Genomic DNA, 72089 nt, shown 5'->3' with positions numbered 1-72089 from the left:
GATCAATAGTGTGTTCATGGACTACCTCAACAAGTTCGTGGTGGTATTCATTGATAATATTCTTATATATTCCCAGAATATGCAAGAGCATGAGGAACATTTGAAGAAAGTACTTCAGAGGCTATGAGATTGTCAGCTGTATGCCAAGCTTAGCAAGTGTGAGTTCTGGATCAATGAAGTTCTATTCTTGGGTCACATTATAAACCGAGAAGGATTGACTGTAGATCCGAAGAAGGTAACAACTATCTTGGACTGGAAAGCACCAAAAGATGTCCGAGGAATCAAGAGTTTCATCGAAATGGCCGGTTATTATCGGCGTTTCAATGAAGGTTTCTCCAAGATTGCCAGGCCAATGACAACTTTGTTGGCAAAGAAGGTTGAGTTCAAGTGGACCCCATGCCAGGAGTCCTTTGAGACATTGAAAGAGAAGTTGACAATGACACCAGTACTGATTTTGCCAGATGTTCACAAGCCATTCTCAGTATATTGTGATGCTTCGTATACCAGACTGGGATGTGTATTGATGCAGGAAGGGAGAGTAGTGGCATACTCGTCCCGACAGTTGAAGATTCATGAGAAGAATTATCATACTCATGATCTGGAATTAGCAGCCGTGGTTCATGCATTGAAGACCTGGAGGTATTATCTTTATGGGCAGAAGTGTGATATCTACAAGGACCACAAAAGTCTCAAATACATATTCACTTAGGCAGAGTTAAACATGAGACAGCGAAGATGGCTAGAATTGATCAAAGATTATGAGCTGGAGATTCATTATCACCTAGACAAAGCAAATGTGGTTGCAGATGCTCTGAGTAGAAAGAGTCAAGTTGATAGTCGCCTAGAGGGGGGGTGAATAGGGCGAAACTGAAATTTACAAAAATAATCACAACTACAAGCCGGGGTTAGCGTTAGTAATAATAAATGAGTCCGCAAGAGAGGGCGCAAAACAAATCGCAAGCAAATAAGGAGAGTGACACGTGGATTTGTTTTACCGAGGTTCGGTTCTTGCAAACCTACTCCCCGTTGAGGAGGCCACAAAGGCCGGGTCTCTTTCAACCCTTCCCTCTCTCAAACGGTCCCTCGGACCGAGTGAGCTTTCCTTCTTCTCAATCAACCGGGAACAAGACTTCCCCGCAAGGGCCACCACACAATCGGTGCCTCTTGCCTCGGTTACAATTGAGTGTTGATCACAAGAGCAAAAGAGAAAGAAAGAATGCGATCCAAGCGCAAGAGCTCAAAAGAACACGGCAAATCTCTCTCGCTAGTCACTAAAGGCTTGAGTGGAAATGGAGAGGATTTGATCTCTTTGTATGTGTCTAGAATTGAATGCCTAGCTCTTGTAAGTGGTTGAGAAGTGGAAAACTTGGATGGCAATGAATGTGGGGTGGTTGGGGTATTTATAGCCCCAACCACCAAACTTGACCGTTGGCTGGAGGCTTCTGTTCGATGGCGCACCGGACAGTCCGGTGCACACCGGACAGTCCGGTGCCCCTGCCACGTCACCACTGCCGTTGGATTCTAGCCGTTGGAGCTTCTGACTTGTGGGCCCGCCTGGGTGTCCGGTGCACACCGGACATGCACTGTTTGATGTCCGGTGCACCGGTATGGGCAGCCCTGACGTCTGCGCGCGCTGCGCGCGCATTTAATGCCGCGCAGAGAGCCGTTGGCGCCGCAGAGAGCCGTTGCTCCGCTGGTACACCGGACAGTCCGGTGCACACCGGACAGTCCGGTGAATTATAGCGGAGCGGCTGTCGCGCGAACCCGAGGCTGGCGAGTTCCGGAGGCCGAGCTTCCTTGGAGCACCGGACATGTCCGGTGCACACCGGACAGTCCGGTGAATTATAGCGCGCCGGCTTCCGAGAAATCCCGAGGGCGAAGAGTTTGAGTTTGAGTCCCCTGGTGCACCGGACAGGTACTGTTCACTGTCCGGTGGCACACCGGACAGTCCGGTGTGCCAGACCAGGGGTGCCCTCGGTTGCCCCTTTGCTCCTTTATTGAATCCAACACTTGATCTTTTTATTGGCTAGATGTGAACCTTTTTCACCTGTATAACTTATACACTAGAGCAAACTAGTCAGTCCAATATTTGTGTTGGGCAATTCAACCACCAAAATTATTTAGGAACTAGGTGTAAGCCTAATTCCCTTTCAATCTCCCCCTTTTTGGTGATTGATGCCAACACAAACCAAAGCAAATGTAGAAGTGCATAATTGAACTAGTTTGCATAATGTAAGTGAAAAGGTTACTTGGAATTGAGCCAATATAACTACTTACAAGATATGCAAGGAATGTTTCTTTCTTATATAACATTTTGGACCACGTTTGCACCACTTGTTTTGTTTTTGCAAAACCTTTTGTAAATCCTTTTCATAGATCTTTTGCAAATAGTCAAAGGTAAATAAATAAGAGTTTGCAAAAGCATTTTCAAGATTTGAAATTTCCTCCCCCTGTTTCAAATGCTTTTCCTTAGACTAAACAAAACTCCCCCTAAAAGAGATCCACCTCTTAGTGTTCAAGAGGGTTTTGATATACCATTTTTGAAATACTACTTTCTCTCCCTTTTGAACACAATAGGATACCAAATGATAAAGACTTTTGGAAAGCACTAAGTTTTTGAATTTGGTGGTGGTGGTGCGGTCCTTTTGCTTTGGGCTCATTTCTCCCCCTTTTTGGCATGAATCGCCAAAAACGGAATCAATAGAGCCCTTGGAGTAATTTCTTCCCCTTTGGTCAAAAAGTAAATGAGTTAAGATTATACCAAAGATGAAGTCCGGTCCTTTTGCTTTTGAGCTTTTGCTCTCTCCCCCAAGGATGAAATCCTTTTCTTTGATGCTCATTTCTCCCCAAGGAATAGAGAGTTGCTCGGAGTGATGGCGAAGCATGAGTTACGGAGTGGAACCCTTTGTCTTCGCCGAAGACTCCAATTCCCTTTCAATATACCTATGACTTGGTTTGAAATAGTCTTGAAAACACATTAGTCATAGCATATAGAAGAGATATGATCAAAGGTATTCAAATGAGCTATGTGTGCAAGCTTAGCAAAAGAAATTTCTAGAATCAAGAATATTTAGCTCATGCCTAAGTCTGGTAAAAGATTGTTCATCAAGTGGCTTGGTAAAGATATCGGCTAATTGATCTTTAGTATTAATGTAAGAAATCTCAATATCCCCCTTTTGTTGGTGATCCCTAAGAAAATGATACCGAATGGCTATGTGCTTAGTGCGGCTATGCTCGACGGGATTGTCGGCCATTTTGATTGCACTCTCATTATCACATAGCAAAGGGACTTTGGTTAATTTGTAACCGTAGTCCCGCAGGGTTTGCCTCATCCAAAGCAATTGCGCGCAACAATGTCCTGCGGCAATGTACTCGGCTTCGGCGGTGGAAAGAGCGACCGAATTTTGCTTCTTTGAAGCCCAAGACACCAAGGACCTTCCCAAGAACTGGCAAGTCCCTGATGTGCTCTTCCTATTAATTTTGCACCCCGCCCAATCGGCATCCGAATAACCAATTAAATCAAATGTGGATCCCCGAGGGTACCAAAGCCCAAACTTAGGAGTATAAGCCAAATATCTCAAGATTCGTTTTACGGCCGTAAGGTGGGATTCCTTAGGGTCGGATTGGAATCTTGCACATATGCATACGGAAAGCATAATATCCGGTCGAGATGCACATAAATAGAGTAAAGAACCTATCATCGACCGGTATACCTTTTGATCCACGGACTTACCTCCCGTGTCGAGGTCGAGATGCCCATTAGTTCCCATGGGTGTCTTGATGGGTTTGGCATCCTTCATCCCAAACTTAGCAAGAATGTCTTGAGTGTACTTCGTTTGGCTAATGAAGGTGCCCTCTTGGAGTTGCTTGACTTGGAATCCTAGAAAATACTTCAACTCCCCCATCATCGACATCTCGAATTTCTGTGTCATGATCCTACTAAACTCTTCACATGTAGACTCGTTAGTAGACCCAAATATAATATCATCAACATAAATTTGGCATACAAACAAGTCATTTTCAAGAGTTTTAGTAAAGAGTGTAGGATCGGCCTTGCCGACTTTGAAGCCATTAGCAATAAGGAAATCTCTAAGGCATTCATACCATGCTCTTGGGGCTTGCTTGAGCCCATAAAGCGCCTTAGAGAGCCTATAGACATGATTAGGATACTCACTGTCTTCAAAGCCGGGAGGTTGCTCAACATAGACCTCTTCCTTGATTGGTCCATTGAGGAAGGCACTTTTCACGTCCATTTGATAGAGCTTAAAGCCATGGTGAGTAGCATAGGCCAATAATATGCGAATTGACTCAAGCCTAGCTACGGGTGCATAGGTTTCACCAAAATCCAAACCTTCGACTTGTGAATACCCTTTGGCCACGAGTCGAGCTTTGTTCCTTGTCACCACACCATGCTCATCTTGCTTGTTGCGGAAGACCCATTTGGTTCCTACAACATTTTGGTTAGGACGTGGAACTAAATGCCATACCTCGTTTCTCGTGAAATTGTTGAGCTCCTCTTGCATCGCCATCACCCAATCCGAATCTTGAAGTGCTTCCTCTACCCTGTGTGGCTCAATAGAGGAAACAAAAGAGTAATGTTCACAAAAATGTGCAACCCGAGATCGAGTAGTTACCCCCTTATGAATGTCGCCGAGGATGGTGTCGACGGGGTGATCTCGTTGTATTGCTTGGTGGACTCTTGGGTGTGGCGGTCTTGGTTCTTCCTCCTCCTCCTTTTCTTGATCATTTGTATCTCCCCCTTGATCATTGCTATCATCTTGAGGTGGCTCGTCTTCTTGATTTTGCTCTTCATCATTTTGAGCCTCATCCTCATTTTGAGTTGGTGGAGATGCTTGCATGGAGGAGGATGGTTGATCTTGTGTACTTGGAGGCTCTTCGGATTCCTTAGGACACACATCCCCGATGGACATGTTCCTTAGCGCGATACATGGAGCCTGTTCTTCACCTATCTCATCAAGATCAACTTGCTCCACTTGAGAGCCGTTAGTTTCATCAAACACAACGTCACAGGAGACTTCAACTAGTCCAGTGGACTTGTTAAAGACCCTATATGCCCTTGTGTTTGAATCATAACCAAGTAAAAAGCCTTCTACAGTTTTAGGAGCAAATTTTGATTTTCTACCTCTTTTAATAAGAATGAAGCATTTGCTACCAAAAACTCTAAAATATGAAATGTTGGGCTTTTTACCGGTTAGGAGTTCATATGATGTCTTCTTGAGGATTCGGTGAAGATATAACCGGTTGATGGCGTAGCAGGCGGTATTGACCGCTTCGGCCCAAAACCGGTCCGGTGTCTTGTACTCATCAAGCATGGTTCTTGCCATGTCCAATAGAGTTCGATTCTTCCTTTCCACTACACCGTTTTGTTGTGGCGTGTAGGGAGAAGAGAACTCATGCTTGATGCCCTCCTCCTCAAGGAAGCCTTCAATTTGAGAGTTCTTGAACTCCGTCCCGTTGTCGCTTCTTATTTTCTTGATCCTTAAGCCGAACTCATTTTGAGCTCGTCTCAAGAATCCCTTTAAGGTCTCTTGAGTTTGAGATTTTTCCTGTAAAAAGAATACCCAAGTGAAGCGAGAATAATCATCCACAATTACAAGGCAATACTTACTACCGCCGATGCTTATGTAAGCGATCGGGCCGAATAAGTCCATGTGTAGTAGCTCCAGCGGCCTGTCGGTAGTCATGACATTTTTGTGTGGATGATGAGTGCCAACTTGCTTCCCTGCTTGGCATGCGCTACAAATCCTGTCTTTCTCAAAATGAACATTGGTTAGTCCTAAAATGTGCTCTCCCTTTAGAAGCTTATGAAGATTCTTCATCCCAACATGGGCTAGTCGGCGGTGCAAGAGCCAACCCATGTTAGTCTTAGCAATTAAACATGTGTCGAGCTCAGCTCTATCAAAATCTACTAAGTATAGCTGACCCTCTAACACACCCTTAAATGCTATTGAATCATCACTTCTTCTAAAGACAGTGACACCTATATCAGTAAAAAGACAGTTGTAGCCCATTTGACATAATTGGGAAACAGAGAGCAAGTTGTAATCTAATGAATCAACAAGAAAAACATTGGAAATGGAATGGTCAGGTGAAATAGCAATTTTACCCAAACCTTTGACCAACCCTTGATTTCCATCCCCAAATGTGATAGCTCGTTGGGGGTCTTTGTTTTTCTCATATGAGGAGAACATCCTTTTCTCCCCGGTCATGTGGTTTGTGCACCCGCTGTCGAGTATCCAACTTGAGCCCCCGGATGCATAAACCTACAAAACAAATTTAGTTCTTGACTTTAGGTACCCAAACTGTTTTGGGTCCTTTGGCATTAGATACAAGAACTTTGGGTACCCAAACACAAGTCTTGGAACCCTTGTGCTTGCCCCCAACAAACTTGGCAACTACCTTGCCGGATTTGCTAGTAAGTACATAAGATGCATCAAAAGTTTTAAATGAAATGGCATGATCATTTGATGCATTAGGAGTTTTCTTTCTAGGCAACTTGGCACGGGTTGGTTGCCTAGAGCTAGATGTCTCACCCTTATACATAAAAGCATGGTTAGGGCCAGAGTGAGACTTCCTAGAGTGAATTCTCCTAATTTTGCTCTCGGGATAACCGGCAGGGTACAAAATGTAACCCTCGTTATCCTGAGGCATGGGAGCCTTGCCCTTAACAAAGTTAGACAAATTTTTAGGTGGGGCATTAAGTTTGACATTGTCTCCCCTTTGGAAGCCAATGCCATCCTTGATGCCAGGGCGTCTCCCATTATAGAGCATGCTTCTAGCCAATTTAAATTTTTCATTTTCTAAGTCATGCTCTCTAATCTTAGCATTTAGTTGAGCTATGTGATCATTTTGTTTATTAATTAAGGCTAGGTGATCATGGATAGCATCAACATTAATATCTCTACATCTAGTACAAATGGAAATATGCTCAACATTAGAAGTAGAGGGTTTGCAAGATTTTAGTTCAACAACCTTAGCATGCAACATATCATTTTTAGTTCTAAGGTCGGAAATAGTAGCATTGCAAACATCAAAATCCTTAGCCTTAGCAATTAGTTTCTCATTCTCATTTCTAAGGCTAGCGATGGAAACATTTAACTCATCAATCCTAGCAAGTAAATCAACATTATCATTTCTAGGATCAATGCAAACATGAGAATCTACCTTAGCAATTAATTTAGCATTTTCACTTCTAAGGTTGGCAATAGTGTCATGGCACATGCTTAGCTCACTAGATAATTTGTTACATTTTTCTACTTCTAGAGCATAAGCATTTTTGACCTTAACGTGTTTCTTATTCTCCTTGATTAGGAAGTCCTCTTGGGAGTCCAAGAGATCATCCTTTTCATGGATGGCACTAATTAGTTCATTTAATTTTTCCTTTTGTTCCATGTTTAGGTTAGCAAAAAGGATGCGCAAGTTATCCTCCTCATTTTTATCATCATCCTCATCACTAGATGTTTCATATTTAGTGGAGGACCTTGATTTTACCTTCTTTTTGCCGTCCTTGGCCATGAGACACTTGTGGCCGACGTTGGGGAAGAGAAGGCCTTTGGTGACGGCGATGTTGGCGGCGTCCTCGTCGTCGGAGGAGTCGCTTGAGCTTTCGTCGGAGTCCCACTCCCGACAAACATGGGCATCGCCGCCCTTCTTCTTGTAGTATTTCTTCTTCTCCTTTCTTCTTCCCTTCTTGTCGTCGCCCCTGTCACTGTCACTAGACATAGGACATTTTGCAATGAAGTGACCGGGCTTACCACACTTGTAGCAAACCTTCTTGGAACGGGGTTTGTAGTCCTTCCCCTTCCGTTGCTTGAGAATTTGCCGAAAGCTTTTGATGATTAGGGCCATCTCCTCGTTGTCGAGCTTGGAGGCGTCAATTGGTTGTCTACTTGTAGATTCCTCCTTCTTCTCCTCCGTTGCCTTGAAGGCCACCGGTTGCGCCTCGGAGGTGGAAGGCTCGTCAAGCTCGTTGATCTTCTTGGAGCCCTTAATCATGCATTCAAAACTCACAAAATTCCCGATAACTTCCTCGGGGGTCATTAGTGGATATCTAGGATTCCCACGAATTAATTGTACTTGAGTGGGGTTAAGGAAAATAAGAGCTCTTAGAATAACCTTAACCACTTCGTGGTCATCCCATTTTGTGCTCCCGAGGTTGCGCACTTGGTTCACCAAGGTCTTGAGCCGGTTGTACATGTCTTGTGGCTCCTCCCCTTGGCGTAGACGGAAGCGACCGAGCTCCCCCTCGATCGTTTCCCGTTTGGTGATCTTGGTGAGTTCATCACCCTCGTGCGCCGTCTTGAGTAGGTCCCAAATCTCCTTGGCGTTCTTCAATCCTTGTACTTTGTTGTATTCCTCCTTGCTTAGGGAGGCGAGGAGGATGGTTGCGGCTTGGGAGTTGAAGTGCTCGATTTGGGCCACTTCGTCCGTGTCATAGTCCTCATCCCCTATTGATGGTACCTGTACACCATACTCAACAACATCCCATATTCTTTTGTGGAGAGAGGTTAGATGAAATCGCATCAAATTACTCCACATAGCATAATCTTCACCATTAAAAGTTGGTGGTTTGCCTAATGGGACGGAAAGTAAAGGTGTATGTTTAGGAATGCGAGGGTAGCGTAGGGGGATCTTACTATACTTCTTGCGCTCTTGGCGCTTAGAAGTGACGGAGGGCGCATCGGAGTCGGAGGTAGAAGTTGATGAGGTGTCGGTCTCGTAGTAGACCACTTTCCTCATCCTCTTGTGCTTATCGCCTTTCCGATGCGGCTTGTGGGAAGAAGATTTTTCCTTCTTCTCTTTGTGGTGAGAAGAAGATTTCTTCTCCTTCCCTTTGTTGGAGGAGCTCTTCTTCTTCTCCCTCCTTTTGGTGCGGGACTCTTCCGATGAAGTGCTCCCGTAGCTTGTAGTGGGCTTTTCGCCGGTCTCCATCTCCTTCTTGGCGTGATCTCCCGACATCACTTCGAGCGGTTAGGCTCTAATGAAGCACCGGGCTCTGATACCAATTGATAGTCGCCTAGAGGGGGGGTGAATAGGGCGAAACTGAAATTTACAAAAATAATCACAACTACAAGCCGGGGTTAGTGTTAGTAATAATAAATGAGTCCGCAAGAGAGGGCGCAAAACAAATCGCAAGCAAATAAGGAGAGTGACACGTGGATTTGTTTTACCGAGGTTCGGTTCTTGCAAACCTACTCCCCGTTGAGGAGGCCACAAAGGCCGGGTCTCTTTCAACCCTTCCCTCTCTCAAACGGTCCCTCGGACCGAGTGAGCTTTCCTTCTTCTCAATCAACCGGGAACAAGACTTCCCCGCAAGGGCCACCACACAATCGGTGCCTCTTGCCTCGGTTACAATTGAGTGTTGATCACAAGAGCAAAAGAGAAAGAAAGAATGCGATCCAAGCGCAAGAGCTCAAAAGAACACGGCAAATCTCTCTCGCTAGTCACTAAAGGCTTGAGTGGAAATGGAGAGGATTTGATCTCTTTGTATGTGTCTAGAATTGAATGCCTAGCTCTTGTAAGTGGTTGAGAAGTGGAAAACTTGGATGGCAATGAATGTGGGGTGGTTGGGGTATTTATAGCCCCAACCACCAAACTTGACCGTTGGCTGGAGGCTTCTGTTCGATGGCGCACCGGACAGTCCGGTGCACACCGGACAGTCCGGTGCCCCTGCCACGTCACCACTGCCGTTGGATTCTAGCCGTTGGAGCTTCTGACTTGTGGGCCCGCCTGGGTGTCCGGTGCACACCGGACATGCACTGTTTGATGTCCGGTGCACCGGTATGGGCAGCCCTGACGTCTGCGCGCGCTGCGCGCGCATTTAATGCCGCGCAGAGAGCCGTTGGCGCCGCAGAGAGCCGTTGCTCCGCTGGTACACCGGACAGCCGGTGCACACCGGACAGTCCGGTGAATTATAGCGGAGCGGCTGTCGCGCGAACCCGAGGCTGGCGAGTTCCGGAGGCCGAGCTTCCTTGGAGCACCGGACATGTCCGGTGCACACCGGACAGTCCGGTGAATTATAGCGCGCCGGCTTCCGAGAAATCCCGAGGGCGAAGAGTTTGAGTCTGAGTCCCCTGGTGCACCGGACAGGTACTGTTCACTGTCCGGTGGCACACCGGACAGTCCGGTGTGCCAGACCAGGGGTGCCCTCGGTTGCCCCTTTGCTCCTTTATTGAATCCAACACTTGATCTTTTTATTGGCTAGATGTGAACCTTTTTCACCTGTATAACTTATACACTAGAGCAAACTAGTCAGTCCAATATTTGTGTTGGGCAATTCAACCACCAAAATTATTTAGGAACTAGGTGTAAGCCTAATTCCCTTTCACAAGTTAATATGTTGGCCGCTCACCCGATGCCGTATGAGCTAGCAAAGGAGTTCGACAAATTGAACCTCGGATTTCTAAACAACACTCAAGGAGTGACAATCGAGTTGGAACCCACTCTAGAGCAAGACATCAGGAAAGGTCAGAAGGATGATAAGAAAATCAACGAGATCAGGCAGCTGATCAAAGATGGAAAAGGCAAGGATTTCCGTGAGGATGCAGAAGGAGTAGTATGGTTTAAGGACAGACTGTGTGTTCCCGACATCAAATCGATCCGGGAACAGATTCACAAAGAAGCCCATGAGACAACATACTCTATACACCCCGATAGTGAGAAGATGTACCAAGACCTGAAGAAAAGATTCTGGTGGTACGGTATGAAAAGGGAGATAGCAGAGTATGTGGCTGTGTGTGACAGTTGTCAGAGGATTAAAACAGAACATCAGAGACCTGCAGGTTTATTGCAACCATTGCAGATTCCTCAGTGGAAGTGGGATGAGATCGGAATGGATTTCATAGTCAATTTGCCTCGCACTCGTACTGGTTATGACTCCATCTGGGTAGTAGTGGACCGTTTGACAAAGGCGGCCCATTTCATACCAGTCAAGACCACCTACAACAGTGTGGTGTTAGCCGAACTATACATGGCTTGGATTGTGTGCTTGCATGGCGTTCCGAAGAAGATAGTATCAGATAGAGGCACCCAGTTCACCTCTCATTTTTTGCAGCAGTTGCATGAAGCTTTGGGCACACACTTGAAGTTCAGCTCAGCTTACCACCCACAGACAGATGGTCAAATAGAGAGAACCAATCAGATTCTGGAGGATATGTTGAGGGCTTATGCTTTGCAAGATAAGATAGGTTGGGACAAGAGATTACCATATGCAGAATTCTCTTACAACAACAACTACCATGCTAGTCTGAAGATGTCACCATTTGAAGCGCTATATGGGAGGAATTGCAGAACTCCATTGCATTGGGACCAACCTGGTGAAAGACAGGTGTTCAGTCCAGATATTTTGCTTGAAGCCGAAGAGAACATCAGAATGGTCCGAGAGAATTTAAAGGCAGCGCAGTCTAGACAGTGAAGCTATGCTGACACCAGAAGAAGGGAACTCAGTTTTGAAGTGGGAGACTATGTCTACTTGAAAGTGTCACCCATCAGAGGAACCAAAAGGTTTGGAGTCAAAGGTAAGCTAGCACCTCGTTATATTGGGCTGTATCAGATTCAAGCAAGATGTGGAGAAGTGGCTTATCAACTCCGCTTACCAGAGAATCTGTCAGCTGTGCACGATGTGTTCCATGTGTCTCAGTTGAAGAAATGCTTGAGAGTGCCAGAAGAGCAGTTGCTAGCAGAGGATCTTGAAGTTCAAGAAGATCTGACTTATATTGAGAAGCCAACTCAAATTCTGGAGACAACAGACTGGGTCACTCAGAGAAGTACCATCAGGATGTGCAAAGTCAAATGGGGTCACCACTCAGAAGAAGAAGCAACCTGGGAAAGAGAGGATGAATTGAAAGCCAAGTACCCTGAACTCTTTTCTAGCCAGCCCTAAATCTCGAGGGCGAGATTCTTTTAAGGGGGATAGGTCTGTAACACCCTGATTTTTGGGGTATAAAATTTCTTTCTAATTATCACCTAAAATCATGTGTTACTCTTCCTTTTGTCACTCTAGGCTTTCTCTCTCTAGATTCTTTCTCCCTTTTTTTCCTTTTTATTAGAAATAGCTTAAACTAGTGGAGGTTAATTATTTATTTTTGCCAAAACATTATGGGTCATGACATGTTGCATCATGCTGAGCTTAAAATATTCTTTGAAGTGTTGCACATGTTTGAATTAATTTGAGTTTGAAACCTAGTTTGATTTTGGATTTGAAAACCCTATAGAAAAGAAATAGAAAAGGAATTAGAAAATACAGAGAAAAAGAAAAAGAGAAAGCAGCCCAGCCGGCCCACTAAGCCCAGCCGGGCTGCGCGCCCGCGCCGCCAGACAGGCGGACCCCGCCTGTCAGCGGCAGTTCTCCCTCGCGTGCGCCCTCCTTCTCTCGCTCGCTGCCTAGTGGGGCCAACCTGTCGGCGCCAGTTTTCTTCACCCGCGCGCTCCCTCTCTCTCTCTCTGTCTCGCAGGCTCGGATCGCCAGTCGCCGAGCCGTTGTCCCGCACGCCCCTTTCTTCTCTCTCTGCGCCATGGGCCAGCCTTGTCAGTTTCGCCCCCTCCACGCTCGCCATGGACCGGCGCGTGCGCACTCGCGCACGTCGCCGGATCTCTCGGCCACGACGCCCGCCCATGCGTCCAGCTCCCTTCTTAGAGCCCCGCCAGTGCCCCACGCACACCCCTCGCCTCATTTCGCTCAGGTTCATCCTCTCTCGCGCTCTGCCCACGCCGCCAGCCGCCGCTGGAGACCCGCGCCCATGTTCCCGGCCATCCAGCTCGCTAGAGACCGCTCCAAGCCTCCCCGAGCTCCGCCCCGAGGTTAGACACCCGTCCCCATGCCCAATTTCTTCTATTGCGCCCTGCGCTGGGCCAATTTCACCTTCGCCGATGCTCGACCGCGGCGGTCCACCGTGCTCGCGCGGTGGCCGACTGATTTAGCCCGGTCTAGTTCCCCAGAGTAGGTCCCTGTGTCACCCCTGCCTATGCTAAAGCTAGCCCAGGCCTTAGCGTGCCTTAGGTCCCCTCCCCGTGGCCGGAATGGCTCACCGGAGTTGCTTCGGCCCGCCCGAGGCTTTCTCACCGCCGTTCCCCCCTCTCTGCCCATGGATTCATGGTCCCTTCCCCGCCATTGAGTTTTCTGTGGCGCCCTCTTCCTCTCTGCCCAATCCCGATGACCCTGGACCCCCCTAGCTCATGCCTGCCTCAACTCCGGCGACCTCACCACCGCGGAGAGGAGCAGCGCCGCCCGTAGCCGTTCACCCCTCCCCGGTCTGATCCCCTCCGTCCGATCCTGATCGCATGGCCCGGACCGCGGGTACCGCTTCGCGCACGCACGCCCTGCGCCCTTGGCTCGCCTGTCAGCGCCCAAACCCCCTGGCGCTGGGCCCGCTCGGTCAGCGCGCTCTCCCCCTCTATCGCTGACACTCCCTAGCCCGCCCGTTAGCGCTTGCCCGCCCGTGCGCGCGCGCCCTCGGCCGTATATCTAATCTCAGCCATCGGTTTCTGATCTAACGGTTAGATTCACCCGATACCCCTTCGCGCGGTAGTTTTCTTAAAGAGACCCTCTGTTTGTTGGAAATCAACCCGTCGTCCCTGGTTTTCGCGCGCAGGCCCCAGTAATCTTGCAGATTTAGCCCTGGACTTTTAAATATTCACAGAATTGCCCCAAATTTCATATTTTCATTTCCCAAACTTGTTTATTTCATAACTTTTGCATATGAACTCCAAATTTAGTGATTCAAATTGCAAAATGTTCATAGAATAATTCTCTGTTTAAATAAAATAGGTTCACTTACTGACTGCACACTCTAATTTTTAGGATTGAATATGAACTAATGTAGATGTATGTTTTATTTATTTAATAAAATAAATAAAAGGGGAACCTTTGAGATTTAAACTTGTTTAAGCTTGTGATATTAATAATATGTATTACATAAGTTCATCTATGTTCTAAATTTTAGGTCACCATAAAATAAATTGATCTATTATTATGTACTTGTAAATAACACTTAGGGAAATAATAATCTATTTTCAAATAAAGTTAATGTATGCCATAGTTTATGTTATACCCTGAATTCATTATCCCTTATGTAGTATTGTGTCTTTTTAAGATGTGTTGCAATGTTTGTACATGTTTGGTGTGATGTTCATTAGTACTTTCCAAATGTATTGAATGCATGCTCACTTTATTTAGACAACGAGCAGTCCGAGGTTCCTGAGTGTGTTGTTGGAGACCTCCCTGATCAACCACCTGGTGAAGGCAAGTGTCCTCTGACCCATTATGTCCTACATACTTTATGATTCACTGTCCCGCATTACTTTGTGAAAACTAAGGATTGACTAGTCCTTGTTTACCTTTTGGGTTACCATAGTTAGCATGTTGCTATTGCCTTAACTTAATCAATGAACATGATGTGAACATTTATGATACGATATTGTTATCCTGATTATGTGGATGATTCTGTGATACCTTAGGGGGCCAGGCCTTTTTCCTGAGTACCTCTCCGTAAGGACCTGTTCGTGGAGTGACCACCCGGGATAACAGTACAACCATGAGGGTGGAATGGGACGCCCTTAGCTGATTAATTAGATGAACCTAGGGGTGTAGTTGGCTTTGCCGGAGGGCCATCAATGGGGGCCGGGGCGTAGTGCTCGCTCTGCCAAGGTTGGGGTGCAGAGGTTCTTTCGATTTGGTTTTCTTAGTCACCCACCTTGGGGAGGTGTACTGCGTTTGTACGACTGGCGAAACCTAACGAGCAGCTGTGCACCAGGGGAGTCTTTGTAAAGGCTACGTAGTGTATCCCTGGCCATTCACCTTGGTAGTGAAGATCGGGTCTATACAACCTAGGCTGGAAAGGGATCATGACTTGTGGGTAAAGTGTACAACCTATGCAGAGTGTTAAAAACTGGTTTATCAGCCGAGCTCGCGGTTAAGAGCAGCCTTGGGATCCTCTTTGATTAGAAGAACTCTGGATTCTTTTATGTTGATGATTAACAATGATGTTATAAAATCTGATCTCTGGTATTTCCTCTTTTGAGGAGGTACTTCTGGGTAATAACTGGGTTTATTACTAAAAATTGGCTCTACTAATAGTAATAAATACTTGACCAACTCAAAGTAACTGCTAAACTTCAACACCATATATAGCTAGTCCACTTTAGCCAAACGAGATATTTGCTGAGTATGTTGATGTGTACTCACCCTTGCTTTACACACCACCCCCACCCCAGGTTGTCCCCAGTGTACCTAATGCTCAAGAGGTGATGCTGGCAATATGGATGAATTCGAGGAGTTTCAGGAATATGACGAGTTCTAGTCCTTTCTTAGTGGCAAACCCCTAGTCAGCTCCTTGTGTAGGCTTAGCTTCTACGTTTCGTAATTCCGCACTTTGATAGTTATGTTGAACAATGGTTATGTAATAGACTCTGTGGATGTCTTGGACATCTTGATATAATCAAGTACCTTTCCACTATTTATTTCGAGCATTGTGTGATGATGTCCAATTATGTAATCGCTGTGTACGTGAGTTTCTGATCCTGGAACGTACATGGTTCGCATTCAGTTTGCCTTCCAAAACCGGGTGTGACACGCGCGGGCCCGCTTGGCAGCACAAAACCACTCACTCGCGCGTGTGCCTGCGTTCAACTCACTGACGCATGGACCCTTGCGTCAGCTCACTCTCCTCTTCGTAACAGATTCCCTGCCTACAATCGCGTTGTGGCTGCCATTACTGTTCACCGGAGATCTCGCGGGAGGCTTCCTGTCGGCTGACCCGGTAACCAATCGCGTGGATCTCGCCTGGGCCGCACCATCCCGTCAGTATATAGCCCCTCTCGTAGCTACCTCTCCCCTGCTTCTTCTTCCCCGCGTACGCGTCTCCTTGCAGTCGTATCGCGTCGTGGGTAGGTGAAGGAAGCGCCACCGCGGTGCTCTCACGAGGCTGTGGTGTCCCAGCCTTGGCCCAGGGGCGTTCACCGGTGCTCGCACCTCTTGGCGTGGCGTGCGGGGCAGTTGGCTGCTGGAGATCTCTCCGGCCCTTAGGAAGTGCCGACACCATGGTCGGTCGTCTCCTATAACCTCGGTGAGATGTGGTGTTATCTAATCCTCGTCGTAAGTTGTCGCGATCCTAGCTCGGTGTGGAGGTCGTCAAGAAACTCGATCTGGTTGCGGAGTAGCAGACCTTGGACTGCCGTCAGGGTGCATCGCGGCTAGGGCGTCTGCCTCGCTGTTGGCGGGAGGATGATGACGGTCCTCGGATCGTTGGATCCTGGATGGGCGATCAAGTTAGACTGGGGTGGGCGCAAATTAGGTAATCGCGTTTGATTGAACGCGAACCCTAGGATTCTGATCCGAGGAACACGATGGAACTAGGGCGTATTCCGTTGATGCGTTAAACCAGCGTCGTTGGATTTGGCCGCGGGTGGCACAAATTGAATCAATGGATAGCCCTTCGACGATCATATCTGGGTCGTTTCATTTAGATCGTGCGGCCTCGATCGCCCCATACCCCTTCGTTGTGGCACTTCGCATAAGAGACCCTCAGTTTTCCCTAAATTAACCTGTCGTCCATGCGCCAGCAACCCGAGTCTAGGAAAACTTGTGCGCCAGCCCCTGCACTTTCTGGAATTTGACGCGCAGTCCAGAGGACAGTGAAAACTAGGAAATTAATTATGGAAATCGATTTTTAATACAAAAATAATTACAGAAAGTTATAAAATTCATATAAAATTCATTTTAACTCCTTTTTAGCCCATTCCAGTTTCTGTAATTTTGTAATAATATTGTTCATCACATAGTGTCTCTGGTTTGACATGAAAACTGTATTAAAATTAATCTTGTATTGAATACATAAAACCTTCGAAAATTCATAACATCCCCATTTTAACTCCGAATTGACCCGTTCTAGTTGCGTTAGCTTCGTAATAAAATTATCTACACTTTGGTAACCTTAGTTTTATCATGAGACATGTTGTAATTTTTTTATCCTATGTTAATTAGATTAATCTATGTCTATTGGATTAACTTCTTTAATATTAATATAGTATTCTAATCTTTCGGTTATAATTTGACTAGATGATCTTTTAATGACTTAGATTAAAGTTGAGATAATTATTTATAGAATAATCTCTCACATGATATACTCCAATCAATTTATAATATAGTTTAATAGTTAAATCACATAGATATCCCATAAATCATAACTTTGTAACCATGACTCCGATCTTAGTGATTCTCGTTCCCACGATCTCGTTACAACGCGTAGATTATTATTATGCAGATTGTTCTTATGTTTGGTGTGATGTTAATTATGCTTATACCATATTTGTTTGTATTTCTACGACTAGTAGTGAGGTCACGAGTCACCTGAAGATCATCCTGGTACTTGGAATCTCAAGTCCCAGGCAAGTTGTGCCCTTGATCACATTTACTTACCCAATAATGTTCTTTATAATCATTTACTCCTGCATAGTTTTAATTTGATGGGACCCAATGGGTCACCCTAGTCTGGTTATCTTTTTACCTTGTTTACCCCTGAATCATTTGGGTAGTTTTGCTATTGCTCTATATTGTTTTGGGAATTAATATCACATTATGTCCATGTTCCAATTATTCTGTTATTTTATTTATTGTTCATGTCAAGATCATTATTTTTAATTGGAACATAGAGCTTAACTTGAGAAACACGTGCCACCACAAGGGTGGTACGGGTAGGGGTGGAAACGAGCCGAGCCGAGCTCGGCTCGGCTCGGCTCGCTGCGGCTCGTTCACGCAACGAGCTCGGCTCGGCTCGGCTCGCTCATCCGGCGAGCTCGGAAAAGCGGCTCGGCTCGGCTCGCTCTAGGCTCGCGAGCCGGCTCGCCGAGCCAACGAGCCCAACTATAAATTTAAATCTGTTCTCTAAATTATAATATAAAATCTTAAAAATATTTTAAATAACATATTTTAAATTAGTAAAATAGATATATCACTAATATAATATAGAAAATAGATTATTTTTGTATAGTAATCTCAAATAACATAAATTATTGTCTACTTTGTACTAATATTATATGTTAATTATGATTTTATGTAACAAATTGTTTTTAGATCGAGCCACGAGCCAGCTCGCGAGCTGCACCGAGCCGAGCCGAGCTGGCTCGCTCTTTTCACGAGCCACAAAAACAGGCTCGGCTCGGGCTCGTTCTGAGCGTCGAGCCGGTCCGAGCCGAGCCGAGCTGCTGCGAGCCCGAGCCAGCTCATCGAGCTCGAGCTTTTTTTCCAGCCCTAGGTACGGGACGCCCTTGGCTGACTAATTAGGAAAGCTAGTGGAAGGCTACCTTACCCAAAAGGAGTAAGGGCAGTAGGGGAGTAGGCGTGTAGGGAGGTTCTCGGGTTGATTTTGCTGCGATGGCGGTCAGACGAGGGATTCCTACATTGCTCTTCCTAGAAACTGTAGCGGGTTTTCGGAAGCTAGTGGAACTTTTTAAAGGCCTCGTAGTGGATCCCTAGCCATTCAACTAAGAAGTGTCTAAGGGCCTTGCAAACCCTGGCGACATGGGATACACGACTTGTGGGTACAGGGTATAACCTCTGAAGAGTGTAAAACTGGAATACTAGCCGTGCTCGCGGTCATGAGCAGCTCAGGACTCTCGCATGATTAGATTATGGAACTAGATTCAATTTGTCATTTGTATTGCATGAGATTTATTATTAATTTTGTTCTTTTATTATTATGGTATGGTATCTACTTATACTTAGTAATTGCTAATAAAATTTTGACCAACTTTAAAAGTAATGCTCAGCTTCAACCATCCTTTTTGGTAAGTCTTACACATCATGAACTCCCACATTTGGTGAGTTCATGCACATTATTTCCCACAACTTGTTGAGCTATGAACGTATGTGAGCTCACCCTTGCTGTCTCACACCCCCACAGGTCAAGAACACTACCATAGGATGAGGCACATGGAGGATGCTGCGTTGTGTTCGTGAGAGGTCTAGGTCGTCGTCTTACAGTCAACTTTGGGTTGCTGGATAGTTGTCTCCATTCAATGTAATTATTTATTTTATACAGAACTCCTATTATATAGTAAAGATGTGACATTCGTTTATTTACCATGATTCATCATATGTGTGAGACTTGGTCCCAACATACCTAGTGTTCATGTTCGCGCCCAGGTCTTGTTGCCCCCAAAATCCGGGTGTGACATATTGTGAACATACGATCTTGAATAATATTGTTCTTGTGTAATGTTCTGTAGTTGTGTATGGTGTATTTATGCATCTTTACTGAGGGTGCATGCGTGTGTTGCTCTTTTCTATCATTTTCATTTTACTTGAGTCATTCCATCCAATGGACATTTAAGTATGTAAGCACAATTTAGTGATTGAAGAACCTGCTCCATAACCATTGGAGAGATTGTAGAAATAATCATCTTTGCTAACCAACACCCTAATTGAGCAAATAGAAGAAAATATTATGTAAATATTTGTACTCTTTTGTGATACATCAAATCAGAATTTCTAAGTGATTAATCTCAGCTCACTGGTCGATCATGTGGTCTAGTAACTATTTCAACTGGTTGTAAATATACTTTTCTGCCACATTTCTGTATTCTTTTGAAGAGATTGTGAGGAAATGATAGATAATCCTTGAACCAATTTACCACAGATCATTGCCCTTGACATGAGACTTCTTGTTGCTGGCACGAAATACCGTGGAGAATTTGAATAAAGATTAAAGAAGCTTGTAAGATTATGTGAAGGCTTATTGTATTGCATAGAGGGATGGTTATATATATATATAACCATCCCTCTATGCAATACAATAAGAGTGATGCTATCCCATCTACACATATGAACACACACTCTAAGCTGACGGAGGAAATATAGAAAAATGATGAGATAATACTCTTTATTGATGAAGTTCACACTCTGATACGGGCAGGAGCAGCCGAAGGTGATATAGATGCTGAAGCCTGCATTGGCAAGAGGTGAATTACAGGTAACATGTTCCTATAATGTGGTGACCATTATTTTGGAATAAGTCCAGTATCTTGTCCTTCAAGATGAGCTTTCCAGCGCCCTTTTTCTTGTAATAAGGTTGTGACTCATGACTAACCTATTATATCTAATTACAGTGCATTGGAGCGACTAAGCTTGATGAATACAGTTAGCACATTGAGAAAGACCCAGCGCACTTGAACGGCGGTTTCAACCTGTGCAAGTGCCAGAACCAACAATAGATGAAACCATTGAAATTCTCAGAGGACCGAGGGAACGCTATGAGATCCACCATAAACATCGTTACTGATGAAGCTCTGATTGTAGCTGCAAAGCTCTCATATCAATGTATCAGGTATGTGAACTATAATAAAAAAAAATATATCACATGCATCAGCGGAAAATGTAACACCACAAAGAAAATTATGTTGGAACTTTACCTTCCATCTCTGAAAAAATAATAATTTTGTGAAACTATGTCGATCATATTTTATTTTGTCTACTTTATCGCAAACTAATAATCATCTGACATCGAATTTCATTTTGCAGTGATCGATTTCTCCCAGATAAGGCAATTGACTTGATTAATGAAGCAGGCTCCCATGTTAGGCTACAGCAAGCACATGTACCAAGTCATATGTTTCCATTTATTTGTATGCTTAATTCTCGCATGCCCTAAACAGTATCTAAATTTTACTTTTGGTGCAGGTTCCTAAGGAAGCTAGAGAACTTGACAATGCAAGGAGCTCAAACAAATCACTAAACACATAAATGTTGCCTGACCACTTGAAGATCATATCTCTACTAACTATTAAGACGGTAAGGGGTAGACTGCCCCATTCCGTGTTCTGTCATTCCCATTCCGTCCTCACTGCAAAGCCTATTCCCATTCCCAGCTGTCTGTCTTTCTCATTCCCCCTCCCTGCAAAGCCCATTCACATTTCCATTCCCGGCTATCACGTGTCTTTCTCATTCCCCCTCCCACAAAGCCTATTCTCATTCCCACGTGCATCCCACGCCTAGCTAAAATTAAATTAAAAAAACAGGCTCCAAGGGGATTCAAACCCGCAACCTCTCAAATAAATGTGTTTGTAGCTACCACTACACCACATGTGTGTTTATGTCTACATCTATTATAGTAAAAACATATAATACATCTCTCCCGAAGCCCACCTGCTACCCTTGCACAATGTGTAGTAGTAGATAAGTATCACTGAGATTATTAAATTATATTTTTGGATTGAGGGAGTAGTATTTAAAGAAGAGCCTTGCATGCAATTTCTTTTGTTTGAATAATATTTTCAACTTAAATACTTTTTTTTGCATGTGTAACATTTATTCTCCATAATATTTTTCCATGGATCTAACTTATAAATCATTTTTATAAACCAATGCCAAAGATGAATCCATGTTTCTTACTTGGAAACCCCGAACAAACACCACTAGCACGAGGCGCCCGCGTTGGCGTCGCTCACCGACGACGAGAAGAAACTTGGCGACTGCCAGTTCGAACTCTGGAAGCAGTCCTACATGGCCCATGCGCCGCTATGTACGGCAAGCTCCGGCGCAGCCGCCGCTTGGACGTGGTCTAGAGCGGCTGCACCGCGCTGTCCATCGTCAAACATGGGGACCTCATGGTCGTCGCCAATGTCGACGACTCTCGGGTTGTTCTGGGCATCGCAACCTACGACGACGCCATCACGCCGTCTAGCTCATCATCCACCTGAAGCCTAACCTGCCACGTAAGTCGCTACTGACCGACCATGAATTCTTGTGCGCTGGAATGATGACCATTGTTGTTGTTGTGTAAGTGTCCTCGAACAAGATGTATGTAGAGGAGTAGCACATCCGGTGGTGCAACGACCAGGTGTACTACCTCGCTGATGAGCCCGGGGTGCACTTCATTTGGCAGCCCAGCCAAGAGTGATCGGTACTCACCATATCGCGCGCGTTCGACGACTATTATATCAAGGATTGTGGCGTCATCTCGACACCGGAGGTGAGCAGAGGTGGACCGACAACAATGACCACTCGCCATCGTCGGGGTACCTTTTGTGCCGGCCTGCCTTTAATTCTCTTCGCAAACACGCACTTGCATTTTTTGTTTAAGCAAGCGTGTATGGTGGTGCGTGCCTGATGACTAACGATGTACGACGGAACTTCTACCGGCAGGTGTGGCACGTGATCTCCAATAATGAGACCATGCAAATCATGACATATATCGAAGTCTGCATGATACTGATGGTTGCAATGTAGTAGTGAAACAACTAAATTAAAATAACAAAATTTATGTATGGCTAGGATCACAAATGGATTATGAAATATTTTCTTATAACAATATAAGACACATTTTGTATATAAGTTATCATGATATTATATGTTCCCGTTGCAACGCACGGGTACTGACCTAGTTAAGTTATAATTTCCGTCCACCATAATTGTTCTATATGTTAGCATTTATGTATTTTGCCCCTTGGGCTTTATGCAGTATGCCCTATATGTTGTTTGTGTATTGAATTATTCTCCTGTAATATGATATAGAGCTAGGGTTTCCTCTCACCCTTACCCTCCCTGCGTCTGATAGAATAAGTCTTGTGGCGTTTGTGGAGCACTAGTACACATAAGCTCTATAGTGGTGGTTGTGAACCTATTTTTACTAGCGTTTCTTAGAACCGTCAGTGCTAGGAGCGAGTAGAAATCATCATTTTTACAAACGGGTAACTGAGGACTACGAGTGGAAATCGATTTCCACGAGCGGTTGAGCTAAGAAAACCGCCAGTGGAAATCGATTTCCACTAGCGGTCGGCGTAATAAAACCTCAACCGCCCGTGGAAATCGATTTTCACTGGCGGTCGACGTAATAAAACTGTCAGTGATAATTATTTTCAGAAACATAAAACGAGTTTTTTAAAAAAAAAGTCGCAAGCCACGACATTTTTCGCGCGCTACGCAATTGCTAGGAATCAAACCCTCAACATCACCCTCACACATACCCTCCTCTACCACTCCATCTATGGCATGCTTTGTGTCTAGTTTATAGTTTTATTGTTCATATATTACAACCAACTAAGTGTAAATTGTTTGTTTGAGACCGTAAATTAATTCAAATAAAAAAGTTGTCAACTACAAAGTTGAATAACTTTTGAAGTTCTACAACTTTCATTTAGACACTTTTTCCATCCGAAATTGTTTGCAAAATTTAAATTTGACAAATTTAGATGCAATTTTTAAGAGCCGAAATGATTTTCAAATAAAAAAGTTGTTAACTACAAAGTTTCATAACTTTTAGAGATTTATAACTTTCGATTTCTATAGGCGGTTCCTTAAGAAAACAAAACATGGATTTCTACAGGCGATTTTCTTAATGAACAGCCTGTAGAAATACAATTTGTAGTGACAATTTTCTTAAGGAAACACCACTAAAAAATAGCACATGCGGTTTATAACTGAATCCGCCTGTAAAAATATACCGCACCGCAGGCTTTGAGCCTTTTTCTACTAGTGGAGGACACAACATCTTTGTTGCAGTCCACTCTTTAGAGGACATCATCTCTATAGTTTGTAGAGGACAACATCTGTACAGTGTTTGGAGGACAACACCGTTGAAGGACATCATCTCTGCTGCTGTCTAGAGGACAACACCTTTGGAGGACAACATCTCTGTTGCACTCCAGTCTTTGGAGACATCATCTTTGTAGTTTATAGAGTACAACATCTCTATAGTCTTAGTGAGACAACATCTCTGCATGTTTAGCATCTGGAAAAGTTCGAAATTTGAAGTATCAATGGTACAACAAAACAATTTTGCTCATACAGTTCACTTCTGCTCTAGACTATCGCACCAGAAATGGTGGCTCACAAACATATATGCACCATGCATGAATGAAGAGAGGGAGCTATTTCTCCAATTGTTCTCCAACATCATAATGCCTCTAGACAGACCTTGGATCATATTAGGTGATTTCAATATGATCAGAAGCCCTAAAAATTGTAACAAGCCAAGCGCCAATATACAAAGGATGTTGGACATTAACATGGCCATAAGTCAGCTTGGAGTTCAAGAAATCCCTGTAAAGGGTCAGGCGTACACCTAGTCTAATATGCAACGCCACCCTCTTCTTGAAAAAATGGGCTGTTGTTTCGCCTCTCACATTTGGTCATCACAATTCCCTAGTACAACAGCTGACTCTAGCAAAGGACACCTTCGACCATGTCCCTTGGGTGATCACAGTTAAACAAATGTCCCAAGACCACATGTTTTCATATTCGAAAATTACTAGCTGTAGATGAGGATTTCCAGACAACTTTCCAAAGTGCTTGGAATATACAAATTCATCAACATGACCCGGACAAGAGACTGATGGCTAGATTCAAAAGAACCAGAAAGGCCATCAAAGAATGGCACATGAATCTTCCTAACCTAAATAAGGTGATTGATAACATAAAATTGGTAGCACAATTTCTAGACCTAGTGGAAGAAAATAGAGACTTAACAGTGCAAGAATGGAACTTCAAGGATATTCTCTTATAGAACCTTCAAGAGCTATTATCAAAACAAAAAGCATACTAGAAACAAAGAGGGCAAATCAAATTGGCTACTCTTGGTGATGCTCGAACAAAATTCTTTCATGCAAGGGCAATAGTGAGGCACCGACAAAATCTGATTGCAACTATTCGGGATACAAGCGGAAATCAAGTACATAACCATATAGACAAAGCGTCAGTACTTTATGAAGCATATAAAGAAAGGTTGGGCTCCTCACAAGAAACATCTATGGTTTTTGACCACGCTTTTTCAACCGGCAGATAATCTCGCATCTCTAGAAGATCCCTTCACAACACAAGAAATTGATGGGATTATTAGAATTCTTCCTTCAAATAAATCCCTAGGACCTGATGGATTCATTACAGACTTCGTTAAAAAATGGTGGTCAATAATCACTCTAGATTTTTATGACCTCTACGACGGATTTTACAATGAAAACATTTGCATGAGAAGTATAAATGGGTCCTATAACTCTCATCCCAAAAAAGGACACCCCTATTATACTGAATCACTATCGGCCGATTTCTCTCCTGAACACAAGTGTGAAACTGATCACAAAACTCCTCGCCAACAGGATGCAAAAGGTTATCACTAAGCTAGTGCACATAAATCAATATGGATTTATAAAGGAGAGAACTATCCAAGACTGTCTTGCTTGGTCCTTTGAATACTTATTCCTATGTAAACAAACAAAAAAAGAGCTGGTGATTTTGAAACTGGACTTTGAAAAAGCATTTGACAAACCGGAACATAAAGTGATAATAGACATTCTGAAGCACAAAGGATTCAGACCTAAATGGATAACCTGGATCAAAATGATCATGGACTCTAGTACTTTGGAGATCTTACTAAATGGAGACCCAGGCAAGCAATTCCACTGTAAAAGAGGAGTCAGGCAAGGTGACCCGCTGTCCCCCCATCTCTTTGTCCTTGCAGCAAATCTACTTCAAACTATAATGAACAAGGCAAAGGACCTAGGATTAATCAGATTACCTTTGCAACAGAGATGTGGGCAAGACTTCCCAATTATTCAGTATGCAGATGACATGATAATGATAATGATAATGGAAGCATGCCCCCAAACAATTATTTTTCCTGAAAGCAATGGTAATATCATTTGCAGAATCTACAGGGCTCAAGGTCAACTACCAGAAATCAAGTATATATCCTATAAATGTTCCAGAACAATGAATGAGTCTGTTGGCGAATACTTTTCAATGCCAGATTAGAACTCTTCCCTTTACATACCTAGGTCTCACCATGGGGCTACGCAAACCAAAACTTGATGCATTCCTACCACTAATTCAGAAAATCGAAAGAAGATTATCATCAACCTCCCACTTCCTGTCGCAGGCCGGTCGTCTTCAAATGGTGAATGTGGTTTTCTCATCTCTACCCACATACTACATGTGCACCCTTAAACTTCCCCAAACAGTGATAAGGCAAATAGATAAATATAGAAGACACTACTTTTGGAGAGGCTCAGTCATCAATGCAAAACGACCACCTCAGCTGCATAGGATTTATCATGTAAACCAAAAAGTCAAGGTGGGCTCGGGATCATCCACTTAAACACCCAAAATAGAGCTATGCTGATGAAGAATCTTCACAAAATGCTAAATAGAGAAGACACCCCATGGGTTGACATTGTCTGAGAAAATCACTACAAAGATGGTGCAACGCCCTCAGATCATCAAGTGGGGTTGTTCTAGTAGAGAGACATCCTTAAAAACCTGGCCACTTATAGGAGCTCATCCAGATTAAAATGGGTAATGGCCGCACCATCCAGCTCTGGAATGATAAGTGGACTTGCAAGATTCAAACGGAAGAATTCCCCGAACTACATTCGTATGCAATCAAGAAAGACATCACGGTAAAACAGGCAATGATGCTATCACCCCATGAGATGTTCCAGGCCTCTATATCCAATGAGGCTTATCAGCAATATCAAATGCTTACCAGTACATTACACGAACACCACACCCATGGGCAGCTAGACAAGTGGACATATTGGAGAGAGGTACTCAAATATTCATCCCAGCGCTCTTACAAACACATGACAGGGGGTGTGCAGGCTCACCCGATCTACAAATGGATGTAGAAATCTAAGTACCAGCCGAAGCAAAAAAGTCTTCTTCTGGCTCCTGCTCAAAGACAAGCTCAACACTAGATCCCTGCTCCGAAGACAGGTATGGATTTGGACTCATATACATTCAAAAACTGTATTATTCAAAGAGAAGAAACAGTTCCACACCTATTCCTGAGGTGCAGCTACAGTCGAAGGTGCTGGCATCTGATTAGGGTCACGCCTCTCCACATCTCCAACATACCTTTGGCTTCTCTAACAATCAGAATGCGCATGCCCCGTCCTTGGAAAATGGAAGCCATCGTAACCATGTCGTGGTGCATATGGAAATGCAGAAACAGTTGGACCTTTGAAAACACACCCCCACGGTTGAAGCCTGCAAACAAATGTTCAGAAAAGAAATGTCCTTGATTTGCTATAGGATGAAGCCTGAATCAGCTGAAGATATAGGAAACTAGATTCAGCGATTGTAAAAGTATGTTATTTCACACAGATGTACGGATCGTGAATTAAGCACATAAGAGTAATAGAAATACTGTAGGGTAAAACCTATAGTAACTTCCATAAAATCATTAGTTAGCATATAACTGTGTATATGTAGTGGTATAGTCAAAGGAGAAATCGTTGTTGCCTTTCAAATTAGTATTATTTTGGCTGTCAAGTTAATCTGGCTGGTGTACATGATGTAAAAAGCTCTTTGGAATACTGACTCACTTTTGGACTGCCACGGCTTAAGGCTGAACATAGCAAATGCTTGGCAGCTCTCATCAGATGCTTAAGTTGGACAGCATTCTGAAGAGGGTCGACACGTTAAATCAAAGGCAATATTTTTTTATACAAGAAATATTAATTTCTTTATCAAATCTTCACTTAGATGTGGGCATCACAACCGAGCCCGAAATCTGAAATATCCGAGCCTATACCGGTTTCGTCCGAAGCCCGTCACCTGAAGAGTTCCAACATGTAGTAAAACTAAATACCCGATTTTAATTCGGGCCTAATCTGGTAACACCCCACGGCACCTAAATTACCCGTTAGTCCCGAAATAGTGCATCAAGCCAGTAGCCCTGCCTGGTTTAACAGCAGGTCTAGCAAAGGAAGTGCTACCATTTGTGCGATTGACTGATGCTCACGAGTGTTCCCTTTGTAAAGAGGATGTACTGAAGAGGAGGCCGCACTTGAGGCTCTGGTCCTTGTCGATGTGTGGGCGAACTGATCCTTTATTGTGCTTCTTACAGATTTTATGTTGTAGATTCCACTTCACTTGCCTGTCAGCAAATGAACTGATAGAGGAATTGAGCGGAGAAGAATTGGAGAAATCAGGGAAGAAGAAGAACAGAATGACAGGCAGGGGAACGATTCTGTTATTTCTCATTTGCTGCCTTCAGCCTTTTCGTTCTTAGCGTTTTATACACGCACAATACAAGCCCATTGCGGCCCAAACACTTTGCTACTCAAATATTTCTTCCGTGCGCTTCGCCGTTCCCCGCCATCTTCTTGCGTCGTCATTCCTCCCTGCTGGTTCTGGATCCTCACATTCCCCCGGACTTGAGCAGAAGCTTGCCCCCAAGATGGAGCTGCTGGAAACCTGGAACGCAGGGCTGCAGCATCTTCCCAAGTAGACAACGACGCATCAGTTCCTGACCCTTTACTAGTTCAACGGATTCTCCACCTCGTTCAATGGTTCGATGCTGAAGAATTTGAGAAGGGACCTAAAGGGATACATTTCCTTGTGGTAGTTGAGGTACCAGCAGTTGATCACGATCACAACCCAGAGCTCGCTTAAGTTGTGAGACATGGAATACCGGGTGAACTGTACTGTGATGTGGTAATTGCAACCTATAAGCAACTGCTCCTACACGTTCCAGATAAGGACCAAAAAATCTGAATGTTAATTTGTTGTTGGAACGTGTAGCCACTGAAGACTGCACATACGGCTGCAGTTTAAGATAGACAGATTCACCAACTTCAAACGATCGCTCTGACCGATGTTTATCTGCTTGTTTCTTCATCCGATCACATGCTCTGGTCAGATGAAGCTTAATGACTTTAGTCATCAGTTGTCTTTCACGAAGCCAATCTGCCAATTCAGTTACTGGCACTATGGATTCTGCAGTTATACCAAAGTGTCGCGGAGTATATCCATAGACCACTTGAAATGGAGTTCGGCCAATCGCAGAATGTTCACCGGTGTTATACCAATACTCAGCAACCGATAACCATTTAGCCCACTATGTTGGACAAGAATGAACGAAGCACCTGATATATGTTTCAAGGCATTGATTAAGCCGCTCCGTTAGACCATCGGACTGTGGGTGATATGAAGATGACATGCAAAACTTGGTGTCAGTCAAGTGAAACAACTATTGCCAAAAATTGCTGGTAAAGACTCTATCACGGTCTGAAATGATGTTAGATGGTAAACCATGCAATTTATAGATATTGTCAAGAAAAATTCGAGCCACTTTAGCTGCTGTGAAGGGATGGAGCAATGGTATGAAATGACCATATTTTGAAAACTTATCAACCACCACAAGAATGCAATTGGCATGCATTGATTTTGGAAGTCCCTCAATAAAGTCCAAAGACACAGTGTGCCATACTTGTGAAGGAATATCCAGCGGCTGAAGTAGTCCAGGGTACTTGGATCTGTCAGGCTTGGCTTGTTGACAAATAGCACAAGATTGCACATAGGCATGTACAACAGCTTTCATGCCTGGCCAATAGAAAAACTGTTTCAACTTTCTATAAGTAACAGGTACACCTGAATGTCCACCAATAGCAGTGTCATGCATAGCCGTCAGCACCTTCTGTTGCAATGCACTATTACCAGCAAGCCAAAGTCTGCCCTTATGTCGAATGACACCCTGATGTGAAGTGAAAGGTCCCAGAGGCCCATCATGTAAACTCAATTGTGATAGCAATTCCTTGGTGGCAGGATCTTGATTGTATCCATGTTCTAGTTCCTGCAGCCAAGTTGGAGTGCACTGTGATAGGGCCAAACAAGTGGCTGGCCCGTGAGGCAATCTAGAAAGAGCATCAGCTGCCGTATTCTCTACTCCTTTCTTGTAAATGATTTTATACTGCAAGCCAGCCAATTTGGTATAGACTTTCTGCTGCCATGTAGTATGGAGGCGTTGTTCATTAAGCTGAGCCAAGCTACTATGGTCCGTGTATATAATAAACTCTGCCAGCTGTAAGTAACATCACCATTGAGCAATTTCAATGATGATGGCCATATACTCTTTTTCATAAGTTGACAATCCTTGATTTTTGGGACCCAAAGCTCTACTCAAGAATGCGAGAGGGTGTCCTTGTTGCACTAAAACTGCACCCACACAAGTTTGACATGCATCAGTGTAGATACAGAATGGAATAGAAAAATCTGGTAACGCTAGGACAGGTGCTGTTATCAGAGCAGTCTTCAATAATTCAAAGGCCTTTTGATGCTCTGCTGTCCATACAAACACCACATGTTTCATGAGCAGATTGAAAAGAGGTCTACCAATAATGCCAAAATTTCTGACAAATTTTCCATAGAATCCAGCGAGGCCTAAAAAGCTCCTCAATTCTTTAGCATTACTTGGAATTCGCCATTGCTCAATAACTTTGATTTTTTTCAGGATCAGTAGAAACTCCTTGAGCACTAATGATATGCCCCAAGTATGATATTTGTGTTTTAGCAAATTCACATTTAAACATCTTCACTTTCCAATTGTCTTTCAACAATAGCTGCAACACCATGGCTAGATGAAGAATATGATCCTCAAAACTTTTGTTGTAAATCAGGATGTCATCAAAGAAAACCAAGGCACATTTTCTGAGAACAGGCTTGAGAGTGTTATTCATGGCACCTAAGAAGGTATTTGGTGCACCCGTCAGACCAAAAGCCATTACTCGAAATTCAAAATGCCCCACATGAGTTTGGAAAGTCGTCTTGTACTCCTCACCAGGTTTAAGCAATATTTGATGGTACCCAGCCTTGAGGTCCAGTTTGCTAAACCACTGAGAATGTGCTAGATCATCCATAAGTTGATCAAACACAGGTACTGGATACTTACTTTTGATTGTCAAGGCATTCAAATATCTGTAGTCAATACAAAACCTCCATGTCTGATCTTTCTTTTTGACTAGCAAGACTGGTGAGGCAAATGGACTAGTGCTATTTTGTATCACTCCTTGTTGCAGCATATCTGAATTTTGCTTTTCAATTTCATCTTTTAGTAGAGGGGGATATCTGTATGGCTTTATATTAAAAGGTGTGGCTCCTTCTACCAGAGGAATCACATGATCACAGTCCCTGGGTGGAGGTAGACCTTGGGAATCCTCAAATATATCAGCATACTGTTGTAATATTTCCTGAATCTGAGGATGATGCAGGTCAGCCTGAGGATCAGCAGGTACCGCTTGAGACATCATGAATTCCACCATAGCACATACAGATCCCTTAGCATTATGCCCTTGTAACACCACCGTGGAGCCTTTGTATGGTATAGCTAGCCATTTACGATCCCAATCTATCTCCATGGGGCTGAAAGACTATAACCAATCCATACCTACTACCATGTCATAGCAGGGTAGGGGTAGAAAAGAGATGTCTGACACAAATGTGCAACCTTGTATATGCTACTGTGCTTGTTATGGTTTGTATTGACATTGTAATACTTCACCATTAGCCACCTGCACTTTCAAAGCATTGGGTACCTCGATCACACCTTGTAACAAGGGCCGCATATTCTCACTCAAGAATGTATGAGAACTACCACTGTCAACCAGTATGGCTATTGGATGTTGCTGTATAAACCCCTGAAATTTAAGTGTCTGAGGTGGGCATAACCCTGACCAAGCTGCTTTCGACATGACCATACATAGTTGGGCTGTATTCGGTTCAGATGTCTCCGGACAGTCTCTTCTTCTTGTTCCTCATCTAACAACTGCCACACCTCTTCCATAGCACGAAGTTGGGCTGTAGGCGTACATTTATGACCATGTACCCATTTCTCAGCACACTTCTCACAAAGACCACGTGCTCTGCGAGATCTTCTCAATGACAACAACATCTCTTCATTAGATGCTACCTCACTGGTCTCCCCAGCTTGATCCCCTTTATACTGAACCGCTGTGTTATGGCCCGATTTCTGTAATTGTCTATTCCAGTGTGGTTCAGAACGCTTGGTCCTTCCCGGTGCCATGGCTTCCTCCTGTACAAGAGCAAGAGAGCAAGCAGTATCCAGAGTAGCTGGTCTATGAACCATAATGACTGATTTAATATCATCGCGTAGCCCATCAATGAAGCGCATAGTGTAATATAATGGATCATGGTTTGCTTCATATGCAGCTAGCAGATCAACCAACGTAGCAAACTGTTCTACGTATTCTGCTACTGATCCTAACTGGCGAATGTGAAACAATCGAAGAATCAACGAAGCATGCTGCTCTCGTCCAAAGCGATCGTGTATCTGAATACAAAATTCAGACCACGACAATTGGCGCACCCTCCGTTCTATATATTGAAGCCAACACGCGGCACGACCAACAAAATGCATCGAAGCCACACGAATCCATCGCGATGAATCGACTCCGTACATCTCAAAATAGTTCTCACAGTTTGTTTTCTACAACTGTGGATTCTCGCCATCAAATTGGGGAAAGTTGACACGAGGTAGATTTCCCGTGTCAGAACGACTTCCCTCGCGACCAAATTCCGAATCCGAATGATGCTCCATATGAGCAGTGGAATCAAAACGATGGTGGAATTGGTTGCGAGACATACCCTTGACCGGGCCGTGGGTTTGGAACGTGACGTGTCCAAACCCGCGATCCCGGTGATCATGATCCCCGCGGTAGCCATTAGGCCCGTCGACGGTGTGAATCCCGACAGATGTGCGCGCGGCCGTTGACCCTTCAGGACGCAGCAGACCGTGTTGTGGTCCATCGTTCTCCAGAATCCCGCGCTCCATGATTTTATTGGCGCGTTTCAATTCCAGCATCAAGTTCTTGAGACGCTTCTCGACCTCTGGTTTCCACCCTTCAATCTGGCCGTAGTCCATCTCCAGGGAGATAAGACGTGCCTCCGTCTTTTGTTCCGACTCCTCCATCCTGCATTCGAGATCGTCGCAGCGTCCTAGTAGGACGGTCCTACTATCGCAGCGAGCAAACGCGTCTCCATGTGCGACATTTCGTCGAGCACCTTCTTCATCGCCACCTCCATGCCCGCGGCTGTCGATGAACGTGTCCGCCGAACCGGTGGTTGCGTAATGCCCTCCAGGATTGCAACAAGTCTGATACCAGATTGTCAGCAAATGAACTGATAGAGGAATTGAGCGGAGAAGAATTGGAGAAATCAGGGAAGAAGAAGAACAGAATGACAGGCAGGGGAACGATTCTGTTATTTCTCATTTGCTGCCTTCAGCCTTTTCGTTCTTAGCGTTTTATACACGCACGATACAAGTATCAGCTCCATACACGGCCTTATTACAATCACACGGCCCATTGCGGACCAAACACTTTGCTACTCAAATATTTCTTCCATGCGCTTCGCCGTTCCCCGCCATCTTCTTGCGTCGCCATTCCTCCTTGCTGGTTCTGGATCCTCACATTGCCATGGACCACATTCACATTAGAAAGAACTGCAGTAACTGTTGCAAAGCAAATTAGGTTTTTTTCGGCCTGCTTAACAGTGAGCACTTTGGTGTGCATGAAAAAGGAGAACTCTATCAGAGCTCAAAAAATTATAGAGAAAAGAAGCACTTCCTGATGATGATGAATCTGTCAACACCACTTCCATACGACATTGTCAATTAAAGTCCTCGCTTGTACTCTTGACGTACACACTACCGCTACTGTAGTACTACTATATCCACGTCTATGATTCAGAGCTTTATAGGCTGGCTACTGCACGGTTGTTGTTGAGCTCCATTTCGATCCCGTGCCGCGGAACAAGATTCAACCGAACCAAAGCAGCTGAGTGGTTTGAAATTGGGTAGAATGGGCTACCGAAACCTAAACCGAAATTTCGGGTCTACAGCACATAGAGATAGAGTATATTTTCAGATATAGCTTCTGAATACCCAAAATAAATAAAATCCGACCCAAATTTTCGGGCTAACTCGAATGCCCACAAACTATCTTCACTCATTCCTTCAAAACGATAAAACTTATAAACAATATGTTTTCAAGCCAGCAAATAGCTTGATGTTCTTGATAATGATCGACAAAAAAAATGGAGTACTCAAACTGATCAAAATCAAGTGCACGAGTAAAACATTTCAAAATTTAAAAGTTGAGCTCTCTACTCTAATAGAAATGAAGAAATAGCTCAAATCAAAAAATGATAACCAACTAGTGGTTGTATGCTTCGAAAAAGTTACTATGGTATATAATAAAAAAACAAGTCACAAAACAGACACCCAAAACTTCGAAAGCACTCAAACTTGTGAGTTTTCTAGAAAAGCATCGACATCACGGCTGGCACTGCTGCTCCTTGGCACTGTTAGATGGAGCCCGACACTGTGGGACTGTGGCACTACTGCTCGAAGCTACTTGATGACAACATCCCTAACTAAAGTTTCAAAAGGGAAAATAATGAAGAAACAAACTATAATTGAGCTTAAATTTTACATACACATTCTCATGGAAGTTTCAAAGATGTCTACAAACTTTGAGCTCCAAAAGATTAAATCTTCAACCGCGGATCGAAAATACGCTCTCAACTCGGAGTTTTCTCAAAATCAGTCAAGAGGTTGGATTTTCATGCTCAAGTTGAATCTGCTTAAACCAATTAGTGAGAATGATCTTTGTAGGTCCTTGCATATTTATATCTAACCCAAATGTACCAAAGAACAAAAATTCAAATGATTAAAGAAAGAAGATCGAGAAGAGAAAATTTGTCACACCCGGTTTTAAGGACAAATCCGAATGCATAGTATACGTGTGTCATGATCTATTTTCACACATATGTTGATGTACAAGTGTAATATATCAAAAGGACAATACATAAAAGTATAAATAAAGATTATAATAACATTTATTACACTCTTGTGGAACTTAATGTCTTAAAACATAATCATCAAAGTATCAGTGGAACAAAGAGCATTCTTCCACAGGAAGATGACCAGAAATATCGCTAGATCTAGAAACCATCAATGTCTTCATCAAATTTCCCATCTTCAAATCATTCTGATCAACAATATAACCAAGGTTGAGTGTAATTATGATTGGTACTCAGTAAGTAGAGTGAAAATGCGAAGCTAGCAAGGCAAGGCTAAGGTTTAATGTGGTTAGTATTTAGTTGGTCAAGTTTTATTAACAACACATAACTACTAAGTATAAGTGTATACCAAATCCGATTAAGCATAATTAATAATCATCGTACGTGAAATCACTTCAGCATACCTTTTAATCATCGTATCTTCAATTTGAAGCTTTTGGCACCAAGCTCATCTCTGCTCTTGGTGCCAGCTCAAAGAGGCTAATAACTTATAAGCAAGTACATTATCACTAGTTGAAAACACTAACTGGTACTAATGTTATGTCATCAGTACTAGTTTTAGGCATCAATTGGTACTAATTACATTAGTACCGGTTGGTATCTCAACCGGCACTGATGAGCTAACATTAGTGCTAATTGGTGTCTTCAACCGATGCTAATTCTTTGAACGTGACAATTAAAATTAAACAAACGTTTGAGTCAGTGTCGGTTCTAAAACAATCAGTACTGATGTTCTCGATCGTAAGCCCCTTTTTAATAGTGTTAGTTACTCTATATAGTGAAACATGCTAATTTTTTATCGTTATATTAAGCATCTCGAAAAGACTAGCCAAATGACTTGTCAAGTTAAATTTGAGCTACTTGATAGAAAAAAAACTCTCCAACAGACCATTCAACTCGCCAAGCTATCCGATTCTCTAAATTAACTCCCTCACTAGTCAAACTTGGCTTCCTATCTGACTAGCCAAATTAACTTATATGTTGGAGAGTATGATGGAATAAGATGGTACATATAGAGTTTAATCTTTATGAAAAGGTAAATAGAGAATACAATAGAGAGTCAAAAATAAAGAGTATCTTGGAGGCATTATTTGTATATATTTCATCGTGCATGTTAGTGTTGACCTTGGCAAGATAGGCCGGATGTCCAAATTCTAGCGCTACCGTTTTGGGTAGAATTAATGCTGAATTTAATGGCGGAAGCAACAACCATACGTTCTCCTTGTGTTTTTGGCATCAACACCTTTTTTATAGGGAAACACTTTTTCTTTTATGTTTTCATGTACTGACATTTATTACCACCAAAATCTTTTATATTTCTTCTATATTGCGTCGCAGTTCTGGCTATGCAATTGGATGATACCACCTCCATACATTGGAAAGAACATAGAAATTTATGACACCAAATGAGTATATTAAAAAATATATATATTTATGGTGTATCAATTAATCATATCGCTCTTTTTATAAATATAGTTAAATTTAAATATTTTTAACTTATGATAACTATAAGAACAAGTATAAAGTCTTAAAAGACGCTAGGGATCCAGGCCACACCTGTGTTTCACGGTGGCTCTTGCCATCGCGCGTCCAACTCGTGCCGAGCGACCGCGGAGACAAAATCATCCTCAAATCTAACTGCGAATGGTGTGGCGTCCGGTGTCCAGTGTCCTCTCCCTCCATGCTGCTCCCTCCCGTGAGCTTCCTCCATGCTACCTCCTGCCCGTCTCCCTCGACATATGCTGCCTCCCTCCTGTCATGCCACTATGTCTCTTCCCTTCGTTGTTCCGGATCTAGTGCCCTACCATGCATGCGCTCCTCTCCCCTTCTCACTCCTCACTCACGTACCCTGGCCAACGGAGCGACGGTGGCCAGTCGGGCAACTGGGCTGTTAGCCCCCGCCACACAAGGACTCAAGAAGACCAAGCAACGAAGGAGGAGATGTCAGGAATGTCAGCAAGAAGCGGTCATCAGATGATAAAGGAACACGCGAAGAGCAGTCTTGAGGAGCTACCTGCTTCAGTGATTGTTGGGGCAAGGAGTCGCGCACCAAGAAGGTGAACTCAAAGGTTAGTGGTCGCGTAGATGGATGTTGGGCCATGTTGTCGAGCTGGCGATTTGTTGAGCCCAGGAAAGGGCGCGTTATATACTAGAATTGTATCTAGGAACGGTATGAAGTAATAGAACACTGAACTCAGTTCTTGTCATCTCCTTTGTTTCCCCTTTCCTCTCCTCCACGAAACTATCAGCTACTACCTCTCTATCTCTACCTGCTATCTCGCTCTAGAAGCATCAATAACGCTAACATTTGGTATCAGATTAGGACGTCCTGAATCCTTTCTCTACTGTGTCGCGGTGCCCACGATCAGCTGCGATGGATCATCTAGATACTACCGTCCCCAAGCTGCTCGATGCAATGGCACTAATGGAGGAGCGCTTGACAGCTGTGCTGGCTGGATCCACACCGTCCTACCTAGCGCCCACCACCGAGGCCGTAGAACAGCTCTGATCGGACCTCGACTCTTGCTGCGCTAACCAAGATAGCATCCAACACCACCGAGTCGAAGATCCCTCTGGAGAGGACCTGCTGCCACAAGCAAAGATGGAGTCGTTGAGTCGGATCCCGCTCTTCCTCCTTCTCTAGGACTGACGACTGTCTACGCTGGGGGAGCCGCTGTTATCCAACCCACACGAGAAGGTCCACGACGAGCTCGTCGGTGGGACAGAGTTGTCCCACGCAACCCGCCTCCTCCACTCCTTGCCGTCACCAAACCAGGAGGAGGTAGTGGAGTCATCCGAGCCAGAGTCCGCGCGTCCTCCCGTCGTCTACGACAGCCACGTCGAGCCCGACCTCTATAGTTTCATACCGCTGATCTTCAACACCGAGCAAACCGTAGAGGAGGAAGTACCCGTCGACATGCCCATCAAGTACTTGATGAGAGTCCTCAATCGCGGTGCTTACTCCGTCCCCAACCCTCCTCAAGCTTTGCCAATTGGATTCGCCCGATCCACCCCGTCTGCTCTGGCTCTAGTTCCTAGCACCACCACGAGCTCGCACCTCCCTTCCTCCATGACCGGGCGCCGTTGCCTCGCCACAAGGTCTGGTATGCTTACCGACACTGCCCGTTGTTGCAGGATAAACGGCTCACGGAGGCTCTGCTTATGACCTCACGCGCAGCCACCGCGCGTGCGCTGTGCTACTGAACTCGATGGCGGCGGAGCCCATGGTGTGATTGTCCTTGCTCAAGTTCATCATCGAGTTTGGCCTGGAGGCCAAGGCGCTCCTGGAGGCGGCTCTTATGGAAGCCAACAAGGAGCAAGAGAAGCATATCACGGGCACCACAACAACCAAAATCAACGACGGCGGTGGCCTTATCAAGGAAGATGACTTGCTGTCCCTATGCGGCATCTACCTAGAGCAGGCGTGCACCATGGAGGTGTAGGACTGCAGACACTAGGGGGGTGTTTGGATTGAGGAATCACTCCATCCAAAATGTGGTGGTGCATCATGTATTCATTCCTCAAATTTGGTGGGATGATCTCATTCCTCACATTAGTACTAACTAAATAACTATAAGGAATGAGGTGATGATGGATCAACTCAATCTATTCCACAAACCAAACAAAAAAGTGAGGAGTGAGAAGATGATGGACTAGCTCATTTCTCAAACCAAACACCTTATAGATGTGCACCGCGTGCATGCTTGCGTTGTGCTGCCACAGCAAGTCAAACCTCAAGCTCAACAGTGCATCATCCAATCTAGTGTTCAAGAGCATGGTCGCCGCAAAGGAGTCATATAGCACCGAGAAGTTCAGTGCATGGATGCTGCTAACCGGAACATTTTTAGATGATGAATCCTACAATTTGGTTGTAGGTTTGCTTATTGGAAAGAAACTTGATGATCGTATCTGAAGTATTGGGATATGATGATGAAATTAGGCTACATGCCATCACCATCTGTTTTCACTGATTGTAACCAAGCATGTGTTATAGAGAAATGCAAGACACCTGATAAGATCAAAGTTTGGTGTCCACAATGGGCCTGGTGCATTGACACATCAGAAGCTGCATTTGCAGCTAACATTAGCAAGTTAGTTCTTTGTGCTCTGGAATTTCTTGCAAGATGGATTGCTCATGGTGAGAATGTTAAACCTCCTATTCAGCTATCAGTTAATGAAGGTCTGGTAATATCAACTTTGAGTATTGTTGGCAGAACTTTTCGTACTGACATCTTGAATGCTACTTGGTTGCTATCGCGAAAGTCCCTGCGCTAGAAAAGGGCACCCACCCTAGAGACATACATTGTCACGATTGAAGGAAACAGGTGACGTCTAAGAGGGGGGGTGAATTAGGACTTCTAAAACTTTCTCTAAACTAGGCCACAAATAAATCCCTAGAGCAAAACCTATGCAAATAATCAAACTAGAATATGCAAACTAGGTTTTGTCTAAGTCTTGCTATCCCTACCACAATGGCTAAGTTTCAATCTAAACAATATAAGTATAAAGAAAAGATTAAAACTTAAATGCTTAATATAAATACGTAAGCTAAAGAGCAAGGTAGAGATGCAAACTCTCGTGGATGACGCCGATATTTTTACCAAGGTATCCGGAACCACGCAACGTCCCGACTAATCCTCGTTGGTGCCCCTATGCAAAGGGAAGCCCACACGAGGGCCAAGCACCACGGTCGAGTAACCCCGTAGAGAGTCGCGGGCCTTCTCCACGTGCAAGTGGTGCCCCGCTTCTGGCTCCTCTCAGATGCACCCAACCGTCTCCACTATCGAGATTCCGGCCGAAAATGTTGCGGGCCTTGTTCCCTCCGGTACACGGTGACGACCATGACACAAACGCGGTTGTCACGGTCTCGCAAGACTCTCGCCCCACTCGGTGCAATTACAACGGCTCGTGCAAGAGCCGAGGGATTGTGTGGTTTTTCTAAACTCACTCAACTAACTAGGGTTCACCTAGAGCAAGCGCTAAAGCGGTCTAACTAACCTAAGCACTTCGCAAAGCACCTACGCTAATCACCGAGTGATTCTATTAAGCACTTGGGTATATGAGCACTTGGAAATGTCTATACTCTGTCTTGGTATGTTTCATGAGCTCCCACCCCTTGGAATGGTCGGTTGGGGTGGCATTTATAGGCCCCAACACAAAACTAGCAGTTGGAGAAAAGCGGCTGCTCTCTGCGGTACACCGGACAGTCCGGTGCCCTGTCCGGTGCGCCTAGCCACTGGACCGACACCGCAGGTGACCATTGGCGCGCAGGCTTTTTACACCAGATAGTCTGGACTTCACACTGGACACTCCAGTGGTCTTTTCTCCACAGTGCCACCTAGAACTAGTCGTTGGGCTACAGTTCCCTGCTGTGTGTGGCATCGGACAGTCCTGTGGGCCACCGGACAGTCTGGTGCCCTTGCACGGATAGTCCGCCTAGCAACACTTGTCTTTGTTTCTTGGACTTCACTTGATGTTCATAATGTCTTCTTTTGAGGTGTGGCTTTCCTCAATGCCTTAGTCCACGTCACTTTAGCATCCTAGTGAACTACAAACATAAACACTAGCAAACACATTAGTCCACAGGTTATGTTGATCATCAAACACCAAAACCTATTTAGCCAAATGGCCTAGGGTCCATTTTCCTTACAATCTCCCCATTTTTGGTGATTTATGACAACACAACCACAACAAGCAAATATTACAAACATTTAAATGAAAATATGCAATCTACTTGCTAGGATGCATGTTTGTCCCCACAATGTGATATTATGGACTTAAGCCTCCCCCTAACTCCATAATTCAGTTACTTCCTATTTTAAACCAAAGAGCCAAAACCACTTGAAGGATCAAAATTTTAAATTGGTGGTGTTTGGTGTTTGATAACATTTCATTGCTTTGGTCCCTACAACTTCTCCCCCTTTGGCATCAACCACCGAAAAGGAAGACATTAAAAGCATATAGGAAGCAATTAAGACTTGCCCTCATAAAACATTTATCAATTAATATCAATTGAAGCACTCAACATTATTACTCCTCCTAAATGAGTGTTCTCTATTTGGAAGAAACTTCCCCTTTAGAGACGAAGAAATACTCCCCTGATAGAGATCTTCTATTTAGGAAAGAGCATGTGAAAAATAGAGGTGCAAGACATGATTTGATTAGACTAACTTCCCTTATGCATAGGTAATGAAATATGATTTAACAACTTATGCATGTATAGTAACCTGGGAAGTATAAGATATGAAATATAGTCTAATCAAATGATGGAGAAGACATGTAAATGATACCAAATGTAGTCTCAAAGATACCAATTGAAAATCAATGGCGGACCATTTGAAGTGCAATAGCAGGCTTGCGAGACATAAGAATTTTTGTAGATTTACAGTGGAAGCTTGTTGTCTTTCTCCTGGGGACTTCATTTTCCTTACAATGAGACTACTATATGAAATAGACTTGAAAAAGGTATTAGTCTCGATATCTTAGATTATAGAGTAACCTCCCCTTGAAAGTGTGCATACAAGTTTTGAATACTTGTAGGAGACATGCACTTTGATTTGATATTAAGAGGGACAAATTATCCATAATCCGAGCTTTGGCACATATAAGTTAAATGATACCAATTGAAGCATATCAAATGTAGTATAATTGAAGTGTTATACCACTTGAAGTATTTCACCATATCAATTGATGTATCATTTTCTTAGAAATGTTAAGTAAGCTATGTGCCGTGCTTATTATTTTAAACCCTGTAGGTTTGCTCAAGAGAATGAATTTTAAAGCAAACAATCCTACCATATGATTTACCTAGTATGCATGCATTTTTAATCAAAAAGAAATACCAATTGTAATACTAGGCATGAAAGGTAAAACTAGATACATGAAAATAGATACGCATATCTAAAAATAATAAATACAATAAATCTAGTTACCTTAGTCATGGGTGGAGAATTTGGGTCCCAAAAATATACACTAACCCACTTGGCAATAGACTTGATCCAATATGATGCATCCCATGATATACATCCCAATTTTGTCAAGTCTCCAAATTCTCCGATGTCCTTCGAACATCTCACTTCCCTCTCGGGATCCAAACCTTCTTGGTGCTTTCATGGTTGAAATAATCTCTTTTGGCACCCAGATGCATTTGGCCCCTTTTCCTTTATTGGCTTGCTTGTTGGCCTTGATTGCTATCACCTTTCCATTCTTTTTCTTCTTGATCAAATATGGTGTAGCAGTCTTTTTGTCCACCTTGTTGATGTAGGTGTTGGAGACTTTGCTTGTTGGCTTTTGCTTGAGCTTTTGCTTATCCCCGGTCTTTGCCTTGCATTGGAAAGACTTGTGGCCTTCCTTGTGACAGCCTACAAACCACAGTTTCGCCGTCCAAAGGCTTCTTCACTCCCGCAGTGGTGTTATCCTGTGGAGGTTGGATTTGTTTGGCTTTGCCTTTCTTGTCATACAAAGCCTTGCCAAGGCGAGCTACCTCTTACTTTAATTGCTCATTCTCCATTGCAATCTCGTCCGAACATGTTTCTATAATAACATTCTTAACAAGAACTTGATTGCAAGGGTTAGAATCATCAATTAAATCAAAGCAAGAAGTAGAATCATCTTTCTTAATAATTTCAGGAATTCCAACTAAAGATGCTCATGGGGTGCTACCAATGTTTCTAGCTTAGTAGTTAGCTCATTATTGTGTATGCTAAGAATTTCCATTTTCCCTAGCAAATTTTCAATAGCTTCTTGGGAGATAGCTAACTTAGCCTTAAGTTTTTCATTCTTTTTAATAAGACCATCATCTGCAGCTGTGGATGGAGCACTAGATTCTAATTGCTCAATTTTAGTTGATAGCTCACAATTTATGTTTGCAAATGTTACAATTTTTATAGCAAACATTTGTAATCATTTTGAGAGCTAATCAACTTATTTTTCAAGGTTTTAAGTTGTGCCTTTTGTTTAGTGCAAACATCCTGGAAAAATTTAATGGCTTCCACAAGCTCATATAAGGAGGGCTTTCCCTCACCTTCATCATCACTACTACTTTCATCATTAGAGGATGGAATACTCATTTTACCTCTTGCAATAAGCCACTTGCGTGATGAGCGTGATGAGCGTGATGAGGACCGGTGGCTGCGCGTCCTTGGAGGTTCATCTTCGCTTGAAGAATCATCCCAAGTTTTGACACTTGGTAGCGCCTTGCCTTTGCTCCTCCCCCTTTTGGGTTCGGCCATAGTTGGACATCTGTCCCTGAAGTGGCCCTTCTCCCCGCATGTGAAGCATCCTCTCTTTCTTTGCTTTTTTCTGTCAATGTTAAAGAGAAGATCCTCGACCTATAGAGGCACACCCATTAGATTAATCTTGTGAATCATCCCCATTACCTTTCTGACGTGTCAGATTGTTTCTTCGTCCTCGGAGGATGATGTTGATGGTTGATTATCTTCATCATCATAACTTTCTTCTTCCTCCTCTTCTTCACTTGAGGAACTTGGAGTGGGAGCCTTCTTTTTACCCTTACTTTCATCACATGAAAAAGCATATGGCCTTGAGGAAGTTGGCTCCTCTCCCCGACACATTTTTCGCGACATCTCAAAGGCCACGATTTTCCCAATCACAATGGTCGGGGTCATTGTACTCAAGTCCTCCATGTTGTGAAGAATAGTGATGATGCTCCCATATCTTTGTTGTGGTAGCAGGGAGATAATTTTCCTCACAATGTCCGCATCACCTAGCTTATTAATGCCAATAGAATTGAGCTCATTGATGATTAGATTTAAATGAGAATACATATCTCTAACAAGCTCATTATCCTTCATAGGAAAAGAATTATACTCATTTAATACTAGGCAATATTTTTGCTCACGGACATTGGATGTGTCGTTATGGACCTCATGCAATTTTAGTCAAATCTCATTAGCAGTTTTTAATGTAAAAACTTGATTAAAAATATCCATGCTAAGAGATTCATAAAAGCAATTTTTGGCTCTAGCATTTAAATGAATTTCTTTTTCCTCACTCGTGGTGGGTTTCTCGGGATTCTTGGGTGGTTTCATCCTGTCATGACTGACTCTCCAAACACCTAGTTCAACGGCCTCTAGGTAACAAGCCATTCTAGCACTATAATATGTGAAGTTAATGCCGTCGAAGTGTGGTGGCCTATGGGTATCCATCCCCTTTCTCTAAAAAGTGTCGACTCTTTTAGTGGTGAAGCTAAAGCGTTTTAAATGAGCCAAACCAGGAGCCGATACCAATTAAAGGAAACAGGTGACAGCTAAGAGGGGGTGAATTAGGACTTCTAAATTTTTCTCTAAACTAGGCCACAAATAAATCCCTAGAGCAAAACCTATGCAAATAATCAAACTAGAATGTGCAAACTAGGTTTTGTCTAAGTATTGCTATCTCTATCGCAATGGCTAAGTTTCAATCTAAACAATATAAGTATAAATACAAGATTGAAACTTAAATGCTTAATATAATTGCGAAACCTAAAGAGCAAGGTAGAGATGCAAACTCTCGTGGATGACTGTGACGGAACCTCCCAAGTTATTAGGCCCACCTACAGTTGTCCTTGTCCAACGAACCTTGGACAACCCTGTAGATGCACATAATCACTTGATAAGTTCGGTATCTGTATCCTTATTTCCTCGCCCAAGAGCGTTTCACACGTCACACAGATATTACAACACATCGGAGGAATGAATAAGCGGAAGCGAATTACAATAACTTAATTTACATTTATCAAAATATAGAGAGCGTGTAATTATTACATTACCAGGTTATAAGAGTGCGTAGAGTAATATTATTACAGACTTGGGAGGCAAAAACCCCTCCCGCATAAAAGTATATTGTTTTTCAAAAGGGAGGCCAACATCCCCTCGCAACCACTTCACTGTTGAGGTTCGTCCTTGGGCACCACCTTAGAGCAAAAACAACAAAAGTCTGTTGTTTCCTCACCTACAACAACATGGGTTCGAAAACCCTGAGTACAGAGTGTACTTTCGCAAGTCTTACCCGTCAAAAGAAAGACTCTCAAGGATATGCTGGTTTGAGGGAGTCAAGGTAAGGCTGATCAAGTATCAAAGACTCTGTTTTGCGGAAATGCTTACTAAAAGTGGATCCTTAAAAATCCAGTTTTATTAGCAAGTTAAGTCATTACCTGTTACTAGAGTTCTTTCTACCCTAGTTCAAGCACTTGACCTGCACTAGCCGTCTTTTCTCAACCCTTTTTGTTTACTGGAATGCTACGTGTAAGTCAGTGACCAAGTCTTCATGTCCAAGAAGTAATGGCGATCCGAATCGATTAATACCCAGCTGGGGATCTCCAATCACACGACATATGTAGCACTTAACCCTTGCATATGTCAACTCGCCACCGGGTTTCTTAAGACCAGACCTAGTTCACGCCAACCGAGAGCACAGATACACCACCGTCCAGCCTTTTGCCACGGAGGGTACACACTAATTTCACCGTGGCAAGCTTATCGGCGATGAACCAGCTATCTAAAGCGGCTTACTGCGACGTGGTAAAGATTCAAGGCACATGGCAATCGCGAGGCAGGTGGCCAACTCCGGTGAGGCTATCTGGACCGGCCGTGAGGCAAGTGGGTACTGCGGCCAGCCAATGGTCTCATCCGCGGTGAAGATCTTTTCACCCCGAGGCGTTATCCGGACACCAGTGGGCACGAATCGCATCGCCGGCGCGAATCCAGGCGCGGGGGTCGCCGGCGGCAAGGTGCACTGCACCTGTGATCTCATTCAGTTCACTGTATCATTAGAAATCCTATCAAGACGCCTGACAGAGCGGTTTGTAGTGCCTAGGTCTCAAATTTTCATGTAATAACTTGCTAATCCACCTTTAACAAAGTTGTGGTCCTATAATCCAGCTTTAATCTTGCTATAGCCACCATACTCCAATTCTCGCTAAATAATACTCAAAATAGCTCCCAAACTTGGTCCTAGTTCACTGTTAGTCCAGTTTCAGAGTTGTACTCAACTGACAGACCAACTTCAGGTCTGTTTTTCTCCTACTTTCATGTGGCACTAGGACTTACTTAATAAAATTTGTTCTCCTTACATAGCTCTACAAGTTTGCTATATTGACCAAGAGCAAAGTCCTCAAGAATTCTTAGATATAGAGCTCTAAAGTTGACCCCATTTAACTGAATTCATACTTAAGCATATGGGGTTCATGTGGTACTTTTTGCAAATAAGTCCAAATCCCACTTTTTAACTTGCAAATCCTCCAATGTGAAAAACAAATGATTTATGGTGTTCTATTACTTTGATATTTGGACTTGGGGTCCAAAAGTGCACAAAATTTACAATTAACCCCCTAGGGTTTCAGTTAGGGTTTCTAGGGTTTGTTTTTACGGTTTTGGGCACATTAGGGTTTTGGTGCCACCAAAGTCCATCAAATGTGATACCTTATGTTGATTTCTCATGTCTTTTGAGGTTTTAACTTATTTGGGCTTCACTTTCATCCATAAGCCAATTTAGGGTTAAGCACTCTACCCTAGGGTTAACCACACATCAAATCATAACATCACAACTTGTTTGATATTTTACCTAGTGAATGCATTCTAGGTGTAACAAACATATGAAATGTCAATGCACATGATGTTATGATCAAGTTTTAGTACTAGTAACACCAGGGGTGTTACAATGACGCCGATATTTTTACTGGGGTATCCGGAACCACGCAAGGTCCCAACTAATCCTCGTTGGTGCCCCTATGCAAAGGGAAGCCCACGCGAGGGCCAAGCACCACGGTCGAGTAACTCCGTAGAGAGCCACGGGCCTTCTCCACGCGCAAGTGGTGCTCCACTTCCGGCTCCTCTCGGACGCTCCCCACCGTCTCCACTATCGAGCTTTCGGTCGAAAATGCTGCGGGCCTCGTTCCCTCCGGTACACAGTGGCGGTCGTGACACAAACGCGGTTGTCACGGTCTCGCAAGACTCTCGCCCCACTCGGTGCAATTACAACGGCTCACGCAAGAGCCGAGGAGTTGTGTGGCTTTTCTAAACTCACTCAACTAACTTGGGTTCACCTAGAGCAAGCGCTAAAGCGGTCTAACTAACCTAAGAAATTCGCAAAGCACTTACGCTAATCACCGAGTGATTCTATTAAGCACTTGGGTGTATGAGCACTTGGAAATGTCTATATTATGCATTGGTATGTTGCTTGGGCTCCCACCCTTTGGAATAGCTGATTGGGGTGGTATTTATAGGCCCCAACACAAAACTACCCATTGGAGAAAAGTTGTTGCTCTTTGTGGCACATCGGACAGTCCGGTGGTGCACTGGACAGTCCGGTGCCCCTGTCCGGTGCGCCTAGCTGTTGGACTGACACCGCAGGTGACCGTTGGCACGCATGCTTTTTACACCAGAGTCCGAACTTCACACCGGATAGTCCGGTGGTCTTTTCTCCACAATGCCACCTAGAACTAGCTGTTGGGCTACAGTTCCCTGGTGCACCAGACAGTCCGGCGCCCTCGCTCGGATAGTCCGCCTAGCAACACTTATCTTCATTTCTTGGACTTCACTTGATCTTCATAATGTCTTCTTTTGAGGTGTTTCTTTTCTCAATGCCTTAGTCCACGTCACTTTAGCATCCTGTGAACTACAAACATAAACACTAGCAAACACATTAGTCCACAGGTTATGTTGATCATCAAACACCAAAACCTATTTAGCCAAACGGCCCAGGTCCATTTTCCTTACAATGATCTATGCTCATTCATCAATTGGCCAGCTTCAAAGGGCTTTTGGTACATTGCATGAATTCAAAAATGCCCATCGGCACTCTGAGGACATGGAATTCGAGCTCTTCTCACCATTTACTTCCTTTCATGTTGCATCCTCTCATTGTTCGCTGCAACGATGATAGCACAATGGATGCTATTGGTTCTGGTGTTGGACTTGTGGGTATTGACATTGGCGTTGGCTGCGACCTCGCTGGTTAAGGAATTGGAACAGCGCTGGCCTTGTTACAGATGGTCTGGGTGCTGTTACAGTGGCAATTTCGCAATCCTTATTTGGAATCCGGGTGGCCATGTGAGGAACATATTGGGCACAAGTTGTATTTCAAGCGGTGGGGAATGTTAGCCCCTGCCACACAAGGACTCAAGAAGACCAAGCAACGAAGGAGGAGCTGTCGGTAATGTCAGCAAGAAGCAGTCATCATATGAGAAAGGAACACGTGAAGAGCAGTCTTCAGGAGATGGAATGTCTGCTTCTGTGATTGTTGGGGCAAGGCATCGCGTGCCAAGAAGGTGAACTCAAAGGTTAGTGGGTCGTGTAGATAGATGTTGGGTCATGTTGTTGAGCTAGCGATTTGTTGAGCCTAGGAAAGGGCGCGTTATAGGCATGTTTGGTTTGCTACCTAATTTGCCACACTTCGCCTAACTTTTCTGCCTAAGGTTAGTTATTCAATTCGAACAACTAACCTTAGGCAAAGTGAGGCATAGTTAGCCACAAAACAAACAGGCCCTATATACTAGAATTGTATATGAGAACGGTATGAAGTAATAGAACACGGAACTCAGTTCTCGTCATCTCCTTCATTTCACCTTTTCTCTCCTCCACGAAACTATCAACTACTACCTCTCTCTCTACCTGCTATCTCTCTCTTGAAGCATCAGTCACGGCTAACATGGGCCCTCAACCGGGCCCCTCGCGCGCTCGCCCGGTGTCCCACGGACAACTGAACTGGCGGCGATATGCCAGTGAGCCATGATGACCAAGAGGTCAAGGCGGCCTAGGTGACAGCGTCCGGAGAAGGCATCCTCCGTCTTTCCCGTGAGGCCACGTTCCCAACCTGTGATGCTTCCTCTCACGTCGCCTCCTGCTCGCCTCCCTCCCGTTTCGCCATTTCCTTCTCTTCCCTCTGTTGGCAATATTATTGTTTTGCTTCATGGATACTTTCTGATAATTTTTAATTCAGAATCAGAAACTTAACAAGTTATGTCTCAGTACTCATGTTGGAGCTGGGTGACTTTGGACTTGGGAGAGCATTGTGTTTTAGCAATTACGTCCTCTAGGCCATCACAACTATTATAGCCTTGCAAGGTGCATCGTTGCTCCATTTTGGTAGTTCATCTGCTTTCCTTTGTTTTCCAGATATTTTGTTGTCCCTTATGTGTTGATCTTCCTTTCTTGTTTGGAACTATTCTTCGGTGGCTGTGATGTCAAATGCCCTTGCCCTATAGAGCTATTGTTACAATTTAGCGCCTGAATTGTTTAAGGTTTAAGATTTAGGGTCTGGTATTTTGCTCAATACACGGTTAAACTTGGATGGCTTGTACAATATGAAATTTTGAAAATTTTTCAGTTTTGGGATGGGATTCTGATGTGGGTGTTGAGGAATTAAAGACGATATCATTTCTTCGTGCAACCCATTTTGTACTTAGTCACATTGTTCTGTTTATAAGACATGCTTTGTAGTTATATTTCAGTTCATCCTGTTTGCAGCAATTACATTTGTTCATTTAATATTTCATTGACTGTGTTGCTCAGTTGATTATATTGTAAATGAGAAACTTCCATGGTGGTTCATTTAATATTTCATTGACTGTGTTGCCCAACTTTTTAGTGCTGATCATACTTGTTTGCAACAATTATGATGCAAGTAATTTTTGTTTTTTTGGGGAGGAAACACAAAACGAACAAATGTTTGTGCAATTAGGTAACTAGGTCACCTTGACCAAAATTTATAATGCAGACCAAATTCATTGTGCTATCTAAATTATTATTTACAAAGTCGAATATGTACACTTCTACAAAAAGATGCCATGCGGCAGTAAAGGCTTGCATTGGTGGCTTCAACCAACTCTGCTATAGGGGAGTTTTCCACAACTATATGTATTTTACTCTACCACTTGTGACTAAGGCATGTTCCTCTCTTTGCGTACTGCATAGTTTTTAGAGGATTATGTCATAGCATTTATGAGCTTGGTAATATAAAGATGGGTGTTGTAGTATATTTTTCATCTGATCAACAGGTGTGATAAACATATGGGAGGAATTAGAAATTTTTTGTAATGAATATGTGTTTTGTCACTCACATAGTTCTGATGATCGATCATCCATACATAAGTTTTTAAATGTCGCTGAGTCTTGTGCTCTTTCTTTGGAATACACAATGCTCCTTCAAGAAACTAAGAAATTGCCTTGATGATTTTATTTGATTGCCTTCTCATTTAAGCAACGTTTTATTTGTGCATCTTCTTTTGTTGTTAAATATATAGTTTAGAGACAATGATTTTATCCACATGCTTCATTTTTGCAGGTACCATTCAGAGTCAGGTTGGCACACAATGGTAGAAGTTACCATTCAGAGTTTGATCCATGTCAACTAATCTTCATAATCCAATATTCATCTGTACTGTGCTGTCAACTGATCTTTCCATTTCTTTAAAAAAGACTGATTCTTGGGAATGATGATCCTATGTTAGAAGGTTAAGAGAGATTCGGATTTAGTTTTGTCTACATTAGAATATTGTGCGTAATTTAGAAACGCACATTGATGATATTTTCCTTGTCATTAGCTATTTTCCAATGAAATAAAACAGTCGACATGCAAACAGTTAACATGTAGAGTTTCTTCCATTCTGTAATCTATATTGTAAATGTTTATATCTTTACTATGACATATTATGTGCATGATGATATTGGAAATACTTTTATTGCCTTCCATTCTTGCCATAAGGGGGCGCCTCCTGTTCTAGTTTATTGAAGAACTGAGGGAGTGGTAGCATTTTGGTTGCAACAAACGTTTGTCCATTTCTGCTTTTATTGAACTTAGCTTTCTGCTTTTTTTCACATGATAATGAATTTCATTAGCACACGCGGAACCCGGCTTCCAGAAAGAAAATGAATTTTTTTTTTTTTGCTACCGAGTACAAGTGTACAAGACACAACGAGCTGCGGCGATAAAAGTATTATTTCCGGTGTAAAATTGATGCGCACGGTGTTTCATTCCAGACCGGCGTAAATTCTTCTCCTGTAATCGGTGAGCCTCTCTATCTCCGCCATGGCTGCTGGGCCGCCATTGCCCCTTGTCAGCTTAGCGATCTGACTATCAATGCTCTTAATCTGCATATATACAAGCTAAGTAAATCTCCATAATAATAGTTACTCTGTCCCAAAATAAAGTTCATTTCAGACTAAATGTCGTTACTTAAATTATAAATGTAATATATATATATATATATATATATATATATATATATATATATATATATATATATATATATATATATATATATATATTTAACATGGGGAAATACAGATTGAAGAAAGAAAATGAAGGAGCTCGCTAGGTACCTTCCGGTAAGGCCAGCGTCGTATATGGAATTTACGGCTGGTGCCCTTGAGGACAGTGGCACAGATGCAGAGTTCCTTGGCGGCCTCCACCATCGGCAGGTGGAAGTAGCGCGCAATATCGTCCAGCTGAAGATTGCTCGCTCTCTCCCTCTGCAACATGAGATTACCAAACTCCGTTTAGTTTTAGATGCATTATTTAATTGGCATAGTAACATGAAATGTTGCTTTATCTAAAAAAAAAGAGACGACTAATTAAACATATTTTCGCTTATATCTGTAAGCCGGCGTCTTCGTTGTTCTGTATGGATTTAGAAATTTCCTTCTCGACCCTAGCTACTATACCCTAACTAATGCATAAACGATTTTTGAGGACCTTTTTTTTCTAGAGGTGGTTACTGTCAGCAGCGAAGCGTTCCGTATGGCAGGTGTGGCGCTCCCTATACCTTATTTAGGCTGTCCAGCAGCAAACGAATCAGCTCGCACATGCACATTTTACATGGTCATATCAGTTGTGCGGTCACATCCCACAATTTTAATGAGATTTTAAATTTTGTAGTTGTTCTTTTGTTTAGGATTATTTAAAACCTTAATATATGTTTTATGTTCTTGATTTTTAAAACTAGTCAGTTGTCCGTGTTTTACTACGGTTATTATATACTCAAATATAATTATTATTTATTTCTAAACACTAAGTTATGTGTGGTCTAATTGTTAACTTCAAATTTCTGAAACAGTGGGTGTGTGTTTGAGTGCTCGATCTATACTATTAATTATGGGGTGTGGTGGGTGGCCAGAGTGTCGGCGCAAAGGGTGAAATCATGGTATCAACAGATACCCACATTAAGTTTTTAATAGAATAGTGTATAGATTTGCAAGCAAGTCATGAACACACGTCTGATACTAAAATTGTAATATTCGATAAGATCTAAATTTTATATATAGAGTTGCTAATTTCTGAGGCCTATGTAGGTGCTGGTCTACCCACCTCAGTAAAAATACTTTTTGACTTTTTCTTTTTGTGTATCAGGGCCTGTCGCAGTATTCGGTTATTATTTGCTATGGGGAGCTGTGCATGTGTTACTAGGCCCTGAAAGTAGTTTTAGGCTTTGTTTGGGTATAGAGGGATTGAAGTGGATTGAGATGTATTGAAGGGGATTGAAAGAAAAATTAGTTCATATTACACTTCAATACACTACATACCACCTCAATCCACTTCAATCTAAGATTACCCAAACAAGCCCTTAGGGGGCGGATGCTACCTGTTTGTGCCATGAAGAAAATATTGCCTCTCTTATAACCTAAGTAAATTATAATGCCAAACAGATATCCCTTAGTTTCCTGCTCGCCATTTGCGGATTATTCTTTGGAATCAGGGTACACATATGATTTGTTTTCTATGGCGTGTCAACTTAAGGAGTGTTTTATCCAGGCATATGGCTAGTGATCTTTGAAAGATCGTAGTAATTAATGTGTTTTTTATGTAACCAAAATTTATAGGATGAGAATAATTTCAAGATGGTTGTATGAACTTACGGGCTGTTTGGTTTGGCCCGTTATCGATTCACAGCGTGAAATGATACCTTTGTTTCTTGTTTGATTAGAGCAGCCTGTATTGATTCGTTGCGCTATCTGTTACAACCTTATACTATGATGAAACCTAAACTAGCGCTATCCATTCCCCTCCTTCCGTTAATGGATTGCAGCGTTAACTCTAGACGCTACCGTCCCGACAACGAAACCAAACAACACCTAAATACATGCAGTTGTTAAGATCAAAGAAAAACAATACTTCCTCTCTCCATATCTGATTTTTTTCAAACCCTTAATTATATCTAGATTCTAATGGTCTTCATATCGTCTCTTTGGATTGTTTTTTCTTGTTGTGACATCTCTCTTTCACAATCTGCTCACTAGACGACTTCTTTGCATGACACCCCATTCCCTGCATTTTAATCCTTTCGGTCCTGGACTCACAGCCATCAGGTCCACCCTCGTGCCACTGCCAAGCTAGACATCAACTTGATGGCCCTTTCCCCCAACTCTCCCCACTTGGTTGGTTATCATCTGCTGCTTCAAGTGGATATTTGTTCTAATCGGGTTAGGGCTGGGAAAAAGCTCGGGCTCGGCGAGCCGGCTCGAGCTTGTTGTGGCTCGGGTAGGCTCGAGCCGGCTCGCGAGCTGCGGGCGAGCCGAGCCGAACCAGTTTCGCAAGCTCAAAAAATTCCCGAGCTGAGCCGAGCCAGCTCGCACAAGCTCACGAGCCAAGCCCAGCGCGTGCGCGTGTATCAGCACCCCAATACGAATAGGCCCACAACCGCCCAAAGCCCAAGCCGCCCCCAAACCTAACCCTAACTGTGTTGTGCTCGACCTCGACTAGTCGACTGCTCGTGCTTAGTGAGTACCCACTGCCAACTGTAGACGGCACCATGCGCCCACACCGGCACGCCGCCACCCGCCTCTACCTGGCCGGTGGCCGCCAGTCCATGGTCCGCCACCTCCGGTCCTCTGCGGCTCCATCTGCCACTGCACGACCGGTGGCCGACGATCCTGCTCGGCTGCTCCTGCCCTCCTTGCTCCTCGGTTCCTCATCCACCGGTGACCACTTTCCCGTGATCCCGTTTGTTTGCAGTTTGTTAGAACACACATTGTCATATATTAACCTGGTGTGCTTTGTGCAATTTATTTGATTTGTTCAAACACATTATCAATTTATCATATATGAATCTGGTGTCTTGTGTGCTGTTTGATTTCATCTTAGTAGTTTATTTAGTTTTATTTTGAAGTTTGTTCAATTTTATCTTGCAGACTTACAGTTAACACATTATGTATTGTTGATCATAAATTGCTAGGTTATGGAATCTGGTGTGCAAGGGAAGGGGGTGAATCAAAGTAATGAGATAGATTCATAAAGCAATTCATTTAACAAGAATGATGACATGTCTGAGGATGAAATGACTGTCCTAGGTGGGAGAGATTGATGTTGTGGAATCAAATAATGATGACAAAAAGAAAAGGCAAGAAAAGGCATAAGGGGGTGAAAGTAAAGGATAACAACTCTAAATCCGAAGTGGGAAGTTTTTGATAAAGTGACTGTTGGAGATGCATCCGAGGATGGAAAGAAGACATTAAAGGAAAAGTGCAAGTATTGTAAGAAAATGTATGCCTACATGCAAGGGTCAACAACATCAACATTATCGAGGCATATGAAGAGTTGTGGGGCATATTCAAAGCATTTGGAAAAGAAGCTAGATCAATCTCTTCTCAACTTTGCTCCTTCAAATGAAGGTGAATCAGGTTCTGGTCTCCATACTATCACATCCCCTAGAGATTATAATCATGAGCAAGTAAGAAAATTAATTGCCAAGATGATTATAGTTCATGAGTACCCATTTAGAATGGTTGAGCATACATTGTTTAATATTGCCATGAAGTATTTGAATCCACAATATGATTTCATTGGTAGGAAAACCATTAGAGCAGAATGCTTGAAAGTGTATGAGTCTGAAAAATTAAAAACTATCAAAGGCCCTTAAAGGAGTGGATTATATTTCATTGACTACTGATCTATGGACTTCTAATCAAACATTGTCCTATATGTGTTTGGTTGCACACTACATAGATAGTGATTGGAAAATGCAATGTCATGTGCTGAATTTCTTTGAATTAGATCCTCCACACAAAGGACCTATGATAGGGCACATCCTATGAGTGTGTTACAACATGGAAAATAGAGGATAAGATTATTTATATCACTTTAGATAATGCTGCAAACAATGATGGTGTTATCCGTGATTTGAGGGCTAGATTTGCAGCTAGACAAGGTAATACATTCAGTTCAAAAGATTTTCATGTGTGTTGTTGTGCACACATTATTAATTTGGTTGTCAATGATGGAACTACTGCTTTGGCTTCTTTGATAGATAACCTAAGGTCAACTGTGAAATACATTAAGAAATCCCCATCTCGTATGCATAAGTTTGTAGAGATTTGTAGATCTCTTGCATTGCAAATTGGAGAGGGCTTGAGTCTTGATGTGTCAACTAGATGGAGTTCAACATACAAGATGTTGCGTACTAGTATAGCTTACAAAGAAGCAATTCAAACTTATGTCGATGCTGATTTGAATTATAAATGGGAACCTACATATGAGGAGTGGGATTTATTTGTTGCAATTGAGACTATTCTTGCCTTATTAGCAAGTAACCACTTCATTGTCAGCTTCTACATATCCTACTGCAAATCTTTTATATCCTCACATTGTGGATGTCAAGATTGCATTGAGGGCAGCAATGAGTTCTAGTAGTTTGCATTTGAGAATAATGGGTACTGCGATGATGGAAAAGTTCAATAAGTATTGGGAAGAAAAAATAATGTTATGGTGATTGCTACGATTCTAGATCCTAGGTATAAGATGAGGTATATCGAGTGGTGCTTTGGTAAAATCTTTGATGGTGACCAACTTAGATTTGAGATAGATGAAGTTCAAGGTGAGTTAGAAAAATTGTTTGAGGACTGTGAGTTACAACATAGAGAGAGAAAAGCTGCTCAAAAACAAATATAGTGCTAGATCATCTTTGGCTAATGATAGAACTTGTAGCTTGCCTTCTGCATCATGTGAATTTCAGTCATTTTTATCATCCACTGAAGCAAACCCATCAAAGAGTGAGTTGCTTATCTATTTAGATGAGACGAATGTCAGTCTAGCAGACAAGGAGTTCGATTTGTTGAGCTGGTGGAAGGTTAATTCACATAGGTTTCCGGTTGTCTCAAGGATGGCAAAGAAATTCTTAACTGTACCAGCAACATCCGTCTCTTCAGAGTCTACTTTTAGCATGGGGGGGGGGGTAGAACTTTAGATGATTATCAGAGTTCTCTCAGCCCTTCTATGGTGGAGGCTTTGGTATGCACCTCTAGCTGGTTTCGAGGGTCGCATGATGGAAGCATGACATATGTGGTTAGTTGCTCTTTTATTATTTATTAGAGTGCATTTCTTATTTTCTTTTCAGATTTTGAGTGAAATATGTATTTTTCAACAGGTACATGATGAGGACGACATGGAGACTATCTCATTTCCAAAAATCTTTGTGCAAAGCAACTAGTGAACTAGTAATATTACTTTTGTATATCTGTTTCCTTGTTTAGGTGTAATGATGCTTATGTATATTTGTACTTGTACCATTATGGCTTGTAAGATGCTTATGTATATTTGTTTCCTTGTTCAGGTGTGTAATGATAATGAAAGTGCTGGATGCTTTTGGAGTTTTGGTGGATACAACTATACAAGTAGTCAAGTTGAAGCTGCTGGATGCTTTTGGCATTTTGAAAGATGCAAGTTGATGAGTGCTTTTGAGTTTTGGTTGATATATGCTGTTGGTTGATAGCATATGCTTGTTGAATACTTGAATGTCATGTCATGTCATTTGCTGTCAAACACTCAAACTTATGCTATGAAACTTATGTTGTCAAACCCTCAAACTTGCTTTTGGTTTACTGCTTGTATTTTTATCACATGAAGTTCCTTTGATAATGCAGTCATGTAGAGTTCGTATACTTGTATTGTATTTCCATTCATTCTTTCCGCTCCTGACAGCTGGTGTGATCTCAGGCGGAACAGGCTCGCGAGCCAGCTCGTGCCGGCTCGTGAGCCGGACCCAAGCCGAGCTGAGCCTATTTTGGTAGCTTGGTGTACCGGCGAGCCGAGCCAGGCTCGAGCCGTTTGACCTCCGTGCCGAGCCTGGCTCGGCTCGTTTCTAGCCCTAGATCGGGTGTGGCACACCCACCGACTGTCGTAAGTGCGTTATGGGCCTTATCTATTTCCATTAATCTATGGGCTGAACTTTAGTTCAGAAACTAAACTTAGTCCCTACCATATTAGGACACAAGGACTAAAAAGGACTAAAGGTTATTAAAATATGTAAATAAAGACTAGAATATCCCTGAATGTGGGAAGATACGAGGCGCCGCCGTGAAGAGTGCAGGAGGCACATGTAATAATGAGGTGTATGAGTTGTCCAACCGCCCTCCTAATTTCTTTGTAACCCCTCAAGTGACTATAGACTACAAGCATTTAATCCTCCTTTTAGTCATTGTGTTCAGCAGTTTAGTCTCTAAAAGAAACAAAAGGTAGATACTAAAATTTAGTCCTATGGAAACAAACAAGACCTAACCTAAGCCATAGAGCATATGTGATTGGAGAAAACCTTACTAGCACAACAGTAAACAGAGGAATTTTCGACCGCAAGACCTCTACCATTGGACATAGATAATTTCCAATGGCTTAGGGCTTATTTACCGATGGCATGAGTCTGTTAGTTCTAAAAGGTCGTAAATAAGCGTATTTCCGATGACAGCCGTCGAAAATAAGCAATGTCCGATGGCCGTTAGTGGTCGTCATCATTAATACCATGTAACAGTCGTGACATGTCCAGTAGGTCCCACAACTTTATGTCTGATGGTCTACACATGGAGCCGCCAGACATAAATATTTTATATCCGACGGCTCGATGCAGGTCGTCGGACTTTAACGAGCACTATTTCCGACGAACACCATGTAGTTGTCGGACCTTATACACATAATTTGCACGCCTGCAAATGGTGCAATGGAGAACAACGGGGTTATGATGCTGAAATTTCTCTTGACTTTATGCCTTGTCATAAATACGTGCTACGTTGGTCACTAAGAGGTTGTCCAACTAAAGGGAAAATTTTGGACCAACAAACCTCGCATGCGTCCCAAATGAGGTATGCCGATCCGAGATAGGTGATGCATAAGTTCCATTTGTTAACACTACAATACATGCATTTACGCTAGAAACAGCGTGCATTATTACTTAATAAAATTTACTTTGTCATGTTAAATAATTCATCTAATAAACCACTAACATAATATTGATTCTAAATAACATTATTTCGGGTGATAAATAATATCAAATGACCTTATTTTCGAGGGTTTAATAATTATCTTCAGAAATTACAAAATTAGGTTATCTAAGGACACCTAAATGAACTAAAACAACCTAAATAAATTATATAATCACATTTCGGTCGTCGAAAATAATACTCTAAACAATTTTTAACATAAAAATCAATTATTTGTACACAAACCGGCTACAATCAAACAATAAATCAACCAGTGCAAATCTAAAATATGTGTGCACTTACTTGACTCACTAGGGTCAGGCGAGGGTGGAGGCATAGTCGACGTCGGGCAAAGGGCGCGACCTCGAGCATAGGACGCGTGGCACGACCGAGGGCCCAGTCACAAGTGAGAGCGCAGGTGCGACCACTAGTGTGGGTGAGGGTGCATTAATGGGTGTGGTGCGTGGCCGAGTGTGCAGGCGAGAACGCGGGTACTGGCGAAGGCGCGCAGGGGAGGTGGCGGCTCACGAGGGAGGCGAAGTTCCGGGGGGTGGCGATGGCCGCCCACAACGGTGATGACACAAGGGGTGGCGGTGGCCCGCATTGGGGAGAGATAGGCCCTAGCGCATGTAGGCCTGAGAACGAAACACATTCAAACGAGAAAATTAAACGGACCGGAGTGGCGTCCGTTTCGATAAAATTGAGTTATTTCCAACGACTTACCTAACAGACGTCGGAGATTACAGTTACTTCTGATGGCTAATCTGACAACTGTGGGAAGTTAATTTAATTGCTGACGGCTATTAGATAATACGTCGAAAGTACATATAATCTCGTAGAGTTATCTATAGCAGAAAAATATTGTAGACATGGATGGAGGCGGCAGTGGGGCAGGTGGGCCTCAAGCCCCCACCCCACCCCTGCTGCTGAGCCTATAAAACCTCACTGAAGTCTTCCCTAATGTTTTAAATGTATCTAATATAATGTAGAAGATGTTTCTATACTGTAGCGGTTTAGTTCAGGCTCTTCTAAAAAAAATTCTGGCTCCGTCCGTGATTGTAGAATGGTAAATTCAAGCCAAACAGTGTGGCCATTAATTCCTCTAAAAAAATGAAAGGACTCAAATGGACCCTTAAAGTTATTTTTGGCGTGCGATGCTAGTTCTAACGGTGTGTTTGGTTTAATGTCGAAGTAGGGAGAATCGGGGGTGACACCGTTCCCTGGATTTTTTTGTGATCACGCTGCTCCAAAAATCACTCCGGTGTTCAGCTCGCTCCCACTTAACCCTCGTCTAAAACATTATTGAAAATATGGCTGCATTATTCCATCTCTCGTCGTATATGAACCAAACATAGTCTGAGAAACCTGAGAAACCAGGTGGTATGTTTTCTTTTCGCGATTAAAAGGAAGCTAGGCACTGGTATGTACACATATGCACACTTTGATTACAACGGTATATGAATATACCTGGACCGCGAGTACAGTCTTGGCAGCCGGGCGAATCTCTGGTCGTCGTCGTCCTTGCTCCTTATTATCAACTGCTTTAGACGGCCCTTTAGATTTGAAACGATACATTTATGGGGACTTATTAGTTACTACAAAGAAGGCTAGCTGAAAACTAAAAACAAGAAGACAGTATGATCAGTTGTTGAGCAACCAACCTGCAACTGCCGGCACGCTGCTTTCCTCGACCATAGCTGCTGGTGCCCGCACAACGCCGCCGCCGTCATCACCAGCAGGACGGCCGCCATTAATCTCTAGTGCTACCGCTTCACGGGCGTGACCAGCGCAGACCATGCTGGTGCACAGGGCATCCTGGAACGCTGAGATAGAGTCGTCCAGGACCATGTAGCCGCCGGCAGCACGCTGCCGGGCGTAGTCCGTCAGGTAGTGCTTCACCCACACGTAGTCCCGGCCACTAAAACTGCTCAGATCATCAGATTACTATAGCTATTAGCTGCTCAGATCACGTGTATGTATGCATGAAAAATAAATGAATAAATCTAGTAGGAGTCCAAACAGCTTACTCCACGTAGGACTGATGCGTCAGTTGTGTTGTCATTGTCGCTGCCAGGCCGTTGGAGTCTATGCGATACAACTCTAGGGTTGCATGGTGGAACACGCCGGCGGCGACCCCATGGATACCCAACTTTGTTGCTTGAAGCCCTAGAAATTCGCAGCCAATAATAGACGTAAGTGTGTGTTTGATATGTAAGTATGCCATTAATAATTTGGTACTATATATTACTGTAGTAGTAGCTATATAGCGCACGTGTGTGTGTCTACCGTTGCAGTGCACAACTTCTCGAAGAACCTGGCAGCCGGTGCAGTCTAGCGACGACGACGACGACCTTGGTGCGGTCGCCGACGACGTACCTGCAGCGCCGGCGTCGTCTTGCACGCCGCTTGTAGCAGTAGTAGTAGGATCGCTGGCAAGCACGGCGTTGTGCGTAGGAGCGCTGTTGTCGACGACGACGGAGTCCAGCGTCGACGTCGGTGGCCACTCTAGGAGATTATTATTGTCGTCGCCGGAAGGACCTGCGACGACGATGGCGCTTTGCGTCGCTGCTCCCTGCAGCGGCCGCGGGTCCATGCCGCCGCCGTCGTTCATGTCTAGCAAGTACAGGACGTCGTCATCGAAGTCGTCGTTCGGCACAAGGAACGGGTCGTAGATCCCTTGCCCGTCGTCGGCACCATCCTCGGCCATTACGTACGTATATAGATGCTCGATGGTACGTAGGCGGAGCGCGCCGCGGGATGATCAAGGCCAGTGCGCGCGCGTGCAGTGTGAGAGAAATGGCGCGGCGGGTGATCGAGGGTGTAGCGGTTTTGTCGACGGGGGAAGAAGCGGTTAACAGATTTTGTCGGACGGACCCTTCACCCTGCCTGTCTTCTCTTACCAGGACGCGCGTGTTCAGGTGTTCTGTCCACGCGCATTTCTTTCCGTTAATTAATATTCAGGGATTATAATTTCGGACTGAAAATTCCAAAATTTTCTTTCTTTCGACGGGACCGAAAAAGGAATCAGCTGAATTTGGCCTCCCGCCCAATGCACGCCAAAATGGCCAAAAAAATCATTCGTACAATTCATCTATTTAATTTAATGGGTGTTAAAAAATTGTGAAATATAGTTTTATTTTATTATTTTTATGTAATTGTGATGTTGGATGACTTAGAAATAAACACTCACTACCGGACACAGTTCCTTTGCCGAGTGTCTCAGACACTCGGCAAAGGCTATTTTACACTCGGCAAAGGCTTTGCCGAGTGTAACACTCGGCAAAGAACGCTCGACAAACTGTACATCGGCAACAACCTCTTTGCCGAGTACTTTTTGTCGGGCAGAATTTGCCGAGTGCCATTTGACAATCGGCAAAGAAAAGTCACAGTCACGGCGCCAAGTGACGGTGACAGATCCTTTGCCGAGTGTCTTCTTTGGCACTCGGCAAAGAGGCCAATTTTGCCGAGTGTCTGCTATCACGGCCCTCGGCAAAGACGGCTCCAGTGGGCCCCACAGCCAGTCCTTGTGCCGAGAGCTTTCGTAGGCACTCGGCAAAGGAGGCTTCTTTGCCGAGTGTCTAGTGACTGGCACTCGACAAAGAGTCCTCCAGTGGGCCCCTTTGCCAGTCCCTTTGCCGAGTGCCTTGACCACAACACTCGGCAAAGATGGCTTTACCGGTTCCCAGGTTTCCTTCTTTGCCGAGTGCCATGGTCAGCACTCGGCAAAGATGGCTTTACCGGTTCCCAGGTTTCCTTCTTTGTCGAGTGCCATGGTCAGCACTCGGCAAAGATGGCTTTACCGGTTCTCAGGTTTCCTTCTTTGCCGAGTGCCATGGTCATAGCACTCGGCAAAGCTACCCTTTGCCGAGTGTAACACTCGGCAAAGTGACCAGGAAGTCCCTTTTTTATTTGTTTTTGCTGTTCCATCCAAACAAACAAAAGATATATATCATTCACATCACATTATATATCAATCGCATCACAGAATCAACACATTTATCATCAACACCATATATATCACAAATATCACCACATAAATTAGGTTTCACAGCACATAAGTCTCACTAAGTATCTCACAAGACCAAGTGTAACTAACATCACCAACACTAACAAATATAAGTCTGGGTCATCACAAAACAGATCATCAACGAGGTGGGCATCTGGACTGGTTCGGCGAAGGGCTGGACGAAGCGTGAGGGTGTTGTTCGACGCCGCCGATTGACCCTGCACAGAGAAGAGATTGCATGTGTGAGAACATATGAATATATATCATGCAGTACTAAAATTTTGATACTCACAGGAGTAGTGAACTCAGCAGGGTCAGCTGCAGGGAACAACGGAGGTGGTGGAGCATGACCCTGTGCGGCGCCAAGGCTCTGCATGTACGCGAACATCTCCGCCATCCTCTTCTCCAGCTCCTCACGTTGCCTCCTCTCATCATCTAGCTAAGTCTGTAATATTTCGCCCTAATGTTACGATAATGCAAAGAGAAGATATATAATAATCAATGAACGATGAATAGATAAGGAATAACCTAGAGTTGCTGGATACGATGCTGTGAGCTGTCCTGCTGAGGTCGTATGGCTGGGCTCGCGCTCGTGCTCCTTGCTCGCACCTGAGAGAGAGTGGGAGTGGAGGATGAGTCGATTGCCCCGTCGGCAATCCAGTACCGCCCATGCCTCTTGCCTCCTCCGACCCTCATGAGGACATCTCCGTCGATGTCCTCGGAACTCGGATCGTAATCTGGCCCATGGACCTCCTTGGCCATGGCGGTGTACTCACTGAGGCGGCTGTGGACGTGTCACACCCGGTTTTAGAAGGCAAACCGAATGCAAACCATGTACGTGCCAGGATCAGTTATTCACGTACACAGCAGTTACATAATATGGACATCATCACACAGTGCTCAAAATAGTATTAAAAGGGAATAATAGTTGATTACATCATACGTCTGAGACGTCCATATAGTTCTTACAATAAATCAAAGTGCGGAAAAGAAACGTAGATAACCGCGGCCTTCACAGGCAGCCGACTGGGGGTTGCCGCTAACCCACGCCTAGAACTCGTCATAGTCTTGGAGCTCCTGGAAGTCTCCTTCCACAGCTTCATCTTCGCCTGAGCAGTGGTTGCAATGCTGACAACCTGGGGGGGGGGGGGGGTTTGGTGTGTAGAGCAAGGGTGAGTACACATCAACATACTCAGCAAGTATCCTGTTTGGCTGTAGTGGACTAGCTTTATGTGGGGATAAGTCAAGCAGTTGCTTTTAGTTGGTCAGATTATTACTTACTAGTAGAAAGCCAAGTTTTAGCATTAACCCAAGTTATTAGCCCGATGTACCCTTTCCAAACGGAAAGAATACCACTTACCAGCACCATAGCCATAACCAAAACCATCGATCTCATAACCATCTGTACCACAATGTCTCTGATCAAGTCTCACTAATCATTGGAGCTCCCTTGGCCGCTCATAACCGCGAGCACGACTGATATATCAGTTTTCAAACACTCTGCAGAGGTTGTGCACTTTACCCACAAGCCGTGATTCCCATTCTGCCCGGAGATCATGACTCTCCCTTGATCACTACCAAGGTGACCCAGCAGGGCATCACTACGTAGCCTTTACAAAGATTCCCCGGGGCTGTAGCCACCCGTTAGGTTTCCTAAATGTACCGCACTCCTCCCCAAGGGACAAATCAACCTTGGCAGAGCGAGCCGCATACACCGAGCCCCATTGACGGCACGACGGCTAAGTGAACTACACCCCGGATCCTCTAATTATTCAGCTAAGGGCACCCCATTCTACCCTCATGGTTGCACTGTTTTCCCGGGCGGTCATCCATAGAACAGGTCCTTACGGAGAGGCACTCGAGAAACCGCTCGAGCCCCCTTGGTGACCACAAGTACAACATCATAATAAGAGAAGGGAAAACAGCGTATCATAGATATTCTCATCATGTTCATTGATTAGAGTTTGAGCAATAGCATAAAGCTAAACAGTAATAATCCAACCCAAATAGGTGAACAAGGACATGGATCACAAAAGCTAGTCAATCCTTAGGCATAAATGTGTAAAGCGGGAGGTGAATTAAATAATGAATAGGACATAGATAGGTCAAGGGACACTTGCCTCCACCAACCGACTGCTGCTCAGGGGCTTCTCCTGCGAGTTCCTCGGGCTCTTCAACCGGATCGTTCTCTATGCGAGCGCAAACATACACACATCCACATATTTAATACCAAAGAACAGTACACCATACAATAGAATGCAATAAGTAAACAGACGTTCTACGCAGGCTCGCGAGTACGGTTAAGAGAGAAAGGGAAAAAGACAGTCGAGAAACGATCACGTTACATGATTATAAATTAACCACTCGCTTAATGGACGGAAATTTAATGTAGACACTATGTTTAGCGTAAAGTAAAGTCATGTTTCATGCCTAATTATTATAAGCAGGTGGAGATAAATAAAAAGAATGGTCGCGTGGCGAGACGCGCGACAAAGCTCTCTAAAACAAATTAAAAAGTTAACGACTCGTCGCGCGACTGAGCACGCAGCGAGACACTTCGCCTTAGTTAAGAGGAGACGTTAAGCGTTGCGCGACGAAGCGCACGACGGCATACGTCGACTAAACTGAGTCCAAAGTGGAACGTCGCGTGAATACACACGCGGCGCTACACCTTAAACAACCTGAAACAAAAATGGATCGTCGCGCGACGAAGCGCACGACGCAACACAAGATAGAATCTGAATTTAGACAAATCCGTCGCGCGGCGAAGCGCGCGACGCAACACGCTAATTAACGAATAATCACCGCGAGCGCGGGCGAGCGAAGATACGGTCGGGCGAGGCCGGGACGGGGGAACGGGCGACCGGGCCGGGGCCGGGGCGGTTGAACCGGCCAGGGGGGCGGTTGAACCGGCCAGGGGGCCGCGTCGGGGCCACGCCGGGGACGCGCCGGGGGCCGCGCACCGGCGAGCCGGGGCGGGGGCCGCGCTGCGCGCGGGCAGGGGAGGGGCGGGCGCCGCCGCCGCGGCCGGGCAGGGAGCCGGGAGCGCCGCCGCGGGCCGGGGTAGGGCGGGCGAGCGCCGCCGCGGGCCGGGGAGGGCGGGCGAGCGCCGCGCGGGTCGGGGCGGGGGCAGGGGCGCCGCCGCGCCGGGGAGGGGCGGGGACGGGGCCGCGCCGGGGAGGGGCAGGGGGCGGGGAGCCGCCGCGGGACGGGCAGGGGCGGGCGGCCGAGCGCCGCCGCGCGCGGGGGGAAAGGGGGAGCGCCGCCGCGGGGCCGGGCAGGGGCGGGCGGACGCCGCCGCGGCCGGGGAAGGGGCGGGCGCCGCCGCCGCGCGCGAGGGGAAGGGGAGGGCGCGCGCGGGGAGAAGGAGAGGAGGGAGAGGGAGAGAGAGAAGAGAAGGGGAGGGGAGGGGAGCTCACCTCGGGGTCCAAAATCCGGTGATCGCCGTCTCCAAATCCTAGGGCACCACGGGGAGAGAGAGGTGGAAGAGGGAGAGGAGAGGTTGTTGCGCGGGAGATCCAAATGAGAGAGGGAGAGAGGTTGGGGGCGCAGGGGGGGTTTTGGGCGCCGGGGGCGCGCAGGCCAGGGCGGGCCGGGCCGGGCTGGGCTGGACTAGGTTGGGCTGGGCCGGGCCACTTCGCGGATCGAAAACCCACGACGAGCGCGGACCACTAAACGGAATTAAATCGCGAACCGAAATCCGGAACTGAACGAGACGAACACTCATCATCAGACAAAGAAATGCGCTTCGGCATGATGCAACACCCATGACACTTAGGTTTTGGTTTATACATGACACGGACACCTGCCGCTATACTGGTTTGAAATTGGGAAGAAGGAGCAAACGGGGAAAGAGAAAAGAGAGTAACGCCCGAATTTGGTGAGAGAAAGAAGAAAAAATTCTACCCCCAAATTCAGGGCGTTACAAACCTATCCCCCTTAAAAGAATCTCGCCCTCGAGATTCAGGGTTGGCTAGCAAAGAGCTCAGGGTATTTAGCCATCAGATCATCTTCACGCTCCCAGGTTGCTTCTTCCTCAGAGTGGTGATTCCATCTGACTTTGCACATTCTGATGGTCTTCCTTCGGGTGACTCTGTCTGCAACCTCAAGGATTTGCACTGGCTTCTCAACGTAGGTCAAGTCCTCCTGGACTTCAAGACCTTCCACTGGCAACTGCTCTTCTGGCACACGCAAGCACTTCTTCAACTGAGACACATGAAAGACATCATGCACAGCAGACAAATTCTCGGGCAAACTGAGCTGATAGGCCACTTCTCCACGTCTTGCAAGAATCTGATACGGACCAATGTAGCGGGGTGCTAGCTTGCCTTTCACTCCGAATCTTCTGACTCCTCTGATCGGTGACACTTTCAGATAGACAAAGTCTCCGACTTCGAAACTCAGCTCTCTTCTTCTTGTGTCTGCATAGCTTCGCTGCCTCGATTGCGCTATCTTCAGATTCTCTCGGACCATCTTGATGTTTTCTTCGGCTTCAAGCAAAATGTCTGGCCCAAACACATGCTTTTCTCCAGGCTGATCCCATTGCAACGGAGTTCGACAACTCCTTCCATAGAGCGCCTGAAATGGTGACATCTTCAAACTGGCTTGGTAACTGTTGTTATAGGAAAACTCTGCATAAGGCAATCTCTTATCCCATCCGGACTGATCTTGCAATGCACATGCTCTCAACATGTCTTCAAGAATTTGATTGGTCCTTTCGGTCTGGCCATCTGTCTGCGGATGATAAGCTGAACTGAAATTCAGATGCGTGCCCAAGGCTTCATGCAACTGCTGCCAGAAATGAGAGGTGAACTGCGTTCCTCTGTCTGACACTATCTTCTTTGGCACACCATGAAGACAAACGATCCGAGACATATACAACTCTGCCAATACTGCACTGCTATAGTTGGTCTTGACAGGTAAGAAGTGGGCTGACTTGGTCAAGCGGTCCACTACTACCCAAATGGAATCGTAGCCGGCTCGAGTGCGAGGCAATCCGACTATGAAATCCATACCGATTTCATCCCATTTCCACTGAGGGATCTGCAACGGTTGCAACAATCCAGCAGGTCTCTGGTGCTCTGCCTTAATTCTTCGGCAACTATCGCACATAGCCACATGCTCTGCGATTTCCCTTTTCATTCCGTACCACCAGAATTTCTTCTTCAGATCCTGATACATCTTCTCACTGCCAGGGTGAATCGAATAAGCTGTCTCATGAGCTTCCTTGAGAATCAACTCCCGAATGGGCTGGACATTGGGAACACACAAGCGGTCTTTGAACCATATCACGCCTTCTGCATCTTCTCGAAAATCTTTGCCTCTGCCATCTAGAATCAGTCGCCGAATCTCACTGATCTTTTCATCATTCTTCTGCGCTTCTTTAATTTCGCGCTCCAGGGTAGGTTCCAACTCAACTGTGACTCCTCGCGAATTATTCAGAAATCCGAGACTCAACCTATCAAACTCCTTAGCCAACTCATAAGGCATCGGACGAGCGACCATCAAATTGACTTGACTCTTTCTGCTCAAAGCATCTGCCACTACGTTTGCTTTGCCTGGATGGTAATGAATCTCCAACTCATAGTCTTTGATCAACTCTAACCATCTTCGCTGCCTCATGTTCAACTCTGACTGAGTGAATATGTACTTCAAACTCTTGTGATCTGTGTAAACATCGCATTTCTGTCCATACAGATAGTGCCTCCATGTCTTCAGTGCATGAACCACTGCTGCCAACTCTAGATCATGGATTGGGTAATTCTTCTCATGAACCTTCAACTGTCGGGACGAGTAAGCCACAACTCTTCCCTCTTGCATCAACACACATCCCAAACCTGTGTAGCAAGCATCACAATACACCGAGAAGGGCTTGTGCACATCAGGCAAGACTAGGACAGGCGCTGTAGTCAACTTCTCTTTCAGCGCTTCAAAGGCCTCTTGGCATTTCTGGGTCCACTTGAACTCAACTTTGTTGCCTAGCAACGCGGTCATTGGTTTCGCAATCTTCGAAAACCCTTCAATGAATCGCCGATAATATCCGGCCATTCCAATGAAACTCTTGATTCCTCGAGCATCTGTTGGCGCTTTCCAGTTCAAAATGTCTGCCACTTTCTTCGGATCCACAGCCAATCCTTCTTTGTTGATTATGTGACCCAAGAACAGGACTTCACTGATCCAGAATTCACACTTGCTCAACTTTGCATACAACTGGTGCTCTCGCAATCTCTGCAATACCATCCTCAAATGATCTGCATGCTCTTCTTCGCTTTGAGAATAAACCAGAATGTCATCAATGAATACCACCACAAACTTATCGAGAAAATCCATGAATACACTGTTCATCAAGTTCATAATGAACGCTGGCGCATTGGTCAAACCAAAAGACATCACTGTGAACTCATACAAACCATACTTGGAAATGAATGCCGTCTTCGGAATGTCCGAAGGTCGGATCCTGAGCTGATGATAACCTGACCTCAGATCAATCTTGGAGAACACACTGGCTCCTCTCAACTGGTCGAACAGATCTTCAATCCTAGGCAAAGGATACTTGTTCTTGATTGTGACCTCATTCAAAGCTCGATAATCGATACACATCCTCTTGGTGCCATCTTTCTTCTCCACAAATAGGACAGGGGCGGCCCAAGGCGAGGTGCTTGGCCGAATGTAACCTTTCTCTGACAGCTCATCAATTTGCCTCTTAAGTTCATCCAACTCTGGTCTAGATATTCTGTAAGCTCTCTTAAAGATAGGGGCGGTTCCAGGAAGAAGCTCTATGGCAAACTCAACTTTCCGCTCTGGTGGCATACCCGGTAAATCCTTTGGAAACACATCCGGGAACTCGGACACAACCTTGATACTCTCGATTGGGTCTGCTTCACTGCTATCGACAGCTATCTGATAACAACTTCCTTTCTTTGGCTCAGGCGGGACTAACTCGGTCACCACTTCCTCTCCTAGTGGGGACACCAACTTGATTGTCCTTTTATCACAACTGATAACTGCCTGATACTTATCTAGCCAATTCATCCCTAGGATGACATCTATTCCCTGAGTACCCATTACTATAAGGTTGGCGGGAAACGCTTCCCCCCTTATTTCCACACTTATATTCAAACAAATGCTATCGGCTCGAATTCTACCACCGGCTGAGTCAATTTGAATGGGGGTTGACATGGTAGTAATTGGAAGATTATGTGCTTCTACCCATGATGCAGTAATGAAAGAATGTGTTGCTCCAGTATCAAATAACACTTCTGCAATATGGGAGTCGACTGGGAACATACCTACTATCATGCCGGGGGTCTCCTGAACTGCTTCCGCCTCCAAGTGGTTCAGCCTTCCATGATTATAGCGCGACTGAGGGCGATTGCCTGCTCCAGACTGAGGCACATTCTGCTTCGCTGGGGCATTGGGGCCTGACTGCTGCTGGGCTGCCTTCTTCGGACATTGCATCACCCAGTGGCCTTGCTCTCCACAGTGGAAACATGCCCTGTTTCCAACTTGAGCTGGTGCTGCCTGATTGTTCTGCTGAGTTGTTGGGGCAGGAAGACGAGGTGCTTGCTGATTCTGCCTTTGAAACTGACCTCCTGACTGATTGCTCTGACGGTTCTGATACTGATGCTGAGGATACTGCCTTTGGAACTGCTGATGCTGAGGTGGACGCTGGTTCTGCCTGAACTGCTGAGGTTGATTGCCTGAGAAACGAGGACGACTGCTGTTTCCAGGCTGGGGTCCACTGATCTTGCGCTTACGATCTTCCATCTCCTTACGCTTCCTTTCTGTCATGATTGCTCTGTCAATCAGGTGCTGGAATGTTGGGAAGGTATGATTCATCAGTTGGTACTGCAGAGGGTCAACCAAGCCTCTCAGGAAACGGTATTGTCGCTTGGCGTCAGTGTTGACATCTTCAGGAGCATAGCGAGACAATTGCAGAAATCTGTCTCGGTATTCACTGACAGACGATGACCCTTGCTTGAGAGCCAGGAACTCCTCCTTCTTCACTGTCATCAGACCTGCAGGAACATGGTACTGACGAAAGCTACCTCTAAACTCTTCCCAAGTGATAGCGTCAGGGTGGGCATGGGTGGCGAGGTAAGACTCCCACCATGATTGGGCTGCTCCTCTCAATAGACGGGGACCATACAGGACTTTCTCCCTGTCATCGCACTGAGCGGTATGCAACTCCCGCTCCACAGTGCGCAGCCAATCTTCAGCATCCATGGGGTCAGAAGAGTGAGCAAACGTTGGTGGATGACCTCTCATGAATTCAGCACGCTTATCTCTGGGCATCTGAGGCATCTGAGGCTGAGGTGGGGCCTGCTGCTGTTGCTGCTGCTGCTGCTGAATGGCGGCCAAAGTCTGACCGATGGCTTGAACTGCCTGAGTCTGCATCAGAAACATCTGCTCGATGGACATCGGGGGCGGGGGCGGCAGGTGCTGCTGCTGGGGCACCTCATCCTGCGGAGCGGCTCGCTCCTGCTGAGCACGCCTTCCTCCTCTGCGCCTGTTCTCTGACATCTGCAGAATGCAACCACACATCAGAACTGATCTGGCAAATCTTGCAGCATAAGGAAAGAGAATAGAATTCTTCAACAGCACTGAACAGATGAGCATCTTCACTGATCTTCGACACAGACCACACAACTTCTCAGATAAAGAGGAAAGTGGAATAAGGGGTTTCCCAACTATATAACTAACTTTATTAACATAATAGGTAAACCAAAATGCAGGGGATACCCACACTCTGGTGACAATCATTACAAAGATCCAAACCAAACATAGTTCATCATGACAAACATAAATGCACAGGATATAGCAAACTACCCTGTCTAACTAAGACTAACTAAAACTGAGACTAACGCTAAGACTGAAGCTTCTACGTATATATATATTTCGTATTAATTACAAGATCCAACTCTAACGAGCTATGGTTCTAGAGTTATCTTGGTCTTGCAGGCGGGATTGCCATAAGACTGGTGTCCACTCTGAGGTGAGCGGTACGGGTGCTGAGTCCCGACGGGAGCGGGGGAACCACCATCCAGGTGACGACGTTCCGCGCGCTCAGCCCGAAGCAGGGCGATCTCAGCACGAGCCCTACTCAGCTCGTCTAATGCATGGTCCAGCTCCGTGTTTAGCACGGCGGCTAGGTTGACTGTGCTGCTCAACCTAGGATTGCCCTCACCGACAGGTGAGACAATCACGCCTCCTGTGCTGCCAGATGAACGGCGGGGGTAATACTTCAGGTCAAGACCGTCAGCTGCCCCACCGAAAACCGAGCAGTAGTGCGAAAGCGCACGCCGTGCAGCATCTTGCATGGCTGCCTCAGCTGAGTCCCGTTCAGAAATAGAATAGTGCTCTGAGCAGACCTCAGCACCCTGGAGACTGTTCTCCGGGCAGCGCACCAAGCAAGTCGCCTCCCAGCGGTCCGGGTAGACCCCGCGACTATGCTCGTAGACCACACAGCGATACTCGACGGACCAAGTATGTCGGTCAAATGCCCGACGTAGCAGGGTGTCGAGCGCATCGTGGAAGTGACACCCGCGAGCAGCGTCGCGAGTGATGGGTCGAGCAACCCCTCCTTCCGGCTCAAGGTTAGCAGAGAAGTCGGTGTCGTGGCTTGAGCTGTCGTCGCCATCTCCGTCGTCTGGGTCTCCTCCAGCAGCTACTCCAGAAGCTGGGACGCCCAGTGGTGGTGGAGGGGGCGGCTCCAGAGGAAGCACAGGGGAGCAGCTCCTCACAGACTCTATCTCCTGGTGGAGCGAGAAAGAAGAGCCCTGCTGCTCCTGTCGTCGACGTTCCTGCTCCTCACACAGGCGGTGGTGTAGTCTCTCCAAGTGGCTGGACTGTCCGGCCACGGGACGGCGAAGCGGACGCTCAGCAAGGCGGGAGGGTAAGAAGGGGATGACTGACTTTCGTGCAGTGTGTCTAAGTCGAGCCATCTATAAAAGACATCGCAAGCAAAAGGGTGAGAACAGAATTCATATGACCAGCAAATAATGAATCATAAGTAAATGAAGGATTAGAATAAAACATGATTTTCAGCAAGGTATAATATATAGTAGAACATAGGTTTGGTCGGTATGACCAACTTTTGAAGGGATATCAAAGTCAAGGCAGAGACATAGGTCTATAGTCCTTAGAACGACCATTCTACTCTAGGTTAGCGGTCCTACAGTCAGCACGGCTTTGATACCACTTATGTCACACCCGGTTTTAGAAGGCAAACCGAATGCAAACCATGTACGTGCCAGGATCAGTTATTCACGTACACAGCAGTTACATAATATGGACATCA

At 44.6% G+C, this 72089-nt stretch overlaps 1 protein-coding gene and 1 pseudogene across 1 annotated transcript; one reads left to right on the top strand and one right to left on the bottom strand.

The window, feature by feature from the left end:
* Nucleotides 1-19949: 19949 nt before the first annotated feature.
* Nucleotides 19950-20755, top strand: LOC103652075 (chaperone protein ClpC2, chloroplastic-like; annotated as a pseudogene).
* A 4313-nt stretch (nucleotides 20756-25068) lies between these two features.
* LOC103650335 (uncharacterized) lies at nucleotides 25069-33473 on the bottom strand. Its single transcript, XM_020550254.2, has 2 exons — nucleotides 32390-33473; nucleotides 25069-26992 (listed from the first exon to the last, which is right to left on the bottom strand). Exons 1-2 carry the CDS (start codon nucleotides 32712-32714, stop codon nucleotides 26802-26804), a joined length of 516 nt encoding a protein of 171 aa, XP_020405843.1. The 5' UTR covers nucleotides 32715-33473; the 3' UTR covers nucleotides 25069-26801.
* Between the last annotated feature and the right edge of the window lie 38616 nt (nucleotides 33474-72089).

This window comes from Zea mays, chromosome 3, assembly GCF_902167145.1.
Source record: "Zea mays cultivar B73 chromosome 3, Zm-B73-REFERENCE-NAM-5.0, whole genome shotgun sequence".
NCBI classification, from domain to species: Eukaryota; Viridiplantae; Streptophyta; class Magnoliopsida; order Poales; family Poaceae; genus Zea; species Zea mays.
The sequence above is the reverse complement of the archived record's forward strand: the minus strand, read 5'-3'. Positions and strand labels throughout refer to the sequence as shown.

Excerpts from the sequence above, each read along its gene's own strand:
- LOC103650335 (XM_020550254.2), bottom strand. The coding sequence starts at position 32,714 with ATGGAGGAGTCGGAACAAAAGACGGAGGCACGTCTTATCTCCCTGGAG. Across the intron at positions 26,993-32,389 it reads AACCCACGGCCCGGTCAAGG|GCTTCAACCGTGGGGGTGTG; the intron begins GTATGTCTCGCA and ends ATTTGTTTGCAG.